We start from the raw sequence: 70,819 nt of genomic DNA, 5'->3' as shown, positions 1-70,819 counted from the left end.
TGTAAAGATTTGCCACTTTTTTGGTGATTTTAATCATAGGAACAGAAGTATTTCTAGAAGTCTCATCCCTAATTTTTAAAATTAAAGTCTATGGGGAAATGTGACTTGAGCTGGAGAAATTTATATTACATGTAATTTTTAGAAGTCACATATACATGCTCATAGATGTCAGAACACTTATGAAGCACTTGCCAGGCAGTGTTCTGAGCACTTTGTGTATATTAACTAATTTTAGCTTCACAACAACCCAATGACGTCAATGCTATCATTATTCCCATTTTGCAGATAAGAAAACTGAGTTTCAGAGAAGTTAAGTCACTAGCCCAAAGCAGAGCTGGGATTTGAATCCTAGCAGCCTGGCCCCAGAGCATGTGCCCTTTAATGCTATTGTCCATTCACAGACAGATGCACGGGCCCAGGGAGACACTTGGGCCTCTGCAGACACACTCACACCCACCACACACTCATACACATGCCTCCAGCCCTCCCGCACACACGAGCACACACACGCTCCTTTCCACAGGCTCTCTCCCACTCCTTGGTGAGTCCTGGCACAGACGAGGGAGAGAAGGCTCTGCACTCGCAGCCTCATCTGGGAGGCTGGGACCCTCCTCTCCTGGTTTAAAACCCAGCCCACACTCACATCGTCTTCCTCACCCCCTACACGTGAGAGGGCAGGCCCCGCCTCTCCAACACCACCGTCCACTCTAATCACCTCGTAAGGCAGGTGGGACCTGTCCTCCTGTTCAGCTGGGGAAAATGAGGTCCAGAGAGAAAAAGCAAGCGGCCCAGAGGCATCCTGGGAGCTGCAAGCCTCGCCCACCCCCGGCCGATTCCTCTGGGCACAGAGTGTAACTTTGCAGCCCGAGCAGATAAATTAAGGCCCCGGTTAGGGTGGTAGCATTTTGGAGGGTCTGTCACAGCGCAGGGCTGTCATACTAACGCCGGGTCAGGGGCTGAGGGTTGCTATTGCCTAATAATACACGCGTCCCGCCCACGTGCCACCCTCCACAGCCCGCAGGCGGCCCCACAGGATGTTCCCATTTCACGTGGACCCCGAGCGAGCCAGCCGCCGGCACAGCAGCCAAAGCTGTAAATCTCCGCTTCTTCTCCCAACTGCTGGGCTCTCCCTCACAATTTTTGCGGCTGGAGTTCTTATGGGAAGACAAAAAATAAAAAAATAATAAAAAACAAAAAAAAATAAATTACTCGGGAATTTGTTTTTAATTAAGCAATAAGGCTCGATGGGGCCTGGCTGCCGCCTCATAAAGCTGCTCCTGGGGTGTGGGGAGGCATTTGGTCCAGATGAGTGCCTCAAATCAGCCCGGAATGTGATTAGATGATTACTCCCCGGAGTTAATACAAGATGATCTTCCCCAGAGTTGTCTTATTGCTATTATAAAAAGTCTGCAGGCAGGAGGAGGGAGGATGGCTTTACTGCTTGGAGAAGATGAAAACGCCGATTCTAGCTGTCAGGGCGACATCAGGGCCTGAGCTGCCTGCCCTGCTTCCCCTCCTTCACCACACCTGCTCAAATGGTGAAACCCACCAAGCTGGATGGATGCTAACATCTTTCAAAATAAATGGGTCCCTGAACACAGGGAATAGGATGTGTCAACAGGGCAGTGGGCCGGGGGGATGGAGGGTAGGTACAAGGAAATCTCACTTTGAGATACCTTCTCCTCTCCTGCCAGGAGCAACAAGCCATTCTCACTCCCAAGGCAGCTCAGTGCACCTCACCAATGCTACAGAGACTAAAAGTGTTAATGTCTGTGAATTTTCAAACATCTCTCTCTCATCTCTCTCTCTCTCACTCTCGCTCTCACTCTGTCTCTCTCTCTCGGTAAATGCTTTTAAAAAGATGTTTCATTTTGACAAAATAAATAATTCATCAAAAAATATATATAATAGAGCAGTTAACAGCTGGAGAAAATTACTAGATTAATGGCAGGACAGTTGCTTCAAAAGAGAATGATTTGAATTTCAATGGGTTAAGAAAATTGATAAAATAATTAAATGTTTTTGCAAAACTGACTCTTATGACCAAGAAGAAAGAGTCAGAAGCGGAGGATGTCATATCAAGTGATTACATTTTGTCTGAATATATATGCCTCCTCCAAACCAACGTGACTCAACCTTTGTTCATTCTAAGACTGTTTGGGCAGTTGCAAGCATAACCTACATTTTACAGTTGCAAGCATCACCTCCAAACCAACATGACTCAACCTCTGTTCACTCTAAGAATGTTTGGGTAGTTGCAAGCATAACCTACATTTTGCTAAATGGAAGATAAACATTTTCATAATTTTATTTCATTTTTGAAGATCAAGGTACTTTCTTCTTTTTAAATTTTCTCTCTTATTTTGTCCCCGTCTTGAGATGACTCACTTTAAGGGGCTTTTCTCTGATAGTGGCTGTCCTCAGATAATGAGGACCCCCTGCATGTGTAATAAACAGAGGTACAGATGTGTTCTAAGGTTAAATTTCATGCTCCATCAGAAAATTCCTAAGGGAAAGAGACCTCATAAGTAGCAGACACATGCAAGCACTTTCAAATACAATTGTGATGCCAACAGTCAAGAGACATCCCTCTTTAAAAAGACAGCTTATGAATGTAACGAATGTGGCTGAAACTTCAGGCAGAGCTCAACATGTTGGCACCAGAACATTTTCTAGTACATTCCCTAACTCTAGACTGTGCTCCTAATGGAGACTCAAGTCAACCACAACAGGTACTGCCGTGCATATCATGGGTGTGCACGTGGGGACTGAGCCCAAGTCACTTGTCCTCTGGGTGTTAGTCTCTGGGGAGGCAGAATCACAGAAGACTGTGATGTTGAGCAACAGATCAGTGAGAGGCCCCAGCAGGATGCTGTGGGAGAGAGGGAGAAGGGCAGGAGTCAGGGGAGCCTCTGCAGTGGGAGGGATGGAACATCTGAGACCTGAAGGCTAGATTTCCCAGGTGAACCTCAGAGAGAAGGGTGTTTCAGAAGAGGAAGCAGCGGCGATTCAAAGGTGTGAGAGGAAGGCTGAGCACATCTAGCCGGGACGCTGACAGCCTATGCACTGGGGAAGAACGATGCCTTGGGCGTTGACTCTAATGAAGAAGAACCACCCAAATCCAGTGTCAGACCTTTGGTAGTCCAAGCCTCTGAGGGCTGAGGAAGGAGCAGCCTTAAAGGGCTGCAGGTATGTGTGGGAACCACAGCTTTCCCTGACTGTCCAACTGGATGTCCAAGGCGGCTACCCAGAGAGGAGCCCAACATGGTGGAGGCAGCTGGGTCTTGCAGCCCTTGCCCAGGACTCCCCTTCCCCTGAGGGTCCTCGCCGCCTCCTTGCCGTCCCTCTGTGCAAAGGTCCAGAGTCAGGAAGGACCCTGGTCACCCACTACACTCTGACCTGCGAACAAACACAGGCCAAGGCTCTGACACTGTGGTGAGAACTTCCTCAAAGCTAGGCAGGAGCAAAAGGGAAATAAACAAAGAAAGCAGTCATCATGCCATTGCTACAGTCCATCTGGAGCTGGCGATGAGCTGGGCACTCAGAACTGCAACAGGAAAGTACAACCCACTTTATTTGATAGCTTTGTCCCATTCACTTTGGATAGAGTTTCTCTACAGCAGCACTGCCGACATTTGGGGCCAGATAATTCTTTGTTATGGGGCTGCCCTGTGCATTGTAGAGTGTTTAGCCTCATCCCTGGCCTCTACTATCTACAAACCAGGAGTACCACTCTCTCAGTTGTGACAATGAAAAATGTTCACAGATATTGTCCAATGTCCCCTGGGGAGGAAAATCATTCACATTTGAAAGCCATTGGTTTTAAACATGAATCTTAAAAGGAACATCTCCAGGCTGGTCAAGAGACCCTGGTGTCTGACCTGCTCATACAATCTTCAAGGGTTGGTTTACTCAATAAGAGGTCCTATAGAATTCAAAAGGGGTTGTGTTGTGGGCAGTAGATTAAAAAACAAACAGGGCTTCCCTGGAGGTGCGGTGGTTGAGAGTCCGCCTGCCGATGCAGGGGACGTGGGTTTGTGCCCCAGTCCAGGAAGATCCCACATGCCGCAGAGCGGCTGGACCCATGAGCCACTGAACCTGCGCGTCTGGAGCCTGTGCTCCACAGCGGGAGAGGCCACGGCAGTGAGAGGCCTGCGTACCGCAAAAAAAAAAAAAAGAAAAAAAAAAAAACAACCTTCCAACTTCCCTCCTAGACTGACAACTTAAGAAAAGGTGGCCCCTCTGGACTGGTGCAGCCTACAGGACACAGCATGGCAAGTGGAGTGAAGGTTGGATTTCAGCCCCCTCTCATCTCTGCTGAGCATCTTTGTGCAGTGAACAACCTGCCCAGCTGTATGCAATTACCATGAAAAGAAAGCTCCCATCTGGGCTCAGAACTGGGGAATGTTCAAAACCAAAGGAAAATGGAAAATAAATGCATTCTGGATTTTTGTTAGATGCCATATTGCCCATTGGGAAAGTCTGTTTATGTTTTACATGATGAATTCAGGAAAAATGTAAATTGAATAAGGAGGTTTAGACTCCAGATACTCAAATAGCCTTTGGACAGGTGAAACCCTATCTTGACACTGACTGTAGCCAGAGGCCTCATGTGACTCTGATGCTCATGTTGGCAGGAAGGAAGGGAATAGGAGGTTCAGGGTTGTCTTAATACCAGAGAAGGAAAAGCAGAAGGGACCCATATTCTTAAACAGGAAATAGATATTCCAAAATCACACCCCGGTCACAATGCAGAAAGCAGTCATAAAAATAGCTCATCCTTGCACGCGGCCTGCTGTGTGCCTGCCCTGCTGTAGACACTTCCGGTGCATTAACTCACCCACTCTGAGCTTGGCTGATCTCTACCTTGAAGAAGCAGAAAGTTCAGTCCTTAACTTCATGCTCAGTCCCCTGCCTTGAGGTGCTCAGCGGGTCTCAGATGCCTTCAGTCCCATCTGAGACTGACTATAAGGCTTTTAAAAAGCCTAGATGGCTGAGACAAAGCAGCTAAGAGATATCAAAGTGGCTGACTCAGGGGAGGGTAGGAGACGTGAGGGAGGGACGTCAAGATAAACCTTTGGGTACTATGTTGTTTACTTTATTAAACTTTGCAATTTAATTTGGTAAAACATTTGGATTTTGCGTTGCTCTTGTTTTTGTTTTTTTTTGTTTTGTTTTGTTTTTTGTTTGGTTGGTTTTTCTTTTTGTCTGTTGTTTGTTTTACAGTAAGTATTTTCAGTTTCAGCAAGACACACACACACACACACACACACACACACACACACACACACTTTAAAGGGCCCTTAGGCAATGCAAAGGCCAATCTTGACACTGGCCATGTCAAGTTCTCTGTGTAATTTCTTCTATTCATGCCAGACTTTCAGGACAGCCCAGTGAGCAATTCCAGCCTGGGAGGGGGAATGAAGGGAGGGGTCAGGTCAGTGTCTCTCCATTAGGTAGTTAGGTTGACCTGTTGCCCCATAGTTCCTACAGGGGCCAGACCACAGACTCTACGCAAAGCTCTGAGGTCTGCTCCCCAGTCACCAAATAGGCAATAACCACTCTGAATGCCAAAGAAGTTGAAATGAGAGGCCCGCCACCAAAAGGCAGGCAAAAGAAGGGCACATGGGTCGTGTGCAAACTTGGTACTGACTTAATAGGAAATAGGAGCAGTTTTTGCCCTGTGAGCTATAATTTTTATTTCATTGCAATCAAAAGAAATCAAAGTGCAGTGCAGCTCTAGGTGGGGAGACAGTCCTACATTTCTTCAGACCCAACAGCAGTCATCTATTTTCTGAATCCCTATGGAATTTGTGGCTGGAGAAAATCAGAGCAACGGTGACATGATTGTTCTGTCTTCCATCTCTAACTGTGCCGCCCAGCCAGGAAAAATCAAAACAAGGAGGGCAGCCAGGTAGTTTATCCAGCCTCTAGTGAGACGCAGGGAATGGTGGGAGTGTGGAAGACAGTCATAATTTCTGCAACTCTTCCCAAAGTCACGGCCTGCTGATAAACTCGGTCTAGTTTTCTCTATTGGAAGGTAGTACTCAGTTGTGCCACTAGGATTTTTTCCTCTCTTTCTTCTCCCTTACGGCTCTGGGGTTTGGAGGTGAGGGGTTAGGGCAGAGATAAGAACTAGGTTCATTTCTGAAATCTTGTTTCTCTTAACTCTGGTTGCTCCTTTAGAAACATTTTTGGCGGGATATTTTGCTCTGGCCTTTGTAAGACCATTTCTATGCCTAGATTGTTTTTTGTTTGTTTTGTCTAGTTGCATTTTATTTCGTTTAGTATGGGAGGTTTTACTTATTCTGTGTTCTGCTTGTTAAGATTAAGGGGAGGGAAATTCTGACTTCTTACCTGGGAAATTCCCTCCTGTGACTTTGGAAAAGGGAAGGAAGTTCTGACCCCTGGCCTCCTAGTCAGGAAATAGCTGAAGAATCCCTAGGTGAATGGAAGAAGGACCTTTACCTACAGCATACTGGGAAAGAGTTCTTGACAATGAAAAATTGTGCTTGCTTTTTTTTTCTCCTCTACTAACAATAGGTAACCTGGAAGTTTTCCCACATGATTTTCTTTAATGCCTGGATGGCCACCAGACCCCCCTCCAGACTTCGCCATTTCTTTTGAAAATCCAACACGTTAAACTTTTTAAACGTGCACACACACACACACACACACAAATTCCAATTAATTGACAACCATGTAAAGAACAAATGTAGAAAATGCTGTACGTGCAATGATATTTAAAATTATAAATTACATAATTATGCATTTTACTAATATTTGTTTTTATTTTTTAGTTTACAATCAATGTCACTCTTTTAGTGTACAATTCTACATGTTTTGGCAAAGTACATAGTGTATAATCAGAACACAAAAGCGCTTCCCTCATCCCAAAAGTTCCCCTCATACTGCTCCTTTGTAGTCACCCCACCCCTAACCAGAAGCAATACTGATCTCTTCTTCATCCTTACAGTAAATGGAAGCATACAGTATGTAGCCTTTTAGTCTGGGATTTTTTTTTTTTAGTATGGTGCATTTGAGAGATTTATCCTTGTTGCTGGGTCTACAATAGTTTATTCTCTATTATGACTAAGTTCTTTTTCATTTAATTGTATGGATATACATACTTTGTTCATCCATCCGCCACATAAAGGACATTTAGACCATTTCCAGTTTTTGGTTTCTATGAATAAATCTGTTACAAGCTGTTAACATATTTTGTGTGAACAAGTCTTTATTTCTCTTGGGACTTCCCTGGTGGTCCAGTGGTAAAGAATCCGCCTTCCAATGTGGGGGACGCAGGTTTGATCCCTGGTCGGGGAACTAAGATCCCACATGCCGAGGGGCAACTAAGCCCACGTGCCGCAAACTACAGAGCCCACACGCTCTGGAGCCCGAGCACCACAACCAGAGAGAAAACCCGCATGCCACAACTAGAGAGAAGCCCGCGTGCCACAAAGAAAGATCCCACATGCCACAATGAAGATCCCATGTGCCTCAACTAAGACCCGAAGCAGCCAAAAATAAAATAAATTAAAAAAAAAAAAAGGGGCATCCCTGGTGGCGCAGTGGTTGGGAGTCCGCCTGCAGATGCGGGGGACACGGGTTCGTGCCCCAGTCTGGGAAGATCCCACATGCCGCGGAGCGGCTGGGCCCATGAGCCATGGCCGCTGAGCCTGTGCGTCTGGAGCCTGTGCTCCGCAACGGGAGGGGCCACGTCAGTGAGAGGCCCGCGTACTGCAAAAACAAAAAAACTTGAATGCCTTCCATTTAAAAAAAAAAGTCTTTATTTCTCTTGAGTAAATATCTATGAATTAGGTTGCTGGGTCACAGGTGAGAGTATGTTCAACTTCTTAAGACATTGTCAAACTATTTCTCAAGTTTTTGTATTATTTTGCATTTCTAGTAGCAGTGTATGAAAGTTCCAGTTGATCTACCTTCTCACTAGCATCCAGAAGTATTATGTATTATTATTTTTTTGTTCTGGTTTGGTTTTTAGAGCCATTCAGATAGTTATGTAGTGGTATCCCATTGTGGTTTTAATTTGCATTTCCCTAATGTCTAATGATGTTGAGTATTTTTCATGTGTGTATTTGCAATCAGTATATATTCTTTGGTAAAGCATCTACTGGAATATTTTGACCATTTTTTAATTGGTCTATTTATTTCCTTTTTGTTGAGTTTTGAGAGTTCTTTATATATTTTTGATCTATATCCCTTTGTCAGGTATGTGATTTTGCAAGTATTTACCCCTTGTCTGTGGCTTTTCTTTTTATTTTAAAATTGTCTTTCACAGAGCAAAAGATTAATTTTGATGAAGTCCAATTCATCATTTTTCCTTTATGGAGCATGATTTTGGTATCTATCTAAGAACCCTTTGCTTAGCCCAAACTCACAAAGATTTTCTCTGTTTTCTCCTAAAAGTTTTATAGTTTGACATTTTACATTTAGGTCAACAATCCATTATGAGTTAATATTTGTATAAAATGTAGGTCAAGGTTCATTTTTTGCATATAGATGTCTAGTTATTCCAGCATCATTTGTTGAAAACATTGTCCTTTCTCCTCCTCCTCTTTCAGGAGTCTAAGCAGGGAGGTTTCATGGGGCATTTATGAAGATGCTGCTGTAGTTTTTCTTAAGAAACAGGAATAGAATGCATCTTAAAAGAGATGATTTTTCTGTCTAAAGAAAACTTCCTGATAGCCAAAGCGATCTTGAGAAAGAAAAACAAAGCTGAAGGCATCATACTTCCTGATTTCAAACTATATTACAAAGCTATAGTAATCAGAACACTATGGGAATTCCCTGGCTGTCCATTGGTTGGGACTCCAAGTTTTCACTGCCGAGGGCCCAGCTTCAATCCCTGGTCCAGGAACTAAGATCCTGCAAGCAGCGTGACCAAATAATAAACAAACAAAAAAATCCACTATGACATACATTTGCATAAAAACAGACACATAAATCAATGGATCAGAATTGAGAGTGCAGAAATAAACCCATGAATATATAGTCAATTAATTTATGACAAAGGAGTCAAGAATACACAATGGGGAAAGGACAGTCTCTCCAATAAATGATGTTGGGGCTTCCCTGGTGGCACAGTGGTTGAGAGTCTGCCTGCCGATGCAGAAGACACGGGTTCATGCCCCGGTCCGGGAAGATCCCACATGCCGCAGAGCAGCTGGGCCCCTGAGCCATGGCCGCTGAGCCTGCGCGTCTGGAGCCTGTGCTCCACGACAGCAGAGACCACAACAGTGAGAGGCCCGCGTACCGCAAAAAATAAATAAATAAATAAATGATGTTGGGAAAAGTGGACAGCCACATACAAAAGAATCAAAGTAGACTAGTTTCTCATACCATACACAAAAATTAACTCAAAATGGATTAAAGACTTGAATGTAAGACCTGAAACCATAAAACTCCTAGAAGAAAACATAGGTAGTAAGCTCCTTGGCATAGATCTTGGTGATGACTTTTTTTATTTGACATCAAAAGCAAAGGCAACAAAAGCAACAATAAACAAGTGGGACTACATCAAACTAAAAAGCTTCTGCACAGCAAAGGAAACCATCAACAAAATGAAAAGGCCGAACAGGAAAAAATATTTGCAAATCATATATCTGCCAAGGAGTTAATATCCGAAAATATAAAGAACTCATGCAACTCAATAGCAAACAAACACAATTTGATTAAAAAATGGGCAGAGGATCTGAATAGATGTTTTTCCAGAGAAGACATACAGATGGCCAATGGATAGAAAAGATGTTCAACACCACTAATCATCAGGGAAATGCAAATCAAAGCCACAATGATTTATCACCTCACATTCATTAAAATGGCTATCATCAAAAACACAAGAAATAAGAAGTGTTGGTAATGATGTGGAGAAAGGAAATCCTTTTGCACTGTTGGTAAGAATGTAAATCAGAGCAAACAGTATGGAAAACAGTATGGAGGTTCCTCAAATAATTAAAAATAGAATTACCGTGTGGTCAAGCAATTCTACTTCTAGGTATTTATCCAAAGGAAATGGAAACACTAACTCAAAAAGATATATGCACCCCATGTTCATTGCAATATTATTTATAATAGACAAGATGTGGAAGCAACCTAAGTGTCTATCAATGGATGAGTGAGTAAAGATGTGGTATGTACATATACAATTGAATATTATTCACCCACAAAAAAAGGAAAAAATCTTGCTATTTGTGATGATATGGATGGACCTAGAGGGCATTAAACTAAGTGAAATAAGTCAGAGAAAGACAAATACTGTTATGATCTCACTTACATGTGGAATCAAAACAAACAAATTCATAGATACAGAGTACAGCAAATTGGTGGTTGTCAGAGGCATGAGTGAAGGGGGTCAAAAGGTACAAACTCATTTATAAAGTCCTGGGGATGTAATGCACAGCATGGTGACCATAGTTAACAATACTGTATTGTATATTTGAAGGTTGCTAGAGAGTGGATCTTAAAAGTTCTCATCACAAGAAAAACAATTTTGTAATAATGTGTGGTAATGGATGTTAACTAGACTTATTTTGGTGATCATATCACAATTTGATGCAAGTATTGTATCATTGTGTTGTGCACCTGACACTGATGTTATACATCAATTATATCTCAATTAAAATTAAATTAAATATTTTTTAATTAAAAAAAGAGGGACTTCCCCGGCGGCCCAGTGGTTAAGACATCACCTTCCAGTGCAGGGGGTGAGGGTTCAATCCCTGGTCGGGAAGCTAGGATCCCACATGCCTCAGGGCCAAAAAACCAAAACATAAAACAGAAGCAATATTGTAACAAATTCAATAAAGCCTTTAAAAACGGTCCACATCAAAAAAATATATATCTAAAAATAAATTTAAATAAATAAATAGAAAAAGAAAACTTCCCTAAGATGTAAAGAGAGAATGAATTAAAGCTCTACCATCACCTCAGCTGGAGCAGAAGAGAGAGATGAGGGTTTGGGAGACAGGAAATAGAGGGAGGGAAGAGGCAGGATGTCTAGACAGTTTAAAAGTGTCTGGAGATTGGGTCTTGAGTAGTGGGAAAAGAGACCACTGGTAATCTGTGTCTTAGTTGGGGTCTTCCAAGAAGCAGACACCAAGACGGGAACAGACATGCAGGAGATGTACTAGAAGGAAGACCTGTGAAGGAAGAAGAAGAGCTAGCCAGAAAAGGTGGGGAGAGCCTGCAGACTACCATGCCAGTCTACCACCTGGTTAGAAGGCAGAATTGCATAGAGTCTCAAACTTCAGTGCAGTTCCAAGAAAATGTACCCCGCCAACAGGGAATCCTTGATCCAGGGCGGCCTGTCATGGACTGAGCATGTGCCCTATAAAATTCATGCATTGAAACCTAATTCTTTATGGACCCCCTTTAGGAGGCACATAGGTCATGAATGAGATTACACGAAGAGGCAGGAGAGCTAGCTAGCTCTCTCCTTTCTCCATATGAAGATACAAGGAAAAGACAGCATCAGCAACTCAGAAGAGGGTTCTCACCAGAACCCAATCCTGCTGGCACCCTGATCTCAGACTTTCAGCCTCTAGAACTGTGAGGACTAAATTTTTATTGTTTAAGCTCAGTCTATGATAATTTGTTATAGCAGCCCAAACTGACTAAGACATTGCCCAAGATCCCACATCTCACAGGAACGGACCAATATTTCAGCCCTGCATGCTCAGACAGTGGCTGGGAGCAGTCTCTAGAGGAAGCAGGGCCTTGGCATGAAAGGAGTGAAACCAGAAAAGCAGCTTCTGGGGCTATCAGTTAACCAGGCAGCTGGAGGCTGAGCAGTGCTTTAATACTCTGCATCCAATCCAGACACTGTCTACCTGGAGATAGCCTCAGGCCCCACAGGTTAAAGGCTCAGTCCCACAGGACTGCCAACCACCCACCCGCCCCAGTTCAGACGCCGGTCCAGGTTGTCACCTGTGCTTCCAACTGACTGGCTGTAGATGGGAGCTTCCCAACACCTCTTCCTTGGGTTCAATTAATTTACTAGAGCAGCTCACAGAACTCAGAGAAATGTTTTACTTACTAGATTACTGGTTTATTATAAAAGATATATCTCAGGAGCAGACAGATGGAAGAGATGCACAGGGCAAGGTATAGGGAAAGGGCAGGGACCTTCCATGCCCTCTCCAGGGGCACCACTCTCCCCAAATCTCTACGTGTTCAACAACCTGGAAGCGCTCCCATTTCAGTCCTTTTGAGTTTTTATGGAGGCTTCATTACACAGGCATGCTTGATTAAATCATTGGCTGCTGGAGACATTTAATCTCCAGTCCCTCTCCTCTCCTGATATGGGATGGCGGGGGGGTGGCAGGGCACTGAAAGTTCCCACCCTCTATTCCCAGAGGTTTGTTCTCTTGGCAACCTGCCCGCACACTTAGGTGCGTCCCAAAGGTCACCTCAGTAACATAACAAGAGACACCTTTATGGCTCCCAACACTTAGGAAATGCCAAATGTTTTAGGCGCCCTGTGCCAGAAACAGGGGTCCGACCAAATATATATTTATTATAAATCACAATATCACGTGCGTTTTCTGTTTTTTACATCTTTATTGGAGTATAATTGCTTTACAGTGGTGTGTTAGTTTCTGCTTTATAACAAAGTGAATCAGTTATACATATACATATGTTCCCATATCTCTTCCCTCTTGCGTCTCCCTCCCTCCCACCCTCCCTATCCCACCCCTCTAGGTGGTCACGCAGCCTCCACTGTAAGGGGACTGGGCACAGTGTAGGGAAGAAAATCCCAGTAAGATTGCTCTCCTCTGTCCCTAGCTGCCCGTCCCACCCAGACTCCAGTGCTACTCCTCCGGGAGAGGCACCAGTAGAGGGCACGTCTTGCAGGAACGGCCCTCAGCCTTCAGAGTCCAGACGCTGGGAAGGAGAGATCCTGTGGGGAACTAGGATGTGCGTGCCCTCTAATAGCACTCAGCGCAGATTTCTTTAAAGTTACTTCTATTTTATTTTATTGAGGTATAACATACATACAATACAGAGCATAAATCTTAAGATTTATGTTCACACTTAAGTGAACTGTTTATATACATATACACATTTGGAATCATCACTAAGATCAAGATAAATAAAATTCTATAAAACAGCCCTACAGGGCTCCTTCCTACCCTTTCCCAATCAATACCAGCCCTTTCCTAGATCGCCACTACCCTGATTTCTACCACTGTAGATTAGTTTTGCCTTTTTTGAAATTCAAATAATACAGTATGTAGCCTTCTCTGTCTGGCTTCCCTCACTCAATGTTGGGTCTGGGAGATTCATTCCTATGAGATACATCTTCATTTGTGTAGCGGTATTCTTCTTATTGCTGAGGAGTACCCAATTACATGAATACAACATTGTCTATTACCCATTGACTGTTGGTGGACATTTGGGTTGTATTCATTATGGAGCTACTATGAATAACGTTCTTATAACATTCCTGAACATTTATTTTGGTGAACATGTGCCCTCAATCCTCCTGGATATGTACTTAGAGGTAGAATTTCTGGGCTGTAGGATAGCATATGTTGAGCTTTAGTAGACACTATCAAATGGTTTTCCAAAGTAGTTGTACCAATTTATATTCCCCCCAGCAACATGAGAGTACAGTTGCTCTATATCATCACCTATTCATATTGTCAATATTTATAATTTTAGCAATTCTGGTGGGTGTCAAGTTCAGATTTTAAAATCCAAAGTGCTAGCCAAGCAAAAAGGGTCTGTGGGCCTGCAGGCAGCTAGTATGAAACCTCTGCACCTAAGGGCTTTCCACTGCCTGCACAAGTGCCCCCACCCCTTACACACACACCTGGAAGCCAGGTTCTCTGAGCACTCCAGTAGAGTCCCTTCTTAGTCCAGGGTTCACTGTCCATGCAGTGGTTCCCATCTCTCCACCCCGTATCTACCCAATGGTAATATCCCTGAATTATTGCACACAAAGTCCACAGTGTATATTAGGTTATTACTATAATTATGATTATTATCATCATCACCACCATTATTTGGACATGCACAAATGCAAAAGGTACAAAGTTAAAAAGACCCATTAGTTACCTGGTACTACCTAACAAATTATCTCAAAATTCATTGGCTTGAAACAATAAGCATTTATTATACCACATGATTTCTGTGGGTCAGGAATTGGGGCGTGGCTTAGCTGGATGGTCTTGCCTCAAGGTCTCCCAGGAGGTTGCAGTTAAGATGAGGGCCTGGGCTGCAGCCACCTCAGGGCTTCTCTGCGGCTGGACGATCTCCTTCCAGGCTGGCTCCTTCACACACTGGCAAGCTGTTGGCAGGAGGCCTCAGTTTCTCACCACATGAGCCTCTCCACAGGGCTGCTCAACCAACCTCACGACTAAGCAGCTGCCTTCCCCCAGAGCCAGTGATCCAAGAGAGCACGGCAGAAGCCACAGTGTCTTTTATGACATACTTTGGAAAGTCACACACTGTCATTCCCACGATATCCTATTGGTTACACAGGTTCATTCTATCCAATGTGGGAGGGAACTAGATAAGGGTGTGAATACCACAAGGGTATAAAATGTGAGTCTCCCTCCCATGTGTTCGGGCCATTCATTTTCTCTTCAACAGGCAACCACTGTCACCAGTTTCTTGTCAATTCTGCCAGCAATGTTTTTCATACACTTACACAGGAAATCACACTTACTTTTTTTTTTTTTTTTGCGCAGGTCTCTCACTGTTGTGGCCTCTCCTGTTGTGGAGCACGGGCTCTGGGCGCGCAGGCTCAGCGGCCATGGCTCACGGGCCCAGCCGCTCCGTGGCATGTGGGATCCTCCCAGACCAGGGCACGAACCCACGTCCCCTGCATCGGCAGGGGGACTCTCAACGACTGTGCCACCAGGGAAGCCCCACACTTACTTTTGCGCCTTACTTTTTTCACTCAATATATCTTGGAAATCCTTCCACATCAGGACATAAAGACCTGCCTTCTTCCCTTTAAGTGTGAGGAAACATTTCACTGCATGCATAATTTATTTAACCAGTCCCCTATTGATGGTTGTCTGGCTTGTCCTCACTGTTTCCCTACTGAAAGCAAAGCTGCAATGGATAAATGTGAGCATATACCCTTTTGCACTAGAATAAATGTCTAGAAGTGGACTAGCTGAACAGAGGGTCTGGGCATCTTTCACTGTGGCAGATGTTGCTGCATTGCCCATCATGGAGGTTGGATAGAACAATTGACTTTCCCACCAGCGAGGGTGTGGATTTTATGAAGCATTGAGGGGTAATGGCCAAAAATGTGGGACATCTTGGGCAGCTCAGCAAGTAATTAAAAATGGAATATCACCCATCTTTGCCTTTTGAAACTTTTCCCAGTCACACTCCTCAGCCAGAGTTTCCCCTGGCCCTCTCCCACACCGTGAGCTAGGCATTTTTCTCTCTCCAGCTTGCTTGCTCCTGGCCCCTAAAATTCTTGTTCTTGACTTACATGCAGCAGGTGAAGAGTTCTTTGCCAGCCAGGCCCCGAACGCTGACTTTTTAATGCCAAAATGGTGCTCCAACAAGATGGTTCTCACCAGAGATGACCTCTGCTCTCTGCTCTCTGCTCTGGGTAAGCAGTTCTCGCTCCTCAGGGGTAAGCCTGTGTTTGCAGGTCTGCCTCCTGCTTGACTGTGAGCTCCTCAGGGGCAGAAACAGTGCCTCATTCATCACGGCATCCGCTGCTCGAGGTGGCAAAACGAGCGTCTAGGAACTGTTTGTTGAATGAATGAATGACGCAGATGGAACCTTGTCAAACCAGTGTTGTCAGAGGCCTCTTAGTTTTGCTCTATTTGAGAAGGTAAGTGTGTCTAAATCACTGTGAAGACTATATTGAGATGAAAACATTTATTTCCTCCACCTGAAGCATTTCTCAAAGGGCAGCGTTTCTTTTCATCTTTCTTGTTTTCCCCCTTTGGCCTAGTCAGAGCCTCATGGAGACACCCATGATGAGAAACAGGCACAATAATGTCCACAAACATGAAAAGGATGTGCAGACTTGGAATGACAAACACAGGGCAAACTTAGACAAAGAACAGTATAAATATTGACACTGCAGAGGGAGCGACGGGAAGCCACTGCAGTTCCAGTTCCATGATTTAGCAGAGGGTAGATGTGGTCATGGTTTCAAATCCAATACTTCAGCAATCCCAAATCCAAAAATTTTGAGAGATATTCTTTTGAAATCATAGTTTCTGAACATTCCAGGTGTCCTCCTTTAAAACAAATCTTTGTAACCGTTTGAACAGAAATCTTTCCCCAATGTCCCACATTTCCATGGCTTTGAGACTCAGCCTCAGGTGTGTAATTGATAAAGAAGGCAGCATGGAGAATCCTGGAAACTTGACTAGTTCAAAGTCTGCCTGTTATAAGCAGGGTGGCCTCTGTTTCCTTTTTTTCTTTATTTGTTTTCCCTACTTTCTGTTTTGAATATCTTCAAACAGACAGAAGAGTTGCAGGAAAAGTATGATGAACAGCTGTAAGTCAGGGCTCAGCAAACTCCAGCCTGCAGCTTGTTTTGGTACAACCCGTGAACTAAGAAGGGATTTTATATTTTTAAGTGGCTGTAAAAAATTCAGAAGAAGCTGTCACAACACATGAAAATGACAGGACAGTCAGACGCGTGTCCCTCAGTGACATTTGCCGCGTGCTTGCACACTATCTATGCCCTGTTCGCACAACAATGGCTGAGTTGAGTAGTTGCCACAGGGATCCTGGCTCCCAAAGCCCAGAATATGTACCATGTGATCCTTCTCTGACCCCTGACCTAAGGTCATCAATTGATACTATTTTGCCCACTCTGTTTTCTCTCACTCTTGCTGAGACAAGAGTGAGAGAAAGTATTGCATTAGTCTCAATACTTCACCCTTAGATGCTTTGGCATCTGTCTCACTTTCTCTAGCCCAACGCTGGGAATCACAGGTCTAGCCTGGGGAAAGATAAGATGATGTGAAGTGTGTAGCACACACTGCTTGGCACTTAGACGAACTTAAGAACTGATCCAGGACTTCCCTGGTGGCACGGTGGTTAAGAATCCACCTGCCAATGCAGGTGACATAGTTTGAACCCTCGTCCGGGAAGATCCCACACGGTGCAGAGCAACTAAGCCTGTGTGCCACAACTACTGAGCCTGCGCTCTAGAGCCTGCGTGCCACAGCTACTGAGCCCACGTGCCACAACTACTGAAGTCCACACGCCTAGAGCCCGTGCTCCACAACAAAAGAAGCCACCGCAATGAGAAGCCTGCACACCGCAACAAAGAGTAGCCCCCGTTCGCAGCAACTAGAGAAAGCATGCGCACAGCAATGAAGACCCAATGCAGACAAAAATAAATTAAAAAAAAAAAAAAAAGAACTGATCCAATATAAATTCCTAGCATTTTCCACAGAGGTGATTGCCGGGACCCCTAACCTGAAAACCCTGAGACTGGCGCTTTCCTGAAAGCCTGGTTCCCAAAGTCTAGAAGCCAGCTTTCCCTCAGAAAGGGCTCCTTACCCGAGGAGCTGAAAAAGCCTCAGGGACACTTCATTTTTTCCACAGCTTGTGGCTTGGCTGACTCAACCTCTGCCTTTCCCTGAGTCACGAGTTTTTCCTCTTATTTGGAGGAGCTCAGCCCTCCACCCACGGCTGGTCTCTGGTGGGAAGGGGTGGACAGCTAGAGGATCAGAGCTTGTGCTGCCTCCAGGGGGTTTCCTGGAGCTCCACCCACTTCCATAGAATATCAGCACTGGAAGGAAGGACAGATGAGGAGACTGAGGCCCCAGTGGGCCCTGGACCAGCAGTGAGAAAAGGCTAGTTGGGGGTCTCCTGACTCCAGGACCAACAGCTGTGTATCTTCTCTCTGGTTTTCCAGAATCATGAAAAGGCCTCCTTTTCCTGGACACCTGCTCTGTGCCAAGCACAGAGTCAGATGCCAGAGAGCTGTTTACAGGGCTTTCCAGCTCCCTTCCTACAGCCACCTCACCCCAGGCAGGGCCTGCCTTCCTGGAGAAGGCCCCTCTTGCTAGGGAGGTAGGGGATCTGGCACTGAGGCAGTCACAAAACATGGCCTACAAGGCTAAGCTCAAAGTCCCTCTCCATCTCCCCCACCCCGGGCAACAACTTGGGATGGCATTTCCCAGTGTCTCAGTGTCCCAACTGACCTCCTTGGTTATAACTCAGCCTCTGGGATCTTGGGGTCTTGCCTCCCCCACCCTCTGTCTGGTGTATACCATCAGAACTCATAAGCTCAAATGCTTATTCAACTGCAGGTACATAAATGCGTAAACGGGGGGTGAGAGGGAAACCACGGAGAATGGTGGGGACTGTGGTTAGTGGGAGAACACGTGCCCCATCTAAAGGGGACAGTTCTGTGCGGAGATGGGGGACCAGATCTTTCAAATCCTCTGATTTAAGAGAAGCTGAAAATCCTGAAATTTTTTTGTAATCTCTCAAGACGAAATATTGGCAATGCATTTTATAAACGTTTAAATACATTTGTGAAGCTGTGGCTTATGTTGGGTGAGGGTAATAACCATGAAGGTGGTGGAGGTGGGGATGCCATGGTGGGGGGATGTGGACTCTCCAAGGTCACAGCTGGTGGCCCTCACACTTGCCTATCCACCCCTCCTCTTTCTCTTAGCCTCTCCCTGCTCTCTCCTCCCTTGCCCCAGCCCCTTGCCCTGTGGCAATGCGCCCATGTCCCAGCCCCGCTCCACTCCGGCTGAGATAGGCAGATCCCCACTACCGGGCCCCACCTCACAGCCTCTGCCCACACCACCCAGGAAAGCGGGTCACCCCTGTTCAGCTCATGCCTCCCAGCACCAGCCCTTCAGGCCCCAGCCCTGGGCAGAGTCAGAGGTCTGGACCCAGGCACCTGGAGCTGGGTCAGCTCTTTCTCCCGCTGTTGTCTCTTGCCTTGGTCCTGGCCCAGCAGGCACTGCCCTGGACTGAGCCAGCCCCTCTTCACAGTGCCCAGGTCTCCCCTATTTGGCAAGACAAACTCATCCCTGCTACAGACATTTACTAAATGCTGAACTCAGTTCTCAGCACTGGAGAGAGAGAGGAATGAACAAGCTGCATACTGTCCAGCCCACGGGGCTCACAGCCTACCTAGGTGGGGAAGATAGTCCATGAACATGTAAACAAGCGACCTAATCAGATGACTTCAGGTTGAGAGAAGTGCTTTGCAAAATAATAAAACGGAGTGAGGTAGATGAGGGTGATGGGGTGCAGGAAGCCTCTGAGGAGGGGACAGTTTGAGTTGGATCTAAATGCCAAAAATGCAGCCATGGGAAGATCTGGAGGCAAAAAGGAAGTGCAAAGGCCCAGAGGTGAGAACAACCTTGGGGTTTTGAGGAACAGGAAGAAGCTAGTATGAAATGAAGTGTTGAGAGGAGGCCAGAGGGAGGTTGAGACAGCCCTCGAGGAGTGGTGATGGCGAGGCTTGGACTTTCATTTCATTTCAGTGTTGCTGGCCAGGGAGCGGCAGTGGGGGGTGGTATGTTGGGCGCGGGGAGAAGGGGGACAAAACCTGCTGGTAATGTTGGAGCTGGGTAATGGGTACATGGAGTCCATTAAATTAGTCTCTTTCTTTCAATGTATGTTTGAAAGTTTTCACTAAAAAAAGTTTAAAACATAAAACAGATAAAACACTGATTTTTCATATTATGATTATCAATCTCTTTATTTCTGAGAGAGGACTATGCCAGCCAGCAGCAGGGAATCCCGCCAGAGGCAGCAGAAGGCACAATAACGCCAAAGCCTCCCTCCCCCTTTCCTGGCTCACAGGCCCCAGTCCGGCGAGTTCAAAGTCTGCTGCCTGGCGAGAACAGCCAGCGGGCAGAGCGCGGCGTCGGAAAGGGAAACCGGGGGGCTTGAGACGGGGTACCCAACCCCGGGAGAGAGCTACAAACGAGCCCCGCCCAGCCCTGGCTCGCAGCAGGGGCGCTCCACAACGCACTCCAACTCTGGCCGCTCCGCTTGCGCACTTCTCCCGGGAACTTGTGGTTCTGGAGTTGGAGTCCAGGCTCCGCCCCCGCCGCGCGCCAGGGCTCCAATTGGCGGAGCTGCCGCGAGGGGCGTGTCGGGGAGAGTTGGAACGCGTCGGCTTGGGCGGTTGGGGTTAATCCCAGAGGGCGAGAGGAGCGGCGCGGCTGAGTGCGGTGTGACACGCAGGCTGCTGGGCGGGGCGCGCGGGGCCCAGGCCGAGGAGGTAAGGATCCCCGGTCGGGCTGCGACGAGCAGAGCAGGCGGGCTTCCGGCCGGCCGGCCGCCTCCAAATTCCCCGGGACGCCTCGACTATATGGCCCCGGAGCTGGGGCGGGGCGGGCGCACAGCCAGGACCGTCTCGGACTCTGGCCTCGAGCAGAGGCGCGGAGCAGGGCGCTTATTACTGGCTGGTCGGGCTGTAGGCGGGGCGGGGTCTGCAGGGGCTCCAGGGATAGCGGGGTGACAACAGGTAAGGGGTCTCCGGGGTGAAAACAGGTTAGGGGTCTCCGGGGTCGAGGCAGGGCCCCCGGGGTGTGCGCGACGTGAGAACGGAAAAGGTCAGGAGGCGCCCGTGGGCGTTGAGCCCTGGGGCAGAGGGATCTCAGCGCTCCCGCTGTTCGGAGATGGTTCAGGGTTTCCTGACTCACGCCGTCGTCGGTCCCAGTCTGCGGGGTGTGGAGAAGTGGGCTGAGATAGTTGCCCCAGCGAAGGAGGGAAGAGAGGGAGGGTGGAAGCGCCTTCCCCGTGACCTAGGTGCTCGCTGGCCTCTCTCATTTAGGAACCGCCTGGCCCCTGAAGCGTGTGAGTTTGTGACTTTTGGTGGGAGCTGTCAAAGGAAACAGGGCCGGACTTAATCTCCCATTTCACAGAGGAAGTAACTGAGGCAGGCCCAGAGAGAGGTGGCAGTTCCTTCCCAGCCTGCAGTCACCTGGAATCTCCTTCCCTTTCTCTCTCCCTGAACACCTGAAGAGCTGTGCAGGGGGAGAGTTGTCATCAGCCCTTTTTGCAGGTGGGAAAATGGACGCTTTGAGTCACACTGAAACTGTTTTGTTTGTTTTTTATAAATTTTATTTATTTATTTTTGCCTGCATTGGGTCTTCATTGCTGCACGCGGGCTTTCTGTAGTTGTGGCAAGCTGGCTTCTCATTGTGGTGGCTTCTGTTGTGGCAGAGCACGGGCTCTAGGCGCGCAGGCTTCAGTAGTTGTGGCTCGCTCGCTCTAGAGTGCAGGCTTCAGTAGTTGTGGCGCACGGGCTTAGTTGCTCCGCGGCATGTGGAATCTTCCCAGACCAGGGCTCGAACCCGTATCCCTTGCATCGGCAGGCGGATTCTTTTTTTTTTTTTTTTTGCGGTACGCGGGCTTCTCACTGTTGTGGCCTCTTACGTTGCGGAGCACAGGCTCCAGACGCGCAGGCTCAGCGGCTGTGGCTCACGGGACCAGCCGCTCCGCGGCATGTGGGATTTTCCCGGACCGGGGCACGAACCCGTGTCCCCTGCATCGGCAGGCAGACTCTCAACCACTGCACCACCAGGGAAGCCAGCAGGCGGATTCTTAACCATTGCGCCACCAGGGAAGTCCCTGAATTATGCATTTGACAGCATGTGGTGGTATAGATTAGGGGTCTGCAAACTTTTTATGTGAAGCGCCAAATAGTAAATATTTTAGGCTTTGCAAGCCAGTCCCCATCGCATGCGGCTGTTTTCCAATAAATTGTATTTAGAAAAACTGGCAGTTGTTCAGACTTGATATAGATTTGCCACTCCTGGTGTAGATCATGTGTGACACCTCGACTGTCAAGCACAGAACCCTGGCCACCCAGTGACACTTAGGGCATGGCTCACTCACTGAGAGCACCTTTGGCCCAGCTCAGGTGGTGGGATCCCTTGTGTTCAGGAAGGCCAGCCCAGGAGCCTGCCCTCCTTCCAAAACCTGCAAGAAAGAGCAGGTCTGTTTACTTCCCTGTTCCCAGACACTGGCCCTTCGAGAGTGTCCACCTTCTGTCAGCATCTGGGGTACCACATGGGGCTCAGCACAGGCTGTCCTGGGGCAGGTGGCCCCAAAAGGAGTGGGCACAGGCTCAGCTCTCTCCTCCCCTGTTCTAAGGGAGGATGGTTCACTTCCCTAGTGAGAACAATAAGAACAGGATTCCCCATCTGCTGGGAGGGGTGGGGGATGGGGAGGTGGGGATGCTGCCTCATCTACCAAGAAAATCTCCAAGGGACTTCCCTGGCGGTCCAGTGGTTAAAACTGCGCGCTTCCACTGCACGGGGTGCGGGTTCGATCCCTGGTGAGGGAAAGAAGTGAGGGGGGCGGTCAAAAAAAAAGGAAAAGAAAATCTCCAGGCCATGTTATAGCAGGTGTGAAGTTCTGGTCGTGGCAGATCTGGTAGGCAGATGTGGGGGAGCCCCCCAGGAGGATGCTGTCTGCCCGGCCCCTCACCCCAGCTGGTACTCGCTGCAGGCCCACAGAGGAGGGGGCACAAGAGGCTTCCCACTACCCCAGTCAGTGTGTGGAGTCAGCTTAGAGCCCAGACCCCTTTCATTGTCACCAGGTACTCCCCACCCTTCCTGCGCCATGTTTTGCCGCCAACAGGGCCTGGAGGGGGTCTGTAAACCACTGACTAGGGACAGAGCAGTGTGGGGCATCCTGGGGCCTCCTACAAGGGACGGGGAGACAGCGTTGTAGGCCCTCCCCTGCCCAAAGCTCTCCCCTCCCTGGGCGCTGTTCCTCACTTCCTCCATGGTGCCCACCTGGGTAGCATCTAGTCAGAGGTGGACCTGGGCAAGTCTGCCTCCAGAGCTCACCCACTGTGGGGGGCATCTGCTCTTCTCTCCACATAAAGTCTGTCTGCTCAGTGCTGAATGTGTTAGGCCTCGGCGTGTGGCTGCAAGATTGGGTTTTCACCCAGTTCTGCCAGGTGGCTGCCAGGTGTATTGGAGGGAGCAAGTGGCATTCCGTCCTCAGATGTTCATCCTGGCATGTCCTGCAGCCTGGGCCCTGCTGCTGTGAGGTCAGGGGAGGCCCAGCCTGGTGACCCGCTGCGAGGCCAGTAGAGCCCAGAGCTCTTGACCCAGACATTGTACTGTAATTCTTTTCTTTTTGAGGACCTTAAATTTAGAAAGAGAAAGAAAAAGCTTATGTTCCCACTTCCCAGAACTGACTGGTATTGGGATTTTATCACATTTGCTGCTGCCTTCTTTTAAATGAAAGAAATAAAATTTTCTTCTGATTTTGGTTTGTATCTATCTTTTTTGAAAACCATCTTAACTGTTTTTAAGCTTACAGTTCAGAGGTGTTAAGTATATTCCGATTGTTTTGAAATATCTCCAGAATTCTCTTCATCTTACAAAACCAAAACTCTGTACCCATTAAATAACAGCTCTCCTCCACCACCACAGCCCCCGCCCGGACCCCGTTCTTCCTCCTCCTCCACCCCCAGCCCTGGTAACCACCTTGCTACTTTCTGTTTCTATGAATTTGACTACTATAGATACATCATATTAGTGGAATCATGCAGTATTTGTCTTTTTGGGACTTGCTTATTTCAGTTGGCATAATGTCTTCAGTGTCCATCTGTGTTCTAGCAAGTGACAGGATTTCTTTTTAAGGCTGAATAATATTCCATTGTATGTCTGTACCACCTTTTGTTTATCCACTCATCCATCAATGGACACTTGGGATGCTTCCACTTCTTCGCTGTTGTGAATAATGCTGCTATGAACATGGGTGTGCAAATACCACTTGGAGATCCTGCTTTCAATTCTCCTGGATAAATAAGCAGAAGTGGATTGCTGAATCATATGGCAGTTCTATTTTTAATGTTTAGAGGGACCTCCATACTGTTTTCCATAGCGGCTGCACCAGTTTACATTCCCACTAACAGTGCAGGAGGGTTCCAACTTTTCCATTTCCCTACCAACACTTATTTCCTGTTTTTTTTGATAGCAGCTATCCTTATGGGTGCGAGGTTCCATCCTACCCATTTTTATTCGCAGATATAGTTCTTGAACACTTTTTAAATGTTGCGTAATTTCTGCATACATGGTGTCATACAGACCATTCTGCAGGTTGCTTTTTCCACTCAGCATTTGGTGTCTGTTGTCGCTCCACGATGACCCACGTGAATCGGGTGGAGTCACTGTAAACGCCAACAGTAGCCCATTGTGTGAGTGCACCCAGCTCACCCTTTGTTCTGCCCTTTCCACTCTGCCAGGCATCTCCATTGTCGCTGCTGTAGGTCCCAAAGTCACTGCTCTTGGTGCCTCTCCCTCCTTTGCTACACTCTGAGCTCTTCCAGTGGAGCCCTCATTCAGCCCATCCCGGGGCCCAGCACCCAGCCCAGGGGTCCTGGGGGTGGCCTCTGGAATGTTACCAGACTGTCCACAGCAGGGATGCAGTGACTGGTCCTAGCAGGATAGCCCAGGGCTGTCACCCATAATCAGCTAGGTTTGCAACATGCAGCCGAGATCAGCAGCCTAAAAATAGTGGTTCTTACATAAGGTGGTGTGGACAGCACTTCTCAGGATGGCTTGTGGTCTGAAAGGGGCAAGGGGTGCGTGAGTCGGGACCGAGCACCCCTGTTGTGTAATGCATCCAGCCCCTGCGCTGGCCACACTTCAGCTTCCCACAGGTAGCCTGACTTACGGAACTGCAGTGTGGTGACCCAGAAACTCTGCGTGTGTGATCAGTTTGGCCAGGGGTGTGCTGTGTGTGCCTGTACACTTGTGCGCACATGGTGGTGGCGGCAGCAGCGGCTGTGGGGTCAGCTCTCATCTGCTTCCTCTTCAGAGATAGGAGGTGCTGGCTCCTTCCTCCTGTGGTGGGCCCTAGGGAGCTTTGGTTCATTCACTAGCCACTCACGAAGCACCTACTATGTGCTTGGCACTGTTCCAGGCATTGGGGATACAGCAGTGAACAAGAAAAGGCTCCTGCTGTGATGGAGCTTAGAAGTGGGTGAGGGAAATAGAAAACACGCAAGCAAATGATGGATAGACAAGAAAATATCAGGTCCTGGTAAGTCCTGTGAAGAAAAAGCAAAATAGGGTAACATCCTACAGAAAAGGTTAGCAAACTTTTTCTGTAAAGAGTAAATTTTAGGTTCTGTAACCATGTGGTCTCTGTCACAGCTCTCAGCTCTGTTGTTGCAGCAGGAGAGCAGCACAGACAATTGTAAATGAATGATGTGGCTGTGTTCCAATAAAACCTTATACATGAACCCAGATTTGACCCTCAGGCCATGGTTTGCTGACCCTGTCCTGGGTAGGGGGAGAAGCTGCCTGAGCTGGGGTTGTCAGAGAGATGCTTTCTGAAAGGGAGGTAGCCTTGCTGTCACTTCACTGGTGGAGCTGTGTGGTGAGAAGTGAGCAGACTGGGGCCAAGCGTGAGACACAAAAACGATGGAGCTTGCTCGTGGGTCGAATGGGGGTACAGGAAAGAGGAGATTCAAGGCGGAGTCCTAGATTTGGGGCTTCAGCAACTAGGTGAATGGTGGTTTGTTTCTGGAAAAGAAGAGGAGCTGGTGGGAGGTCACGGGGGCAGCTCAGGGGAGAGCTGGGACTGCAGGCTTGCCCTGGGGTCGGCGGTGTTTGGGTGTCCTCAAAGCTGTGAGTCTGGTGGGTCAAAGGGAATGGGTATGGACAGAGCAGAGGGGGCCCAGGTGAGATGTGGGGCTACCACATGGAGCGCTTGGCAGAGGAGGATAGAGGCCTCCTACCCCATGGGGGAAGGCTCTGAGCAGCACCGTCTCCAGGGGTGCAAGCTCCAGGCTGCCTAGCGACTAACAGAGCCTCAGTTTCCTCCTGTCAAGGGGGGACCTACCTGCTACGGTTGGTGTGAGGACTAAATGAGATAGTCATGCTTGACATGGAAGAAGCACTCAGCAGTGGTACCTGTGATGATGATGGTGGTGACCACTGGGCTCATGGGCTGAGTGAGTGGGTTGCAGGGTCTACGATGCTTTGTCTTGGTAGATGGGGGGTGGGGTGGGGGGGGTCACTGACAGGTTGGGGTTGCAGACACCCCGTTGCCTGGCACTCCCCATCCTCGTGCATGCACCTGCACCCTTCCACCTGGGGCAGGCCCAAAGTGCCGGGTAGTCAGTGCTCCTGGAAGCCTCTGAAGGCAGTTGGGGCTCAGTATCCTTGCCCCTTAGGTGGATGGTGTTGAGGCCTGTTCTACCCTGTTTTCCAAGGCTCCCCAGGGGCTCGAGCCCCCACTTCTCAGTCACACATCTTTACTGCTGCCTTCCTATCCGGGCTGGCTTCCACACGCCCCTCACTGGGGCGGGGGGTTCCCCCTTCACCTCCCAGTAACTCCTTGTCTAAGGGTCGTTTTCTGGGGCAGCGAGTTTCCTTGGTTGAGTGGCCGTCTGGGCCTGCAGTGGGGTGATTAGTGCGTTGTCTGACGGATGGGTGGGTGAGCTGGGGGTGAGCCCCCCCCCCCATGTCTGAGCAAGCTGACGCGTCCTCTGCTGCTCCTCCCACAGCCGAGTGGCCGAAGATGGTGGACTACCTGGCGAACACGGAGATCAACAGCCAGCGCATCGCGGCTGTTGAGAGCTGCTTCGGGGCATCGGGGCAGCCACTGGCCCTGCCGGGCCGAGTGCTGCTGGGTGAGGGCGTCCTGACCAAGGAGTGCCGCAAGAAGGCCAAACCGCGCATCTTCTTCCTCTTCAACGACATTCTGGTGTACGGCAGCATCGTGCTCAACAAGCGCAAGTACCGCAGCCAGCATATCATTCCGCTGGAGGAGGTGACGCTGGAGCTGCTGCCCGAGACCCTGCAGGCCAAGAACCGCTGGATGATCAAGACGGCCAAGAAGTCCTTCGTGGTGTCAGCCGCCTCCGCCACCGAGCGCCAGGAGTGGATCAGCCATATCGAGGAGTGTGTGCGGCGGCAGCTGCTGGCCACGGGTCTCCAGCCCAGCACGGAGCACGCGGCGCCCTGGATCCCCGACAAAGCCACGGACATCTGCATGCGCTGCACGCAGACGCGCTTCTCGGCGCTCACCCGACGCCACCACTGCCGCAAATGCGGCTTTGTGGTCTGTGCCGAGTGCTCCCGCGAGCGCTTCCTCCTGCCGCGCCTCTCGCCCAAGCCCCTGCGCGTCTGCAGCCTCTGCTTCCGCGAGCTGGCCGCCCAGAAGCGGCAGGAGGAGGCGCAGGAGCTGGGCACCGGGGCCGCCGGGCAGCCGGCCTACCTGGCCGGGGCCGTCTGCGGAGCGTCCAGTGGAGACGATGATGACTCAGACGAGGACAGGGAAGGCAGTGGGGATGGTGACTGGCCCAGCCGCGTGGAGTTCTACGCCTCGGGAGTCTCCTGGTCGTCCTTCCACAGCTGACCCCGGGTCTGCAGACATGCGGGAGGGCTTCCCTAGTCACTTCGGCATCCAAGCGGATGCCATTGACCGGGCCCCTGAGAGGGCAGAGTTCCCCAAGCTGCCCGGCACCCTGCAGGGCCCTTCGCCATGGGACCCTACCCCACGGGGTGGTGGGCACAGTGGAAGTGGCTCTTTTTCTCTGAACCCCCAATGCCTCTTTTTGGATACTGGCGTCCTTCTAGTTCCACTTCAGGTAATTACCTTTTCATTTAGCAAACCCAAAATACTTAGGCCTCTTGGGAACAAATGTCGTTTCTCGGCCCTTTGAGCTGTTGATCCAGATGATCCCTTGAATTAGACGAACTCAGGAAGCTTTAGGGGCCAGAGAGAAGGTTGCACTGGAGTGAGGTCCCCTCCTCTCTGAGGCCTTGAATCCCCAGACTGGCCCCGCCCCCCTGCAGGAAAGACTGTGGGTCCTGAGAGGCCTCCAGGAAACCAGTGCCTGCCCACCTGCCTTGCTGATGCCCACCTGCCTGGCTGGCTGGGCCTTGTCAAGGCAGGCATGTGGGCTCACCCAGAGCCAGGCAAGAGACTGCCATGCTGTGGGTGCCCGCCAGGCCCAGGAACTGCAGCCTGAGCTCCCCGTGGTCCAGAGTGGCCTGCCAAGCCCTCTGGCCCAGTCTCACCTCCCTCCAGGTGTCTGATGCCTCGCAGTCCTGTCCTCATCCCTCCCTGTGCTGGAGAAAGCAGTGTTTTGTGTTAGGACTCTTAACTGCAAGTGACAGAAACCCTACCCAGACTGACTTAATGATAAAAAGAAAGTTTATTGACTCATGTGTTTGCGAAGTCCAGGAGTGTTCTTGCTTCAGACACACCTCTGTGATTGAGGACTGAAACCATGCTAGGTGGCAAATGTCAACAACTGTCCACCACTCTGGGCATTCCTGAGAATGCTGGCAGTTCCAGTGGGGTCAGATGTTTGCACCACACCGTGGTTGATTCCCAGGGACAGAGCCCCGTCCATCCAGGCGCTGTGACTGTAGCCCAGCACCTGCAGCCCTGTTCACTTGGTGTGAGTTATCTAAACAGCCAGACAGCAAGTAAAGGAAACAAGGAGCTGCTTGTCCAGCTCTCCATGAGCCTTCCAGGTTTAAAGCTCTCCCACGTGGCCTTCTGCTCTGCCCCCCCCGCCCCCCCGAGGATGGTGCAGTTGAGTGGGGAGGTCCCAAGTGCAGCAACCTGCCATGCTCAGCTAGTGTGCGTTGGGGCTGGAGCTTGAATGGCAGCCACCTGATGCCTGGCCCACACCCGGCCACAGAGTTGTGGTCCTTCAGGACAGTCTCCTGTACCAGTCTTCCCCCCCGTCGCCTGGCTGGCCTTGGCCAGAGCCCACTGGGCAGAGAGGGGATCACCATCAGAAGTGGTGACTTTGGGACCAGGAAAGCTGCCCCCAGCCCACACTGCGCAGTGCCTGAAAGCCCACCATCAGCTCCAGTCCCTGGGTGAACAGTTGTCCTCCCGGCCCAGTTCTCAAATGTTCACTTGCAGACAGAACCCTGAGAATCTCCTCTGAATGCTAACTCTGATTCAGCAGGCCAGGTGGGCTCCAAGGGGTGGCAACACTCCAGCCTACTCTTGACAGGAGCCACCTGTGTGAGGGAGGGTGGGAGGGGCAGAGTGTGAGGCACCCAGGGCCTGCCTGTGGCCTAACCCTCAGGGCAGAGGGACTGGGTGGGGAGGGTCAGAGGTGCTTCCAAGAACTGACGAGTCCTTGGCCTCCCTGAACCACACAAACTGGTTCAGGCAGTTCTGCCTGGGCAGAGGGTTCAGGGCAGGCAGGTTACAGGGTGCAGGGCAACTTACTGAGGCCAGATCGGCGTGAAAGCCCGGGCCAGCCAGTCCTATCGCTTCACCCAGGGTTGGTGCCCAGGCACGGAGTGCCCAGCTCCAGCCACTGGCCTCTTGGTCACTGCCCCACTCCCCTAGAACCTCCCTTGCCTGGTAAACGGGGAGTAGAAGCACCAGGACAGTGTTCCTTTGGACAGAAGACAGCATTTCCGTACCTGATTCCAGGCACCGGCAGTCTCCACAGCTACCTGCCAAAGGGGCACACGGCACAGAACCCCAGGCAGGTGAGGCCATGCCCTCCACACTCGGGCTGGACAGGTGCCGGCTCGGCCCTCAGCCTTCGACCCTCAGACCTGCTTCCTTCACAACCCTAGCCACCAGGGCTGGGACAGGGCGGCAGCTTCCCTGAGCCCTGAGGCGTTAGGGCCTGTGAGGACCCAAGGGCTCAAGTGGCCAACAACCTTTGGAGGGCTTTCCTTCACGCAGACTCACTCATTGCTGTATGCTGCATCATGGACTGGGGACACAGCCTGAGTGAGATTCCCAAGTTCTCGGCTCTCAACGAATGAATATACAGCCTGGCACAAGAGGCACAGAAGTGGGTGGCATTGGGCCTGGCGTGGGCTGTGATGGGGGCATGGACTCGGGCATGGCGGGGTGCGGGAGGAGGGCAGCATTCCTTGAATAGTGAGAATGAGTGAGTGAGGCCAGTTGGGGAGATGGCGTTCCAGACTCCAGATGGGGGAACAGCAAGTGCAAAGGCCCCAAGCAGGGGAGGAGCCCATGTGTTCTGGAGCAGCTTGGCTGGACTGAGGCCAGAGAGGTGGTGGGGGCAGGTGGGATGCACCGGGAGCCACTGGAACCTTTAGCAGGGCAGCAGGTCTGCTGTTGGCTTTCAGGAGCTTGCCCCGGCGGCTGTGTGCAGCTGGCTGAGGCGGGAGGATGGCCGTGAAGCCTCCTGCTCCCCCTGGGATCCCCAAGGGGTGGCCTAGGCTTTACTAAGGCCACATCTGCCTGCCACGGTAGATGGCAGAAGGCAAGCCTTGGCTGCCCTCAGCTTATCCCAAAGGGCTGGCCCCTGCCCTGTTCTGCAAGACGCTCTGATGACAGCAGATGGTGCCCTCAGAAGCGCCCCGGGCGGAATGTTGCCCTGGGCCAGCGTGTGAGGTGGAGCAGTGATCAGGCCCCTGACCGCTGAAGCACAGAGGGGAATGTGTCGGAGGAGTCAGGACCTCCTGAAAGGGAAGATGTGGGCCCAGGAAGGGAAGGCGCTGCCTCGGGAGACCCCATCTCTGACTCCTTACGGGGCTGTTTCCCTTCAGAGACAACCTAGTCAGCCTGGCTTGGGCCGAGAGTCAGGCCAGGTCCTGACTCCACCCCGCTCACGCACAACCCCCCACCCTACTTGCCCACTCCCCCCACCGGCTGTTCCTAGCAGTAGCCTGCTGCCCAGCCAGGCCACACGGGTCTGCGATTTCCTCCCCCACCTACCCAGTGGCACATGTTGTCCAAGACTCTGGAGTTGCCCTCAGGGCCACGTGGCTGGCCCTTGCCCTTGGCCACCATGCTGTCCCCACACGTGGAGGAGGTCAGGAGTTCTCAGGCTGAATCAATGCCTGGCTGTTTGTGGATGTTCCCTTTCCCCCAGGACGATGCTTAAGGTCTGGCAGAAGGGCTGAGTCTGCTGGACCTGCGTCTAGGTCCTCTCAGTCCCTCCTGGGGCTTCACTTGCAAGGCCTGGTAAGGGCACGAGAATCAACTGTCCTGCCAGCCAAGTACTCCTGTTCATCACCCAGGAATCTTTCCCCTCAGTTGGGCATGGACTCCGCGTCCCTGCCAGAGGCTAAGCCTGCTAACAGGCTTTGGACGCTGGGAGGGGCCTGCCTTGCCCCTCCTTCTCAGAGCGGCAGATGGACGAGGGTCTGAGGATCAGGCCCCGGCGTTTGAGGGGCACTGTGGAGCCCCTACCACCTTAGCACTGCCTGAGGCACCCTTGCTGGAATCAGCCCAGACGGAAGTCTGAAGTTGCTCCAGGTGGAAAGCCAACTCACAACGGCGACCTCAGGGCATTTGGGGACTGACTGACAGGCAAGCCTCCCTTTAGAGTTTAGCCAACTCCTAGGCAGGGGTGCTATGTTCCTACAGGACTCAGCTATTAGGGAAGGCCTCCTCAGGCCTCTCCCAACAGTTTTGTCTGTTGGGATTTTTAGATGCTGAGTTTTCTTAAATAGGGCCCACTGCATGTGTGCTGATAACATTTGGGTGCTTTCTGCTGCAGGCAGGCAAAGGATTCACAGGACCCAGGGAATCTTATCCCTCCTGGATGATGATGATGCGGGTAGTGGTGCTGATAGGGTCTGTGGCTGCCACTTACTGAGACCCATCTGTGCACTGGTCCCAGAGAGGCAGACCCAGGTCACACAGGCCATCCTAAGGCCCTCAGGACAACTGTTTGATCAGGGAGGGCTTCCTGGAGGAGGTGGTGTTTGGTTGAGCCTCAGAGGAGGGCAGGACTTTATCATAGAGGGTCGTAGTCTCCATGAGGCCTGGGAGTCTGGGTCTTTTTGGTAACCATCCCCTCCTGACCCTGGCATTAATTTGTTGACTGAATAAATGAATCAAGTAAGAAATAGGCTGGGGGCACTGGGGCAGAGGGGATGACAAGGAAACGGAAATTGGGCTTCATTCCTGGGGCCCCCAGTCAAGGCACTGGATGAGAACCCTGGCCTCTTTCTGGAGGGTTGGGGACCAGCCCCTCCCCCAAGACACTGATTGTTGCCTTCTCAGGCAGGGCAGGAAGTGCCCATCCACCCCCACCCACCCAGGCAGAGCTTTCTGGAAAGGTGTCATCACACCTGTTTGCAGGGATACAGTGGCTCCCTTGGGGATGGCATCCAGGTTGGCATCAGAAGATTTCTGGTGGCCTGGCCTCTCTCCTGCCCCAGCCTGTTCTCTGGGACACGGCCACAAAGAGGCTGCAGGGCGGGTCAGGGCCACTCTCGGGCTCAGCCACTGGGCAGGGTGGGAGTGGGTGCAAGGCTGACCCAGTTCTCAGCCAGGACCCAGGGTCTCTCAGGCCATGCTTGCAAAGCAAAGCAGCCGCTTCCTCTGCCCTGGGCCTGCAGGAAGTGGCCCTCCTGAGGGCTGTGGGCAGGGGAGGGGCCGCCTCTGTGTCTGGGGCTTTTCGCACCTGGCTGGCAGGCTCTGGGCTGCCTGAAGCCTCCCTCCTCAGTGCTCACCGCCTGGCCTTTGCCTCTTTCTGTGCCCAGGACCGCAACTGTGACAGGGATCCTGCCCTCCACCTAGGCGCCCTGCTTCAGCCCTGAGCAGACTCAGTGGGACCTGTGCTCAGAGGGCAGAATGTGGGGTGGGGGTCAGAGGTGGGGGAGAGGGGTCTGCCTCACTAAGACCAACCGACCCAGGCTCTGGGCTTCTCTGGGCTACTTGCTATCTCTGTGCTCGCCATTCCACCTCTGCCCATGAACTTAGCCCTCCTGTGAACCCCAGTGCAGCTGCCACCTCCACTCTGCTGCCTTCCTAGGATGCCCCAGGTCAGCATGGCTGTCCCATTTATGCTCCCAGAGCACCTGCAGCCCTGCTCCAGCTTCCCCACCCTGACCTCCCAGAGGTGCTTGAGTGGGCCTGTGCCCATCAAAGCTGGCCCTCAAGTCTGAGCTGCTCAAGGGCAGGGGGCAGCTCAGTCGTCATTCATCTGCGGCCCCCACAGCTCCCAGCACAGGCCCAGTGCCCCTGGCCATTCCACAGATGCTTCTCTTCTAGGGGGAGGTAGCCTTGTGACTTCCCCTAGCTCCCGGGGGCCATTGGCAAGATGCTGGGTTCACAAGGACAACCCCTGCGGCCACAACTGCCCCCATCGGCTTGGCCTAACCTGCTTGTCTGGCCTGCATTGGCGCGTGCACTCAGGCCTTCTAGCCAGACACTGGGGTGTCTTCTGGCCCTTCCCTTGCCCGTCCCCCACCCTTTTGCCCTTCCAGGCCACCCAGGTCCGAACTGAGGGAGTCTGTGGTGCACTGAAACACCGAAGGAGCTTCCTTAGGGCCTTGGAGGGAGCAGTTCACATAAGTCCATGGAGCTGGACGTGGACCAGGCAGGGCGCCCCCGTCCCCAACAGACACCTCCAGCCCCTCTCGGCCTGCCTCCTCCTTTTCCCCTCCTGGACTCCCCATCTCAAAGCCTCAGACTGGCTTTGGATGAGTCTAGAAGGGAGGAACAGACAGTGAGGACGCAGGAAGGAGAGGAGAGTGAAGCCCATGGGAGGCTCTTGGGGCTCTTCCCCGCCCCCTTCACAGGCCCCCAGGGCAGGCGTGTCCCCGACACACGAGTCAGGGTCAGTGCCGCACGAGAAGCAGGGGCCAGATCCCATCTCCTGCTGGCTGCTCTCCACACCACAGAGCCCAGCTCTGACCGGAATGTTCCAACACTAAAGACAGAAAGGCAGGCAGGCAGGCGGGGGTGGGGGGGACAGAGGGAGGGCAGGCTGAGCCAGACGTTTCTGGGCAAAAACAAGAGGAAATTTCAGTCCTTGGAACGTCAGCTTAGGGATCCTGCCAGAAATTCTGACCCCAAAGAACAGGCTTTCCAGAGACCAGTTCCTGCCCACCGTGGCTCCCAAGCAGGGAGGGGTGGGAGTGGGGGCCTGGGGCCAGCCATCCTTGCCACCCATTCTTTCTCAGTACAGAGGGTCCTCTGGCTGCCCACGGCAATGCCCAGGGCTGAGGAAATCAGGGTCCCAGGATTCTGGCGCGCACACACACACACACACACACAAACTTTAAGTAGTCTGTAAATTACCAACATTCTAAAATGCCAAAATGCCTTCCTTTGTATCTCAACCAAGGCTCCTGGGGTCCCCACCCCACCCTCAGGAAGTGGTAGAACCTGTAAGGCTTGGTCTAAGACCAGCCACTAACTGACAATTTCTTTCCCCAACACCTGAGCTGGAGTAGAAGTCAGAGTTGAAGCAAAGGCAATCAGTGAGAGGGAGGGGGCCTGGGGGGCCACAGCGGAGGCAGGGCTCACGGGCGCCCAGCACTGAGTGGGGCTGGTGTGCAGATCATCACCCCAGGACAGGGCCAGGATCCCCGTGCTCTTTCTGTTCTGCACTCATGCTGTGTCCTCACCTGGAAACAGCAGTTTGCTTACTGCTCCCTACCCCCTGCTGCTGGAGCGAGTTCACGGCGTGGTGGGCACCCGTGGCTCACCTGAGTGCATGTTCCTCCCTCGGGGGGTCACACTCTGGTATTCCCTGGTGTGAAATAATACAAAAAATATATATTCGTCTCTGCCCCCAGTTCCTGGCACAGAGCTCCTAAAACCTTTGTAATTTCCCAAGTGATAAGAGCACAGGGGCATTTCTGACACAGAGCTCCTAAATCCCCTGGAACTTCCTGGGTGACAGCAGTGTCTCTTTTTCTAATGAAGCAACACTTAGTGGGCTGTAGAAAGACTGAGCCACGATTAGAAGCTCAGAACTTGTAGTTCCCCCCACCTCCACCATCCACGCAGACGGGGAGAGATTGAGTTAATGATCAATCATGATGGAAGCTCCGTAAAAATCCCACAAGCGTAGCGTTGGGAGAGCTTCTAGGCTGCTCAGCACGTGCAGGTGCTGGGAGGCTGGTGCACCCGGAGTGGGCACCCAAGCTCCATACCCCTTCCCACTCATCTCTTCATCTGGCTGTTCATCTGTATTCCTTATCATATCCTTTATAACAAACAAGTAAACAAGTATTTCCCTGAGTTCTGTGAGCTGTTCTAGCAAATTATCAAACCCAAGGAGGGGGGGTCACAGGAACCCTGATTTATAGCCAGTTTGTCAGAAGTACAGGTGACCACCTAGGACTTGGGATTGGCATCTGAACCGGGGGCAGTCTTATGGGACTAAGCCCTCAACACCAGTTAGTGCCAGAATGGAACTGAATTATAGGACATCCAGTCGGTGTCACAGAGAATTGCTTGGTGCAGGGAGGGGCGGGTGGGGTGAACCCCCGCACATCTGGTGTCAGAAGTGCTGCGAGTGTGGTACTAACACGAGAGAAAATGAGATCACGGAGTGTTTTTCCCACGCCCCTGGGGAAGCCCTCTTCCTTACCTTTAGCCACATGTTTTGCTGCAGCTGACTCACCTACACCCTGGCTCTAGAAATGGGCACAGGACATGAATCTGGACAACCAGTGCAACCACGGGACTAAGTGAGGAGACCTACTGAGAGCTGCGAGGGTCCTCCACCTGCGCAGAGAGAGGAGTGGTCCTGAGTCATGTGACAGGGGTCTCAGACCAGCTCTCAGGGCAAAGGACCAAGGAGTCCAGGTGAGGGTCTTGGGGCCCAGATTCACACCCAGAATGAGGCTGTTGCCAAGACACTGTGCAGATTTCAATTCAGTTAGGGAGAAATCCACCCAATGATGAACAGCTCCAAGATATGTAAACAGAACATTCACAGTGATTGTTTCCTTTATTCAAGTCAAAAACAACGCGACATCTCACTCAGGCAGTCTGTCTCACAAGCTGATTATCACATGAGTGGAGGAACAAACATAATTCAGATGAAAATCTGATTGGGGGAAACAAAGCCTGCCCAGCCCTCCTCAAGTTAGGAGAGCAATGATGCGGAGAGACCAAGTTCTTCAAGGATATACTTTGTGAAAGAACCCGTGTCCTCCAGGATTAGGTCCTAGGTAATTCGGCACATCGACCTCCTCTCCAAAGGTCAAGTAGTGAGCAGGTAGGAAAATCAACAGGTCTTCAGAGCATTACAAGGATGAAATTAGCACAGGGTCGGATATAAGAGCAGTCATCTGTCTGGGTTACCACTCTGGGACTTTTGTTTTCTTCCTTCCTTCCTTCCTTCCTTTCTTTCTATTCCTTCCTTCCTTCCTCCCTTCCTCCCTTCCTCCCTTCCTTGTTCCCTTCCTTCCTTCCTTTTTCTTTCTTTCTTTCTCTCCTTCTTTCTCTTTCTTCCTTCCTTCCTCCCTTCCTCCCTTCCTCGTTCCCTTCCTTCCTCCCTTCCTTCCTCTCTCTCTCTTTCTTTCTTTCCTTCCTTCTTTTTCTTCCTTCCTTCCTTCCTTCCTTCCTTTCTTTCTTCCTTCCTTCCTTCCTTCCTTTCTATCAAGGTCTAAACTTCATTCAGAAAAGTGCACAAACTTCAAGCGTGCAGCTCAGTGAGACTTTGCACACTCTCACACACACCTATAAGCACCACCCAGATCAAGATATAGAGCATCTCCAGCACCCAGAAGGCTCCCTCAGTCCCTCCCAAGCAGTACCTGCCTCCAAAGGTAACTGATGTTCTGCTTTCTGTCACCACAGATTTTTTCCTATTTTTTTAAACTTCATATTGATGAAATAAAATTCATACTTTATGACAAGACAAGAAAAATTTTAATGTAAAATTTTTCTCTGCCCATTTGGACCTCCTCCCTTTAGTGTGTGCTGTGCATCTGCATTAACCAGACCTCCTTAGGAGATAACATTCCTCCTTAATCTCATCAAGGGTCACAACTCTTTAGGCGATAACCTTCTTTCTTAATCTTGCAAGGGGCCATGATGACCCATGACCCACTACTCGCTTTGTACTCAGAGATCTGGATTGTGTAAACTGTCAACAATATGTCATTTAATACACAGCCCTTTGTCTCCAAAACTTATGTAACTGTGCTTTGATCTCTAACAAGTGGAACAGTTCTTGGAGCTTTCTGAGAGGCTTTTCCTGGGTTATAATCCTCAGTCCGGTTCGAATGAAATTTGCTATTTCTTTCTTAGATCGACTGATTAACTTTTCTTCGACAACATGAATAGAATCACACTGTATGTATCTTTTTGTTCAGGTTTCTTTGCTCAACGTTGTGTCTGTGAGATTCCTCTCTGTCATTGTGGGTGATGTGGTTGTTGTTTTCATCGTAGTAGAGTATTCTACTCTGGGAACCCTCCACAATTGTTTATTCATTCTGTTGCCAGGCACTTGGGTTGTTTGCAGTTGGGGTTATCAACGAATGAGGGTTCACGACCAATCTTATAGATGTCTGTTGGTGGACGTAAGCCCTGATTTCTCTTAGGCACATAACTAGGAGTGAAGTTGCTGGGCCATAGGAGAGATGTATACATGGCTTTAGCAGATGCTACCCAGCAGTTCTCGGTAGGAGGCAAACCAATTGGCACCCCACCGGCAGTAGATGAGGGTTCCAGTCGTTCCACATTCTCACCAGCAGTTGGTGTTGTCTGTCTTTCCACTGCTGTCATTCTGGAAGTTTACTTGGCACGTAGGCCTCAGACACTGCGCTGACGTTGGAGCCAGCCTCACCAGGCACACGGGAGGCTGCCTTTTCTCTCGCACTTGGGTGGAGTGGATGTGTGAGATGGAGATGGTGTGGGAATTAGGCCTGGCCTGCGAGAAGCAGTCAGCCTGCATATGGGATGCAAAATGAAATGGGAGAAAACCTGCCTGCCAGCTTTTAAATTTTTGTTTATTCATTCAACAAGCATTGATTGAGTACCTACAAGCACTGGGAATATAGCTGTGACCAAATCAGACAAAAATCCCTCCCCTCCTGGAGCTCACACTATAGTGAAGAGAGACAGGCAAATACAATTTTTTAAGGTATGTTATACTCTATCTCTGGTGTCTTCTCCAGCACTAGGGTGATTTCCAACCAAGAGGGGCCACCCTATTTGGAGATGCTCATGCCTGTCCCCTGTCAGTTCAGCTCTGCTGATGTGCTTTTACTTTTGTTTTCTGAAAAGATGATCTCCACACTCTTCTTGATATAGATGGTCTCTATGTCATCTGGGAAAAAACGTCTGTAATGGAGTAAATGTGTAGGCATTGAGTGCTGTAGGTGATAACAGTGCAGGTAGGGGACAGTGAGGGCTGGGCAGCCACAGTTCCAGATCCAGTGGCCAGGCAGGGCTTCACTGAAAAGGTGGATTTAAGTTAAGACCTGAAGGAAACGAGGCAGATATTCGGGAGAGGGAAGAAACAAGTGCAAATGCCTTGGGGTGGGAAGGTCGCTGCCCTGGTCCAGGAGCATGGAGGAGGCCAGTGTGGCTGGGGCAGAGCCAGTGGCCGGAGATGAAGGAGATGAGGGGTAATGGGGAGGGAGGTGAAGTAGGGGCCTGGAGGCACTGTAAGGGCTCTGGTTTTTCTCTGGAGTCAGACAATGGGAGTCATGGGAAGGCTTTCAGCTGAGAGGTGGCACAAGCTGACTCATCTTTTAGCAGGATCACGGGCTGCCATGAGCTTGACTAAGAGGGCCAGGAGGGCAGCTGGGAGATCACCGAGGAGGGAGAGATGATGGTGGCATGGACCAGGGCCCAAGTGGATGTGCTGAGAAGAGATTAAATTACGGATATACTCGAAGGAAGAACCAACAGAATTTGCTAATGGGATGGATATAGAATGTAGAGAAAGAAAGACGTCAAAGCAACTGGAGGCGTAAAGCCCCTTGTTTCTGAGATCCAGAAATCTGAAGGAGGAGCTGCTTTGCTGTTGTTGCTTGTTTGTTGTGGGTTTTTTGAGGAGTGGGGAGTATGGTATCAGGAACTCAGTTTTGGAATGTAAAGTTGGGAAGATTGAGCAAGCAGTTGTATTTAAGGGACTGGAGTTCAGGAAGAAAGTCTGAGCTGACAAACACTTGGGAATCTTCAGTGAGTGAGCAGGCTGTGCACAGGATGAGAGCCCCAGGGGGATGCTGTAGATAGAAGAGAGAAGGGGGGCTTCCCTGGTGGCGCAGGGGCTTCCCTGGTGGCGCAGTGGTTGAGAGTCCGCCTGCCGATGCAGGGGACACGGATTCGTGCCCCGGTCCGGGAAGATCCCACATGCCGCTGAGCGGCTGGGCCCGTGAGCCATGGCCGCTGAGCCTGCGCCTCCGGAGCCTGTGTTCTGCAACGGGAGAGGCCACAACAGTGAGAGGCCCACGTACTGAAAAAAAAAAAAAAGAGAAGGGGTGAGCCCAGACGTGGCAGCAATGTAAGTGTCCATCGATGGATGAATGGATAAAGCTGTGGTGTACATATACAATGAAATACTACTCAGCCACGAGAAACAGTGAAATCTTGCCATTTGCAACAACATAGATGGACCATGAGGATAATATGAGTGAAAAGAGTTGGAAGGTGAAAGAAAAAAATCATATGGTATGATCTCACTCGTATATGGAATCTAAAAACAAAACCCAAAAAACCCCACAAGACCCCCAAAACAAATGAACAAACAAAAAAACAAAACAAACTCATAGACACAGAGAACAGACTGGTGATTACCAGAGGGGAAGGGAGTTGGGAGGATGGGCAAAATGGGTGAAGGGGGTCAAATGTAAGGTGACGGATGGTAACTAGACTTTGTAATGAACACAGATGTTGAATTATAATGTTGTATACCTGAAACTTATACAATGTTATGTACCAATTTTACCTCAATAAAAAGAGAGAGGGAGGGAGAGAGAGAGGAGGGGTCAAGCAACGAACCTTGGACATTTCAGTGTTTACAAGTCAGGACTGGAGGTGGAAGCAGCAAAGATCAAGAAAGAGCAGCCGGGGAGGCCAGAGGAAACCAGGAGAGCACAGGGTCGGGGAGGCCAAGTGGAGAGGCGTGGTCAACTGGGCCAAATGCTGCCCACGGGTCGGGTAACATGAGGACTGAGAATGACCACTGGGTTTAGTAACGTGGAGGACAGTGACCTTGACAGGAGATCATTTAGTGGGTTAGTAGGAGCAGATGCCTGCCAGAAGGGGAAGAGACAAACTGGTGACAGTGAGTGTGGAAAACTCCTGTGAGGAATTCCACTGCAAAGAGAAAGAGAGAAATGGGGTGGTGGCTAGAGGGGGCAGCAGTGCCAAAGAGAGTTTTTTTAAACAGCTTTATTGAGATATAATTCACATTTCATAAAATCCACCCTCCCTCTTTAAAGTATACAGTTCAGTAGTTTTTAGTATATTCACCAGATTGTGCAACCGTCTCTGTTATCTAGTGTCAGAACATTTTTGTCACCCCGAAGAGAAGCCCCATGTCCATGAGCAGCCATTCCTCCTGTCCCCAAGCCCCTGCAGTCACTGATCTACTTTCTGTCTCTAGGATTTGCCTATTCTAGACATTTCATATAAATGGAATCATAGAATATGTGGTATTTTGTGACTGGCTCTTTCACTTAGCATATTTTCAAAGTTCATCCATGTGGTAGCATATATCAGTATACACATAATATAATTCTTCTTTATTCCAGAATAATATTCCATCGTATGTTATATACAATGTATATGCCACGTTTTGTTCATCCATTCACCAAGTGGTGAACATTTGGGTTGTTAACACTTTATGGCTATTGTAAAAAACGCTGCTAATAAACATTCGTTTACAAGTTTTTGTGTGGCCATATGTTTTCAGTTCTCTTGGGTATATACCTAGGAGTGGAATTGCTGGATCATATGATAATTCTGTTTAATATTTTGAGGAACTGTCGAACTGTTTTCCAAAGTGACTGTACCATTTCATATTCCCAACAGCAACATATAAATGTTCCAGTTTCTTCCCAATCTCATCAACATTTGTTACTGTCTTTTTTATTTTTGCCATCTGAATAGGGGAGAGTGGTATCTCATTGGGGTTTTGATGACTAATGATGTTGAGCATCTTCTCACATGCTTATTGGCCATGAATATATTCTTTGGAGAAATATCTGTTCAAATCCTTTACCCATTTTTAAATTGGGTTATATGTTTTTTTATTGTTGAGTTGTGAGAGTTCTTTATATATTCTAGATAGTAGTCCCTTATCAGATACATGATTTGCAATTATTTTCTCCCATTCTGTGGCTTGTTTTTTCACTTTCTTGATGGTGTCCTTTGAAGCACGAAAGTTTTTAAACTTAATGAAGTCCTATTTATCTATTTTTTCTTTTGTCACTTATGATTTTGTGTCTTATCTAAGGATCCATTGCCTAATCCAAGGTCATAAAGAGTTATTCCTATGTTTTCATCTTAGAGTTTCATAGTTTTAGCTCCTACATTTAGGTGTATGATCCATTTTGAGTTAAAACGTTTTATATGTTATAAGGTAGGGGGTCATCCAACTTCATTTTTTTTACGTGTTGTTCCAGAACCATTTGTTGAAAGGACAATTCTTCCCCACTGAATTTTCCTGGTACCCTTGCTGAAATTTTTGTTTTTTTAATATGGGAGAAATCATGCACATGTGCACGCTGATGGGACAGGTCTGTGCAGCGGGGGACGTGGCGATGAGGGGGAAGGAGGAAAATGACTGGAGCAGTGTCCTCAGGAGGGAGGGGGTGGGATCTGGTGTCCAGTGGAGGGGCTGGCCTGAGTCAAGAGCAAGGGCGGTTCATAATACCAGGAGGAAAGATGGGCACAGATATAGGGAGTGAACATTCTCTTCCAGTTAATTCCTTTTCTCAGGGAACGAAGGTCATGACCTGAGGGAAGACAGAGGAGGAAGGGTTGGGAGCTGAGGAGAGGCAGTGGGAGAGGAAGTGAACTAGGAAAACACAGCGGTGCTGAGTGAGGCCAGTCATTGTGGACAGGTGTTTTCTTTAGCCACACTCAGCTTGGCAGGTGCAGGCAGAAAGGGGGTAGAGATTAAGGGGTGTCATTCTCCAAGGCCTCTGAGGGCCACCTGTGCCTGGGACAGAAGGACAAGGCTGGTTCTTAGTGCTGAGGATGTTCATCCCGGAGGGTCTTCACCCACGCACCAGGTCAAGTTGTCATCTTAAGGCAGGGAGAAAATGCTGTTGCCCCTAAATCAGGTTAGAGAACAGGGATCTGGGAGGTCCCCAGTAAGCCTCCCCCTCCTAGCTTCCCACCTGCCGCAGTCTGCTCAGGCTGCCATAACAAAGCGCTGCAGACTGGCAGCCTAACCATGGACATGTATCGCTTGCAGTTGTGGAGGCTGGAAGTCCAAGATCAGGGTGCTGGCATGGCTGGGTTCTGGTGAGGGCTCTTGGCTTGCCAACGGCCTTCTCCTCCCTGTCTTCACATGGCAGAGAGAGAGACAGAGAGAGAGGGAGCTCTCTGGTGTTCCTTCTCGCAAGGGCACTAATCCCATTGTGGGGATGGGGGTCCCCACACCATGGCCTCACCTAACTCTAATTACCTTCCAAAGGCTCCATCTCCAAATGCTGTCACATTGGGGGTTAGGGCTTCTGCATATGAATTTGGGGGAGAAACAGTTCAGTCCATAGCACCATCCAACCTGATCTTGACCTCTAACAAGGACCACAAACAAGCCCAGATGCTGAACTTCAGAACAGAGAAGTGACAGAAAGAGGTTCCTGGTCCTTAGAGGGACATGTCTATATCACTGGCAACCTAAGGGGAAAAGAAAAATCTTTCATCTTTATGTCTTCTGTTATGTATCTTACAGAGTGGTGATGCCTGACGTGGTAGCCACTGGCCACACATGGCTTAACATGTGGCTAGTCAGATTTGAGATGTGCTGTAATTGTGACATATACACTGTTTCGAAGAGATAATATAAAAATTTGGAAAATATCTCAATACTCTTTTCTATTGATTACATGTTGAAATGATAACATATGTTGGCTATGTTGGGTTAAAGTATACTGTTAAATTTATTTTTTACTTTTAAAAAATGAGGTTACTAGAAAATCTAAAATTGTGTTTGTGGCTTGTATTATATTTCTGTTGGACAGACCTTAGAGAGAAGACCCTGTATCCAAACAGCTCCCAGCATGGCTGGCCCTCCTGCCTTGGTCAGGCGGCACATGTAACACCCCTAAGAGTTGTGCTTTGGAACCCTGCGCTGCAGTGGGACCTCGCCTCTGTAGGGGCAAGCTTGTGAGGCCGCCGCTCGTGATGTGGCCTTGAACAGTTCCTGGGAGGAGCAGCCCCAGGGAGCTGGGGACCAGGCTGGTTCTTGCCTGGTTTGCGGGTAGGTAAGTAATTCACATTTTAAAACACTAGAATCCCCTCAGGCACAAGATGCCCACACTCTGAGATTCTCATCCACCTGTGCCGCTTCCCCTGAGCCACACCCTTGGGGCATTGGAAGCCCTTGGGGTCACCAGCACTAGTTACAGCTTGTCTTTTTCTTTATTCCCCCCAAGCACATAAGTATGAAGTTGCTGTAAGGCAAATCATGCGCATGGAGCAATTCCACTGACTTTCATCCATCCACCCCCATTTACTACTTATTAAAATTGGCTGTTAGTATTCCATTACATTGCCCACATACACAGTTTAACTATTTCCCTGTTGTTCAACATCAGAATTGTTTCCCTTTTTTTCCTGCCGTCATAAACAGCAGTGCTATGAATAGCTTTATCTTTTTTCTGTTTGAATTATTTTATTGTAATATTTTCCCCGAAGTGAAATTGGTTGGCTGGAAAGTATATACAATTTTATGGTTCCTGCGACTTTTTTCCTTTAAATCACTCTCCCAAAAGACTGTATCACTATGTATTTTCTCCAGTGGAGTGTCTGTATGTGTATACATTGGTTTCCCACAGCCCTGCCAGCTTTGCATTTGACCATGTGTATTCATTAATACTAATTAATTAGTGTATAACAGATAACTCCTAGATACTATCCTTTCATTTGTTCAACTGCAAATGAGAACGAGTAAAGTCCTCCCCTTAAAACCCACAAAAATTAAATAGCCTCCAGCTCAATAATTTAGAAAAACGTTTTTTAACTTCCTCTATTTGCCAGCATTTGGGGTACCTTAGCAGCCCCAAGGCTGCGATGCAGCCGGCCAGGCCCAAGCTTTGCCTCCTGACCCGCTGTCATCATAATGGTCCAAGATGCCACCTCCAGCGAATAAAGCCATTTATCTCCTCCCAACAAACTGAAAATATATCAGACAGTCCTTCTTCCCTGTGTGGTTTAGATGAATCCTGGCATTGCTTAACTGCCATATGTTGATTGTTCAGGACTGAGAGACATTCTGGTTTATATACAAAAAGGTTGCAGCAGACATGGCTGATGTTCTGTTCATAGCTTATTAAAACCTCAGGAAAGGGCTTCCCTGGTGGCGCAGTGGTTGGGAGTCCGCCTGCCAATGCAGGGGACACGGGTTCATGCCCTGGTCCGGGAAGATCCCACATGCCGCAGAGCGGCTGGGCCCGTGAGCCATGGCCGCTGAGCCTGCGCGTCCGGAGCCTGTGCTCCACGACGGGAGAGGCCACAACAGTGAGAGGCCCGCGTACTGCAAAAAAAAAAAAAAAGAAAAAAATCTCAGGAAGGCCCCAGCCCCCTCCCAAGGGGCACTCACAAAACATCATCCTTGTGGAGCCACATCCTGGCCTGGCTGGAGACTCAGAGAAGGCTCGACAGGCCCGGCCCAGAGGGAAGAAGAGAAAGGATGCACCCGCTTCCCCACTAGGTGGCACCTCTCAATAAGTAACGGGGAGAGGACCCTTCCTCCACACCCTGAGCCCCAGTCCTCCCGCATTGCAACACACCCCGGTGTCTGCTTCCAAAAACCAGAAAAATAGAAAAGTTCGTTCTAGCTAAATATACACCATCTGCCTGGAAAAATCTCACTCGGCACTGTCGCGTCAACACCGAAGCAGGTTAATAACCGGCCCAGAGCAGAAGGTTTCTTTGTATAATTACTGGGTCCCCCACCAAGGCTTCCTCCTCAGCTGCCTCCTTAGGCTCCCGCTGCTGGCATTCCCCTGCTGCTTCCTGGCCACAAGCCACCACCGCCCCGCCAGCCCTCTGCTCAGGCCAGGGCCCCCTCACTCTCTGCTAGGCCTGGGCCATGGGGGCCCAGGGGCTCTCAGCACCGCCTGGGTAGGTGGCCGCCAGGTGGTCACCCTGGCCTTGTCAACCCCACTCATAATCCAAAGATAAATGACTCGAACCAAGATGTCAGTAATCACCCATTAAATTAATAGAGCTTTAAGACACTCTCATTCTATTTCTTGGTGAGGATGTGATGAGATGTGCACCCCCAAAACCTGTTGCTGGGAGAGCAAATGATTGATACTGCCCCTCTGGAAAGAATTTTGACCGAACAGAACGACAGCCTTAAAAAATATTACATACTTTTTAATCCAGCAATTTCACGTTGAGGAATCTATCTTACAGACTATCATAATCGAAAATATGAACATATTCTGTGTGCATAACATATGCACACAAAAACGTTCACAAAAATGCAGCACTATAATAGTAAAAACCTAGAAAGGACACTACAGCAGGTATGTATATATGGTTTAGTGCAGTGGAATATTATAAAGCCATTACACATGTTTACAAGAGATTTCAAAATACATCACAAATGTTATTTAATGTTAATTGGTAAGAGTGTTCAAAAAGGTCTAAACAGTAAAGATGCAAATATGTTAGAAAAACACATACATAGCATTAAAAGGTTTGCACAAAATATGCCAAATTTGTTAACAGTGGCTTTCTAGGTGGTGACACTTTTTTTTGTTTGGCTGTGCTGGGTCTTAGTTGTGCCACGCGGGATCTTTCGTTGCAGTGCGTGGGCTCTTCGTTGTGGCAGGCGGGCTTCTCTCTAGTTGTGGCGTGTGGGTTTTCTCTCTTTCTAGTTGTGGCGTGCAGACTCCAGGGCGCGTGGGCTCTCTAGTTGAGATGCGCGGGCTCAGTAGTTGTGGCACACAGGTTTAGTTGCCTGGAGGCATGTGGGATCTTAGTTCCCCGACCAGGGATCAAACCCTCATCTCCTGCATTGGAAGGTGGATTCTTTACCACTGGACCACCAGGGAAGTCCCATGGGTGGTGATACTTTTAATGGTTCTTATTTCATTATACTTTTCTGGATTTTTCTGTTTTCAGCAATGAACACTGACAAATAAAAGAAAAGAATACTGTTCATTCAATGACTATCTAAAAACAGAGTTAAAGGAATATATAAGAAATTGGTATAGTGGCTGTATCTGGAAAGGGGGCTGGAGCAGGGGTCAGTATAGGAGGACGCCTTCCTTTTCCATTTGTATCTTCTGATGTCTTCTAAGTTTTGTACCAGGCTTGTTTTACCTATTCAAAAATAAATAAATGAAAAAATTTCAAAGAAGATGCAGAAATACTAAAGCCACAGTTGCTGGGAGTAGAGTGTGAGGGGAAAGCAAGGAAAGTGCTTTCAGCTCCTGAGGGAGATGAGACTCAAGGCCTGGACTCCTCTTGGGCCCAAAGTCTACCGTAAGTCACCCAGGACCTGGCTAGGCCAGTGACTTTATTCTGTAAGGCCTGCTTCATTTGACCCCAAATAGGTCAGGAGTCAGGCCATCTCCTCCCGAGAGTGGTTTTCCCAAGGGTAAAGGTAGGCAGGCCAGGGAAGGGACTCCAGGGGACACTGGTGCAGGACCTCTGAGCTGGGACCACCTGTGTCCCCTGGGCCTGGCAGAGTAGGACCCAACACACGAGTTGAATTGGTGGGGCCCCCCATAACTACCCAGTCACCTTCTATGAGTCAGGATAATCATCTAAAAGGACCCCACCCTGCCCCCCATCAACCCAAACAGTGCAAATGTCCAAAGTGGCTTCATCAACCCCAGGAGTGTGGCCTGTAAAGGGCACCTGATGTGTGCTAGATAAGGCCAGATAAAGAGCAGCTTTTCTGGGCTTCCCTGGTGGCCCAGTGGTTAAGAACCCGCCTGCCAGTGCAGAGGACATGGGTTTGATCCCTGGTCCGGGAAGATCCCACATGCCGTGCAGCAACTAAGCCCGTGCACCACAGCTACCGAGCCTGCGCTCTAGAGCCCGCGAGCCACAACTACTGAAGCCAGCGAGCCACAACTACTGAAGCCCGCGTGCTTAGAGCCTGTGCTCCGCAATAAGAGAAGCCACCGCAGTGAGAAGCCCGCGTGCAGCAACGAAGACCCAACACAGCCAAAAATAAATAAATAAATTTATTTTAAAAAAAAGAGCAACTTTTCTGAGATAAAAGCTTGATCCTTCCTTAATCACCCTGGGTTCTAATTTGCCCTGAAGTTTTCTTTACACACACAGAGGTGCGGGATACTGACTCTGCTCAGCAGGGAGGACAGTGCAGCTTCCTTCCAGGCCCCTGGGACCCAAGGGACATCCTGTGGCTGCCAGGGAGGCTCGGGGCAGTGTGTGCTCACAAGCAGCACAGGGCACCACAGCAGCCTGGAAAGTCAGGTCACAGGCCCTGGAATCCGGGGCTTTCATTCCTTCTTTAAAGTCACAAATCTGACACCTTCCCTTCCCTTGTGCTCCATGTGTACAACTTCAAATGTCAGAGATACTTCACACAAATGGGTGGAGAAAAGGACTGTTCAGAAAACATTTATTGTAGTTTGATGACACTTGTCAAACTGTGGTTCTGAAAGCAAAGCAAAAACAATATTAGGGGAAACTTAGGGTGGACTCATTTCTTAGAGAAAGTTTATGATTCTACCACTTCAGAAAGAGCAATAATTTACTGAAAATATTTAATTTAAAAAACAGAACTCAGGAACTACTATGACTTTTCAGATGGGGAAAGCAAGCCCCTGGGAGGGTGAGAGCCCAGTCGGGCAGCTACTGGGGGAGGGGCTGGGTGCCACTGACGTTTGTGGCTTCACTCAGCAGGCCGACTGCCCCCTCCCTGAGACCACTCACAAGTCACTGGGTGAGGAAGGGGCATTCAAGAGGTAAACATGATTCCAGCAGGGGACAGCCCCAAGGTCCCAAAGGAAGGCTGGTCCTGCAACGGCTGCCTGGACAGGCGTCATCTTCACATGATGAGATGAGAAGGCTGAACGTGAAGACCTTCTTCCAGCTTCTGTGTGAGTGAGAGTAGATTCAGAAAACTGCCACTACATGGCAGCAGTCACGGCTTTACTGTTCACCAGCTTCCTAGCTGAAGGGTTGTCAGGGCACACAGGTGCACACAGCCACAAAACACGGCATCTTCTCAAATAATTCCAGACCGGCACAGCCCCAGCCTCTCCAGCAGGAGATTTTGCTACAGTTTAGGGTAATATTCTGATGATGTGGGGCTTCCTGCAGCTCCCCAGTCACCTTCCATGAGTCGGGGGGAATCATCTAAATGGACCCCGCTTCCTGGAGCAGAGGCCTAGTCGTCGTACTGCACTTCCGCCCGGAGCTCCTTGGTGACGTAGTTGGCCAGCATCGCCAGCAGCTGCTGCTGCAGGGCCTCACTGCCCATGACCAGCATGGTCAGCTGCACGGCGTCCGTCCATTGCAGGTGCCTGACGATGGCAGTGGCTTCGTTAAAGAGCTTCTGCTGCTCGGCAGGTGGCAGCTCCATTATGATCTGAGGAACTGGCTTAAACTGTCCACTTGTCATCCACGCGCCTAACAAACCCCCGACGGCCCCCCCTAGAAAACAGGAAGGACTCAATTAGTCGGTCATTTATATTTCATAAACGATAGTCACAGGTTCTCGCTGAGTTCACATCTACCGTTGTGACGAGTGGGCACATTCATGAGCAGGTCAGAATGGGCTTGGCTTCATGCCTGCTCCGCCAGGAGGGCAGAGGGCAAAGGTTGACGTGGCCTTTGGTCGATTTGGCTCAGATAATTGACACCCAAACATGCCCTCCCCTAAGCTCTGCGCTCACAGTGCAACACAAAGCATCTCCCCTCCTGAGAGCTGTGCTAACTAAAATCCTCTTCGTGGGCGGAAGGTTTCCATGCTTCTCATAAAAATCTCTCTCATCTCAAAGAACAGGGCTGAGAAGCAAATGCATTTTCAGGGAGAACCATCTCAGTGGTGAGGCTGGATGGCTAATATGAGTCTTAGCTCTGAACTTTGAAATTTCCAGTGGAACCACGTGGTTATAAAGGACCCTGCAGACAGATGAGGAGGTATTTTCTCTTGAAACAATGTTTTTCATACAACCCCTCCAAAGTTGTATGATGATAAATAACAAATTTAATGTATTCAACTACTTCTCTTTCTGCTACCCCAAAAGGGCACAAACATTATTTTTAAATGTCAATTTATTATTATCAAAGTTAAAGCACACTATTTTGGAATTTGAAGACCTTGTATCAATGGAAAGTTCTATTTAACCAGGTCAGGTGCAGTCTGCTACAGGAAGATGTCCTAGAGCAGGGGTCTCAAACTCAAGTGCCTACAGGGGTCAGGCAGGTAGCTGAAAGGAGTGAAGCGAGCTGAGTGGGACTGTGGTGACCTGGAGAGACAGGTCGCTGTCTAAAGGAGACATGGCTACCCTACGCCAGCCAATTGCTGCCACATGGAATACCAAGTATGTATCTTTTAAAAGTCTTATGATTTTTATTTATTTATTTATTTTTTGTGGTACGCGGGCCTCTCACTGTTGTGGCCTCTCCCGTTGCACAGCACAGGCTCCAGATGCACAGGCTCAGCGGCCATGGCTCACGGGCCCAGCTGCTCTGCGGCATGTGGGGTCTTCCCGGACCGGGGCACGAACCCGTGTCCCCTGCATTGGCAGGCGGACTCTCAACCACTGCGCCACCATGGAAGCCCTGATTTTTAAATATCGGCAATCAGATATTGAAAAGACGCAGCCCAGCTGGATTTGGTGACTTTCTTTAAAAGAGTAGAGTATGGAAAGGGGAAACAGTAACTTTGCAGTGGAGAAACCTGGCGACATGACCCTTAGCCAGGTGATCAAGGTGAGCATCACAAGGGAGGTCCTCTGGGTGTCATATGTCCCTGAAATGTGTGACAATACTGCACCTCCACGGTATTCTTTCCAAAGATCCATAACCACAGTCTACTCGTGAGAAAGACATCAGGCAAACCCAAACTGAGAGGAGCTCTCCAAAATACCTGACCAGTACTCCTCAAAAGTATCAAAGTGGTAAAAAACAAGACGAGAGAAACCCTCAGAATGGGAGAAGATATTTGCAAATGAAGCAACCGACATGGGATTAATCTCCAAAATATACAAACCGCTCATGCAGCTGAACATCAAAAAAAGAAACAACCCAATTCAAAAATGAGTGGAAGATCTAAATAGACATTTCTCCAAAGAAGATATACAGATGGCTAAAAAGCACATTAAAAGATGCTCAACATCACTAATCATTAGAGAAATGCAAATCAAAACTACAGTGAGGTACCACCTCACACCAGTCAGAATGGCCATCATCAAGAAATCTACAAACAATAATAGCTGGACAGGGTGTAGAGAAAAGGGAACCCTCATGCACTGTTGGTGGGAACGTAAACTGGTGCAGCCACTATGGAGAAGAGTATGGAGGTTCCTTAAAAAACTAAAAATAGAGCTACCAAATGATCCAGCAATCCCACTCCTGGGCATATATCCGGAGAAAACCATAATTCAAAAAGATACATGCACCCCAATGTTCATTGCAGTACTATTTACAATAACCAGGACATGGAAGCAACCTAAATGTCCATCGACGGAGGAATGGATAAAGAAGATGTGGTACATATATACAATGGAATATTACTCAGCCATAAAAAAGAATGAAATAATGCCATTTGCAGCAACATGGATGGACCTAGAGATTGTCATACAGAGTAAAGTAAGTCAAACAAAGACAAATATCATATGATATCACTTATATGTGGAATCTAAAAAAAGGTACAAATGAATTTATCTACGAAACAGAAAGAGTTACAGATGTAGAAAACAAACTTATGGTTACCAGGGGGTAAGGGGGAGGGATAAACTGGAAGACTGGGATTGACATATACACACTAGTATATATAAAACAGAAAACTAATAAGGACATAGCACAGGGATACTCTACTCAATACTCTGTAATGGACTATATGGGAAAAGAATCAAAAAAAGTGGGGTAAAAAAAACAAGACTGGGGAGACTGAAGAGACATGACAATTATGTGCAATGTGCTGTCTTGTGCTGGGTCTGGGACAGAAAAAGATCATGGATGTAGAAACTGATAAAATCCAAATATAGTCTGAAGAATAGTTAATAGTAATGTTAGTGTTGGTTTCTTAGTTTTGACAAGTGTGCCTTGGTAATATAGGAACTGAAACTGGGTGAGAGATATATGGGAATTCTCAGCATTATCTTTGCAACTTCTCTGTAAATCTAATATTATTCCAAAATAAAAAGTTTATCTAAAAGAATGCAGCCCAGGCCACAGAGAACCCATTTGCAAGCTGGACTCACCCAACAGTAAGTAAATCTTGCACTGTCTCAGGAAACCAAGTATGGAGGCACCTGGTAGCACACACCTTCTCTGGGGACCAGCCAGCCTCATGTCCTAGAGGCTGAACACTGCCCTTAGACAGCTTCCCCCCAGTCTGAAAATAAGGAGCATTCTAGGGAGGGAGGGCCAGTCATTTACAAGTTTTACTGAACTTTTCCCCATGACACCAGTGAAACACTTAAGAGCTGATAAGAGTTGCACTCATCTGCACTAAACCTTTGTGAGAACATCAATATTTGATTTAGAGCAGCACTTAATGCAAAAAGTCGCCAGGAAATATCGACCAGAAAATTACCAAGTCTTTGGAGAAGAAAAAATTCCTTTGTTTTCTGGGTAAAATGATGCTCCTGCCCATGACCAGGGGCTGCAAGTAGCGAATCCCTGGGGTTCTCTTTGCAGACATCCTGTTCTCTACCAGCTTTTACTCAATCTGAATAAAATATGTCCTCCCAAAATGGCATTTGGGCACAGCTATATGATAAATGATCCCAGCTAGCCTTCCCTGAGCACATTAGATGGGGTGGGACAAAGATATAGGATGTCACTGAGGAAGAAGGAAATGGCCTTGTCTCCTCCCTCACGGGCTACTTCCTGGATGGCAAGAAGCTGAAGTCAAGACTCACTAACTCACAGAGTCTGGAAATGGAAATGCATAGATGGAAGGTCTGGGGCCACCCACAGGCTGATTTTTCTCCCCGGTGTGGGCTCAGCTTAATACAGTGTCCTTGAATGTCAATCCTGCTACCAGAGGGAAGAACAGAGCAGGAAGCCTTACTGGTGAGCTGGGACACAGAAACCAACCTCAGCAGAAAAGCAGTCACCTCTCCAGCCTGTATTCATGTGAAGACTGCAAGCCATACAGAAAGGACTTCCACCAGACTGTGAGCTTTCCCAGGCCCTGTATCCCACCACAGGCTGCCTGGCACAGAGGAGGCATTCAGTAAATATTTACTGAGCCCAATGCAGCAGACCATGCCTTGAGCCGATGCCCCTGTGTTGCAGGGTCCATCTGAGGCACCTCGAGGGAGGCCTTATCTGGCCCCTCCTCAAGTCAGACCTGGACAGCAGCCAGCTCTCTGACACCACCCCTAGCCCTGTGGTTTGGGCCACAGAGGAATTCTTCCGGTTCATAATCCAAAGGAAGCAACTTCATTCTAGCAACAATGAATGATGGGAAAATCAGCCAAAGTTTCATTTATTGCCAGAAACGGGTTCCCAAACAGAAGCAGGTGGTAAAAGAAGGGGACAGGGGTGATCACTCCACGAGTTAGCTTATTGCTTTTCCTGCGTTGGACTGCTTGCTTTCAGAATGGGGAAGCGCCCTGGGAACGAGCTTATGTAAAGTGGCTCTACAGCATCGGCCCCCAGTAGGTGCCTGGCAAATCTCAGCTTCCTCTCTGGATGTGTAATGGTGATGGGGGGAGGGAGACTGTCCAAGGAACCCAGGACACCCCGAAATCTTCAGACTCTAGGACACATCCCTGGGGGGAAAGGTGTCCTCCAGGTCTGCATGACAGATGCCATCTGAGAGAGCCCTGCACTTCTGAGACATTCACACAGAAGCTTGTGTTTTTAACAGGACGACTTATGTACCCAAAGATCATTTCACAGAAGCAACCTCAACTCAACAAACTTCTCACACAGGACAGAGGCTTTTATGAGGTCTCTGAGGTTTCAAAGGTCTTTTTTTCCCAACAACTGCACTGTCCCTGTGAGGCACTTGCACTTACCAACGGCTAGTCCTGGTGGGCCGCCCACCAAACCACCAACGAAGGCCACGGCCCCTGTGACCAGGGCGCCCCTCCCGGAGTGCCTGACAGCCGCCCTCATTTTCCTCTCCTCAGAGACGGAGCACAGCAGCCTCATGATGTCCTCCACCGCGACGGGCATTGCAGCAGACCTCGAAGGAAGCATTCCAAAGGAGAGTTTTAATGAGTGAAGCATATTTCTACCCAAATGTTGCTCTTCCTAAAGTTTTAAGGAAGGTTCCCCATTTTTGGTACAGAACAGTACCTCTGCTGTATGCACGATGACAGCACTCCCCAGTCATGTGCCAAGTCCTTTGCCAAAGAGAAAGCAGGGCAGCTTTCAGTTAATAAGCAGACTGAATCAGCAGGGTGGATGAAAGGTCTTCTCTGCCCTCTGATTAACTTCTGATTTACAACAGGTTAAGGAGCAACGCTGGCCACATGTTCCACCAGTTCATCACGAGTGAGGCAAGTCTGAGCTCTCTTGCATCAGGGCCTTGCACCTGGCTCAGGCAATTCCCGAGCACAAACCTTGGCCGAGTGCACAAAGTCCCAGCCCCTGGTCGTCTCCTGTGTGACAGGGCATCTCTGCCCACGCCAAGCCAGAGAAGGGGAAAGCACAGGACTCTGCAACCGCACAGCCTTCACCCACTGGATGACCCTGAGCAGAATGGCAGATTCTTCACCTGTAAGATGGAGATAAACCACCTATAGGCTGGATTCTTGCAAAGTGTTAAGTAGAATGGAAGCAAAGTGCCTGGAGCGAGTCTGGAACACTGCAGACTCTCAGACATGATGGCTCTAAATAAACGTTTGGTTCCTAACATACACCACTGGCTTCTATAAGCAACCACTCATAGAGTCAATCCAGTTCTACTTATGAGACATCAAAGGCAAGGACAGGATGATGTAGTAAGATGAAACAACCAGAGAATAAAAGAAATCAAAGAATTCCAGGGGTTTGCATATGGATGGACAGATGACAGATGGATGGGTGTACTTTGGAACAATGACCTTTAGAACAATCCTCTGGGGTCAGGAAACTGTTTGCCACACTAGCAGGAAAAGGACAGGCAGGGGCAAGGGTGAGGGCAGGTCAGGCTCCGCCCCAAGGCTGGTGGGAATGGAGAGCTTTGGCACTGATGGGCCACCTGGCAGGATAGGAAGTAAAATCAAAGCAGCAATGAGCAGGTGATTCTCCTTCCAGCTTCGGCTAGACCCAAGGCTCGGTGGGCGCTTTCCTTTCTCACCAACACTCCCCTTTTCATTTAAGGCTGAGACATGCAAACATTCACTAAAGGAACTCGACTGTGGAAGTTTGGAGCAGACTCTATTACTAAATATCTTTTGGATATATGAGGTTTTTTTTTTAAACCCAAGGATAATCCAGAATTAGTCTCTAATGTAAAATTATCCTCCCAATCCCGAGAGAGAATTCTCAGCCCTTAGAACAAATCTATGGATCTCCTGTATCACCAGTCAGAACGTCTTTGTAGTCCCAGGAGAGGTAAGAGGGATCCTGTGCTCCAGCCCCTGTAAATTTCCCCTCTTTTCCTTTTATATTCTTGACATCAGTGATTCTCCACCAGTGCATAGGAGTCACTGAAGATCTTGTTAAACACGGCCCCTATGGGCAGGGTGAGATTCTGTATTTACAAGCACCCTCAGGTGATCTTCTGCCCTCACTTTGGACAGCAAGAGTCTATGAGAGCATGACTCAAGATGTTTGACGTCTGTTACTCAGTCCTTGAGTTCAGAAATGCAAAGAGGCATCCGCCAGATGTGTCTGTTCACCAGGGGTGTGAGAGGCAGTGGAGGGGCAGTCCTGCAGGGTTGCCCAAGGGACTAGAGGAGAATTCAAGTGTGTTTGTCCTTGCTCTGGCTCCCAAGTGTCCTGGATCTGCTAAAATGCCTGCTAGCTTCCAGGTCCCTCTGCTCACCAGTGGTGACCACGTGTAGACAGAGCACATGCCCCCTCCTCCTCCCTGCAAGAGAGCCTCCTTCCACCCTTCCAGAGGTCAAGAATTTTCCAGGCACAACTGTCAAGATAACATTATAGCATTAATAACAGCGAAGGAACTGCACTCAGAAATGGGGGGAGAGAGAGTAACCTGATTTACCCAAAAGCCATGGTCCTGTAAAGCTATGCAAACAAAATGTTTAATTTCAAGTACATATTAAGATAACCAAAGGAATTAATTTCATGGTAAAACCTTTCAAAAAGCTAAAAATCCTCCTGTAAAATATCTAGTCACCTTCTAGCTTAGCTCTGGTTTATATCCAGCTTTTTATCTGTCACTTATGCTGAAAAAAGGGAGATGAAGCACCCTCTGGAGGCTGCAATGAGCCTCCCATTCCCAGAGGCATGAAGACCTTGAGCCTTGCCATGCTTGATCTGCAAGTCTGGCTTCTAGGCCAGTGTACTCTGCCCAGATGCCACTCCTAAAACAGGTTTTCTGGAGAATTATGGATCTGTATTCTTGAAACAGTTTCTGCACAGCAAGAAAAGGTATGTAAAAGAGGAAGGAAATAGATATATACCCATTTCACCCTCTACTGTCTATTAAAAAAGCCCACAAAACAAAAACCAAAAAAACAGTTTCCAACCTGCTCTGAATGACTTTAGGTCGAAACCCACAGGGGCTAATGAGACATCACTGTGCAAACGCCACTTCCAACCTCCACTTAGCCCAGTTGGGCCAGCACAAGGCACAAGCCCAGAGCTCTGTAGGACTGGAGAGCCAGCAGGTGTCATGATGTGTGGGAGGGGAGGCAAGGAAGTGGCCTGATTCCAGCTGGGTTCAATGGTTCCACACCATGGGTAAAGAGGTGGCATTGTGGCTGCCTCCATCCAAGGGAATGCTGGTTTAATTTCCTTGTAAGAATCATTTTAGAAGTTAGAGCATCAATAGACTCTTGTTGTGGAAGAAAGGTTTGCAGCCCCATCTCCTGAGCCCTCGCTAAAAAGCTCAGCCTCCCAACTTCTCCAGGGCTGCCAGATTGAGGAAGGAAGCCGGTCCTGCTTCTCCTTCTCCCACTCCAGCTGCCTTTGTCTGTAAGCAGTAGAGAAGTGGGTGAGGAGGGAGGAGACAGGAGCACTCTGATGGGGACAGACCTCAATGGGGCGGGAGTGTGCCTCCCCCCATATCACACCTATTTCAGAATCAGGTTTGTCCACGAAACAGGCTCCGGTCACAGGAAGCCCATCTGCCAGCCACAGGGAAGGCAAATGCCAACGTGAAGCCCTGGTTTCGTGTAAGCACCCAGGCTGGTCTGCCGATTACAGCAGGGATCTGGGGGAGAGGGAGATGAGCCTGTCCCTGAGACTATAGCCTGGCTTTCTGAGGTGGACCAGATTGTGAGAGATGAGGAGAGGAAGGCTGCAGAGCTAACACAGACCTCCATGCACACAGCTCTTTTTAAAAATTAGGAAAGCAGGGCCACTTAAGAATCAGAGTGATGTTGCCCACCTGCAATCCTCAGTACTTTCTACTTTGCTGGTGAAATTTACAAAGCTCCAGTGTGCCCACTGGCTCCTATAAACCGTGTCTTTCCACCTCTCTATGCCCCAGGGCAAAGACTGGATCCCATCAGCAAACATTGTCAGATTAGCCCACAGACTTTTTAAAAACGAATTAGTTGCCAGAATTTTAAAATCAAGAGATTTCACATACACCTCAGACTTGTGATTTCTCCTGAAAAATCAAAAGCACAAGCCACACTGGGGCCGCCACCTGCAGCAACGCAGGCCAGAGCCGAGCAGGACCCTAGCAGAGCACACGTTACCTACCTACCTGGCCCATGAGCAAGTCGCTTCACACCCTCTCAAAATATTCCTATTTCTTTTGTTTGTTTGTTTTAAAGGCTAAAGAAGCTACCAGTCCCCACAAAGTTAATCTCCCCCAGCCCCTAAATCAGTAACATCCCTTCCTGATCACCTCTAAACTAGCGTCCAGATTCTCTTCCCAGAGGGCAAGGCCAAGGGTGCTCCGCCCTGCGGATATAACACCAGCCACACGCACCGCGGTTCCTGCGGGAAGTCACACGCGCGGGCACACGCACACACAGGAGTTCCTGCAGGAGGTGACACGCACACACAGCCCTCCGTGTACCCCGATTCTCCATATGGAAAATGAATGCACGAAGAGCGTGCGCCCAGCACGGGAGAGCCAGGCCCGCGACCAGCTGGCATGCCAGCCGCTCCGGGCGCCCCTCCCCCTCCCGACTCCAGCAGCTCGGAGCCCTTTACCTGCAGAGGCGGCGCCGCGAGGTCACAGGCCGGCAGGCGCAGGGACACCAGGCCGCCCCTCCCGGCGCGCAGGCCCCACCCTTCCGCCTTCCGGCTCTTCAGCGCTGGGCCTTCCGGGGCGCCACCCACCTGGTCGCGCAGCAGCAGCAGCCGCCGCCGCAGCCGCCGCCGCAGCCGCCGCCGAGCTCTCGGCCCAGGCCCGGCTCCGGGAGCGGCCCTGCCGGATGCGGCACCTGGAGTGGGGGCCCTGGGGCCCCGAGGCCGCGCGCACCCCTGCCTTCCACCCCGCCCACATCCGTTTTAGGTCCAGGTTCCCTTGGACCTTGCTCAAGCCCGGGGCCCTCCTAGGAGACTCTTTGGCCCTTCGCTCAGGACCTAAGGACCCCTCCCTTCCCCCCATTTCCGGCGCGGGAGAGAGCACGGCAGCCTTGACAAGTAAAGGCGCTGAATTAATATTCGGTGGATATTCGGGGCAGAGTCAAACACCAGCTGGCCGCAGTGCGGGTACCGGCGGCATCTGGGTCTGGGGCTTTGCAAAGGCCTAGCGCCACCTTTGCTCCTGGGGTTCCAAGGGAAGAGGAAGTGCAGTTTCGGGGCAAAGCTGAGGTTGGGGAGGCTCTTGGGAGGGTGCAAAGGCTGAGGGTGGTGGGTAACAGAAGGGCCAGGGGCTACTTTAGGGGGCATATGGAGAAGGCTTCCCCCCATCTCCTCCGAGCCCCCCAGACAAGATCTGGCCTGGAACCATCTCAAATCTGAAAAAGACTTCTGGGGGCTTACCTTGCACTGTCTCACTCAATCCTGACAGCAATCCTGCAACATAGGCATGGTTGCCACTGCCATATTACAGACAGGAGAAGGGAGGCAGCAAGGCGCAGAGAGATTGATCTACCCAAGGCCACCAAGATAGTGAGTGTCAAGGTCCAGACTCCATCTTGGCTCCACCTGCCTCAAAGCCCCTGCTTGTAACCAGCACTCTGCCTTGCTTTCCCGGGTGCTGTGGGCATCCAGAGGGTGAGCCTCTTTCACACTACCAGAACAATTTTGTTACTTTTCTTTTTTTTTAATGGGTAAGTACTTTGGGTATGTTTGTTTGTGAACTATAGATATATAGATACATATCTCACTTTACTGAGGTATGACTGACATACAAAAAGCTATACGTATTCAATGTATACAAAACCTGATGAGTTTAGGGATGAGTTTATACCCGTGAAACCATCACCACCATCAAGGCCATAAATACAGACATCGCCTCTGGACGTTTCGTCCAGCCCCCTTTATTATTATTATGATTTGTGTTTGGGGATGTGGTAAGAATACTTAACATGAGATCTACCCTCTTAGCAAACTTTAGTGTACAATATGGTATTGTTAGCTATAGATACTATTCTGTATGGTACATCTCTAGAACTTATTTATCTTAGTTAACTGAAACTTTGTATTCTTTATCATCATTTTGTCACTTCTGTTTCCCCTCTGTCCCCATTGTGAGAAAGGGCCTAAAGCATTAACCAGAGTTCCCCTGGCCACAGTGAAATAACCCCATCCGTTCCTGAATAGGAGCTTTTGTATGAGTTTGGGTAACTTTCAAGAGTGAAAATTAACCAAAGTTAAGAATAGCCCAACTCCCTGGGGTGTCTCCAGGCATGGGCCTGGGTGAGATTCTCCTGTTCCTCTGCAGGCAGCTCGCTCTGGTGGCACATTAAGGAACTGGGCCTGCTCACTTCCCCAGAGATGGGGAGGAGAGGATAGTGGGGAAGGAAAGATGCTGGAAGGGAAAGAAACTTCAAGGTGGGGACCCTCTAGAGAAGGTTAACTATAAGAAGTCATGCAAACATACAACCCATCAGCAACTTGGGAACTTCATTCTGATATGAATAAAGTCATAAAATGCACACACCAAAGCCCATAAATATAACACGTGGAACCACATTCTCATAATGGCAGCTGGACCTCCTGCAAAGTGGAGGAGGTCCCATGAATGAGGTGCACAGTGGGGTCTCCATCCTGGTGTGGTGACTGTGTACTGACCCAGCATCCAGCTAGTGCCTTCATAATGCTTATAGTCTTAAGGTCTGGCTGGATGACCTTGGGAAACTTCTCTGTGCCTCAGTTTCCTCATTTGGGAAATGACAGTAATAATAGTACCTGTCTCAGGATTGTTCTGAAGATTAAAGGAGGTAATGTGTAGGAATCTAGATCATTCTTGTTTACATCATAGGTTATGAAAATGAACCTCCAAATTCCCAAATGTGAGCCTCATATGCCCAGAGTGGCAGGAAATTCAATTCCACCCCAGCCTTCATAATGCACCCTCTTCCTGATAGGCCCAACAATCTCCCAGGGTGCTAGGTTTTGTTCAAAGAGCCAGATGGAGCCAGAACTCAGGTGGGATCCCCTGAGGCCAGCGCCCTCATCCTCCCCTTTTCCAGAGGATGAGTGAGGCAGCTCCCCACTTTCACAGCTCTTTCAGGATAACCCTGCCCAGACCCAGGGCTGGATGATCCAAGCACAGGACACACACATAAACCCCTGCAATCTCTTAATAAGAGCATACGAGTAAACCAGATGTCATTTTCAAAACTAAAACGTGTTCTTTTTATTTGAAATGACCTCTAAGGAAGCACCATAGTCTGTCTGGTGCTTAAGGATTCCTGGGGATCTTGATCTAGCCTCGCAGACAGTCATTTGTCCCAAGGCACTCACAGAGCCAAGGTTTTGGGTCAGGAGAGGTTTCAGCCCCACATGCTGGGTCCAGGACATGTGGGGCTGAAAGGACTTCTGAGTCCTTAGCCCTGGAGGCAAAGGAGGTCTCCTCACCTCCCAGTCCTTCCCCCAGGATGCATTCCATTCCTTTCACCTGTGAAGTGTTCAGCACACTTTTTGGCACATACCAGGTGTATTAGTTTGCTGGGGCCCCATAACAAAGTACCACAAACTGGGTGGCTCAAAAGGGAAATTTATTGTCTAACAATAATATACATCTTTGTTTACTAAATAATTAGCTCTGTTACGTAAACCATAAAAATCACGATTCTCAGATCATTATATCAGAGGAAAAAGAATGTTTCTGAATTCTTATAATCTGAAGTTTGATTGAGGATCATTGAAGATCCACAATTAATCCATTGTTAATTAATAAAAGTGAATGGTTTTTAATGTGTTAAAAAAATAAAAAAGAAGTCCAAGGAGTTGGCAGGGCATGCTCCCTCCGAAACCTGTAGGAGAGGATCCTTCCTTGACTGTTCTAGCCTCTGGTTGTGGCCACCAGTCCTTGGTGTTCCATGGCTTGCAGCTGCATCTCTGCGTTTTCTGTCACATGATGTTCTCCCTGTGTGTCTGTGTGAGTGTCCAAATTTTCCTCTTATTATAGGACAGCAGTCATATTGGAGTAAGGGCCCACCCTACTGACCTCATCTTAACTTGACTACATCTGCAAAGACCCTATTTCCAGATAAGGGCGTATTCATAAGTACCAGGGGTTAGGACTTGAACATATGTTTGGGGGTGACACAATTCAATCCATAACACCAGTTATTCAGAAAATACCAGCTATGATGATTATTATCCAAGCATGCACAGCATGCACATGGTACCTGCAAGCATGCTAAAAATACCACTCTCAGCCATGCCTTGCGTCGAGCCTGTTGTATACAGGTGACCATCCAGCCGCCTGCCTTTAGTCTTGGGAGAGCTTAATTCCGAAAGGGTTGTTGAGGGACAAGGTGGCTTTGGGACTGGTAATGAGCTCCTCCTGGGCTTCATCATTGTTCTTCTAAATAAGTAATTCATCTTCTTCCTTGCTGTTTACATCCTTCACATATTTGTAGATGGTTATCCTGTCCCTTTAGTCATTACTTAGCACCACTCTACATATTTGCCATGGTGTTGAGCGTGTGCTCTCCTCATTGTCATGATTAGTATTATTATTTCCTCCTGGCCCACTCCCTGGGTCCCTCAGCCACCATCACCACTGTGTGAATCTCCTTCAGGTCCCTAGACTTTCAAGTAACAAGTTCCTTGGCATGGAACATTAGAAGTCAGTAGTGGTGACAAGGGATGCTTGCAGGCCCTCTGGCCCCCTACTCCTCTGTCATTTTTGTCGGTTTCCCCAAAGCCACATCAAATAAATAGACAAGCTAAGTAAAAACAATGTGCTTACAGTGCAAATACTGTTTCCAGACAAATCTCCCTGTCCCTGGTTTCATCCGGATAATCTCAATTTCTTCAACTATAAAATAAGGATAAGAATTCCCGCTCTCAGCAACCTGGGATTACTGTGAAGACTACATGAGGAAGAGAGTGGAAAAGTGCTTTGTAAACCACAAAGCAGGCGGAGTGGCAGTACCAGCAATGCCTTCAACATACGATTAGATTTCTGCAGAAAGTTCCAGGGGTCAGCTGTTCTAAAAAGCTAGAAATTCTAAGTTAGAATTTACAAAATGAACTTGATATAACTGAGATTCACCCTAAAATCTGTTTGTTGAAAGAATATAGAGATGCCCTACTTCAAAATCTACTATTAGATTTTAGTATTCCAAAAAAAGTGTGGAACTCAGAGCTGGATGGGCCCTTGGAGACATGTTACAGATGGCCCTGAGGAGGCTTTGGAAGGTTATGCTGCTATACAAGATTTTTTTTTTAATCCACCTTGTCTTCCATTTCAGATCTCACTGAAGAGTTCTTCTGTACCCAGAAGACTTATTTTCAGTCTGAGAAGAATGATTTTCAATGGTTCTGTTGAACATGCAATTCTCATGCAAGTATTTCTATAATTACCCTGTTTCAGTTATAATACAGTTTCTGGAACAATAGGACTTTTATTGTATTGCCATATCTGTTATAATAGATATTTTATTACAGAAAATTATGGTAGAGTCACTATTATGATTCTGAAGTTTTTATTTCAAATTGTTCATAGGATGGAAATTCTTTCTCCCAAGTAGTTTTTACTTTAATGGTGCTTTGAGCTTTTTGGGTTTTTTAAACTTTTTTGGGGATTTTGTTCAATGGCAGAATGTGTTCTTTTGCTCCAGTACATACTGTGGATGAAAAGTTACCCCTGGTGTTTGTTTGTTTGTTCTTAGCGTGTGGTGCACAGAAATTTTTTTTTTAAATGCCATCTAGATTGTTCTATATATATCTGCATACACTAGCCTGCTCAGGCTGCCGTAGCAAATACCACAGACTGAGTGGCTCAAACAACAGAAATTTATTTCTCACAGTCTGGAGGCTAGAAGTCCAAGAGCAAGGTGCTGGCAAAGATAGGTTTCATTCTGAGGCCTCTTTTCTTGGCTTGCAGGCAGCTGCCATCTTGTTGTGTGCTCATATGACCTCTTCTATGTACATGCAGGGAGAGAGAACAAGCTCTCTACTATCTCCTCTTATGAGGACACTAATCCTATCAGATCAAGGCCCCACCCTTATGACCTCATTTAACCTTAAGTACCTCCTTACGGGCCCCATCTCCAAACACAGTCACATTGGAGGTTAGGACTTCAACACATGAATCTGGGGACACACAGTTCAGTCCACAGCACTGCATAACTTTTATTATTATTGCAGAAGAAATTCCCAGAGCCCTTGTATTAAATAAAGTTAATAAACTATATTTGAGAAGGAATAAATAGTATTAGTGAGAATGACAACAGAGAAGTTGAGACTTCAAGCACAGAGTTGGTAATAGCCTATTTCAGATGGTGGCCCCACTGGGGGAGAAGAATGGGGGCTGGAGTTTTTCTTGATAAATTTACTGGCCTCAGACCCCCAGCTGGGGTCTGGAAGCATGTTTGTTTGCTCCAGCGTGATGGTTTTGGCCCATAGGAAGATTCCACCTCAGGGGAAAAGGTGATTCTGAAATCTCAGATGTCAGGTCAAGCTCTAGACCCAGTGGACCTGTCCACATTGTAGGATTTAAGAACTATGAAAAGTCCCAAAATATCTGTGCACAGGTCCAGCACCATCAGGACCTGCCTCTGAGTTTAGCCATCATTTCCACGTGCCCCTGGTAGAGCACACTCCCCGGCTTAGAGTCCAGAACTATTGATGGAGGGACAAGTCCTGGGCCCTGGGGAAAACAGAGGATCTCCAGTCATGGTCTTTAACTAGAAAGACCTTAATTCATCCATGCTCCTGGGTTTCTAGATGATTCTTTAGGCTCCCCAAGAAAGAGAGAGGAAGGGATTTCCCATGGTTATGGCATTAGTAACAGAATCATAACAAAGGTCCAAACCTCTTGGTTTCCCAGCCTCTGTTCTTCCCACAGCACACGCTCCAACAGGGAAGGGAGGAGACCCTGGAGGGTACTGGGGGTGGGGGTGCTGAGCATTGGGTGCTGAATGCCTTTGAAGCCTGGGAGGTGGGTAAACACACACACACACACACACACACACACACACACACACAGAGTAAACGTGGAGAAAATCAGAGAGGAGACTGTTAGGGAATCTTCCAACGTAGAAAACAATCAGGTAGTTTGGAGCTCCCAGAAGAGAGGGACTTTGGAATTCAAAGCATTCTTTTGAGGCTTAGAGGCACTGGGAGATGGGGTCTCTGGGGTGTTACCTCCTCTCCTCCCCCCACTCCCATCCCACAGTGTGGCTGTCCACTGCAAAACAACTGCCTTGTGGGAATAAAATCCTGACTTCAGGATGGAAACCGGTGAGGAAAGGGAACTGCTTTGCACACATTTGGCCCCTTTGCTGGGCCACATTTCTGTTAAGCAAGCAGAGACTTGTCCTGTGTTCCCATCAATGCTTATCCACTTGTGGACCTCAGGTAAATGATGCTTCATTCACCTCAGTGTTCAGTCCCTGATAAGGCAGACTTTGGGGCGATGGTTTGGGGAGATAAACATATATTATCTCTGGCAGTTTCTGTAAGTTAGGATTTCAAGCATGCGGAGAGGGTACCCAGTAGTCGTTTCTACCAGGGATCCCCTCCCCTGCCCGAGGCTCAGGCAGGTGCCAGGTCCTAGGCCCTCGCCTCTCCTTGGTCGAAATCCCCGCCGTAGGATTGCCTTCCTCAGTTGCCATCGCGCTTTGCTGTTGCGGCCCAAGGCGGGAGACAGCCACGTTGGCTGGGATCACAGGCCCACGCCTTGGTGAAGGCCCTGCCGGTGCCAGCAGCTAGTGGAGAGTGATCAGAGCGAGACAAGAGATTCCACCCAAGTAAGCTCCTCAAAGTATCTCCTGAACCCTCAGAGATTACACCGCCCACACAATGCGAGCAAAGCGGCTTCCGATAATGCGGCAGACAGCGGGGCGCGGGGGCGCGGGGGCGCGGCAGGGATGCTCAGCGCGCGGGGATGATCGGCGCCCGCACTCGCGCGGGCCCAGGTCGGCGGCACGCCGGCTCACCCAGTGCCTTGCTCCTCCCCGAAAACAAAGGCCCGGGGCCAGTCTTTGCGGGGCAGCGGGGGGGAAGGGCCGTGCTGGCTCCGCTTGAGCAACAAACAGAGCAAGCAGACAAAGGGCATGGCCCGCGGGTGCGCGCGGTGGGGAAGCAGTGCAGCTCGGTTGGAATATCGTGTGTGGATTTGAGACCAATGGGAAGCGCTCCCAACAATGCCCGTTGTTTTCACCGGGCTGATTTTTGCTCAGTTTCATCAAGTAATTTGCATTCCATTTTAAATAAAACAAATGAATTATGGCCGAGTTTTTGTTTTATTTATATTAAATAATGGCTTCCTTTCCTTTATTATTGAGATAGTTCTTCCTGAGCAGGGTGCACAGTGGGCAAAGGGAAGCTCTCCCGCTGGCCAGATCCCAGCTTCCTGTCTGCTGAGCCGGATAGTAAACTCCCAGGACGCCCTTCGTTTGTTCTGGCTGTCCCGCGTAGCAGTGGGAATAAACTAGAACATCAGCCCTCTCCTTTCTTAAGCCTCCCTTTCTTGCGGTGGAAGCTCCAGAATCTCCATGTAGGAGGGGCTCAGAGGCAATGTAGTCAGAAAGAGCTGCATGGTTAAAGGGCTTCTCTTAAAGTGGTATTTGCAAACTAAGCACACTGTTTACTAGGGTTTATGTTGCAACTTTTAAAAAAGAGAATATTTTCTAAAATTCCTTTTCTAAAATTTTCATAAGACTGAGGAAGTGTCAATAGTTGGATCAAGGAACAGCATAACATCACTGTATTTGTTATTATTGCTGCATAACAAATTGCTTCAAAACTTAGTGGCTTAAGACAACAATAAACATCTAATATCTCTCACAAAATTCTGGAGTGCTTTATCTGGGCAGTTCTAGCTTGCGGTCTCTCATGAGGGTGCAGTCATTTGAAGGCTTGATTGGGGCAGGAGGGTCCATTTCCAAGGCCTCATTTCCTTGACACCTGGGCCTATCCACAGGGCAGCTTGAGCATTCTCATAACTAAGCAGTGGGCTTCCTTCAGAGCCAATGATCCAAGAAACAAAGCAGAAGCCATAATATCTTTAGGATCTAGCTTTGAAAGTTACACACCCATCACTTTCTCAACATCCTATTCTTTAAGCAGTCCAGCATTTGTCAATATGGGAGGGGATTACACAAAGGTACAAATACAAGCACTGGAGGATCATTGAGGGCCATCTTAGAGACTGGTTACCACAAGTGATTATCACTGATATTGTTCGGCAGGGGTTTTTTGAGGGTCTGGAGGAGAATACTATATGCCTAAAGCCAACATTTCTTATTTGTCTTTCTTGTCAATGCAAACTTAAATGGTCCATCAACTTTGATGGTCTTCCATGTCAGCCCAGCCAGTTTATTGTGTTTATTGCACAGCCGGTTTATCTGTGCAATAAACATGGACTCAGGGTCCTCTCAGTGCTGGCCTCACCTCCAGATTGGGGAATAGAGCAGTAGTCAAGGGAGACAAGATCCCCCTCTTGGCTCCCTGACGTTCTGGAGAGAGGAGACATAAGGAGACAAACACATGGCAATTAGGGCTATAATGCTATAGGCAGTGCTGTCACCTGGGGGATTCAGGAGGGACACTAAACCCTGAATGCCATGGTTGGCGGTCTGTATACCTTGGTCCTCCCCAAATTGGAAATCTCCAATGATGCAGGCATTGCATTAAGGTGGCTGCAAGCCAAACCTTTAGTAAATAACAGCCTAGATAAAATGGACTTTTGATCTCATCACAGCCCTCATGGACCACCCCTCATGTATACAACACTCTCCCTTCCAGAATGTGAGATCCACAGGAGAGGAACTATGTTTTATTTACTCCTGGGTCTTTAGTGCCTAAAGAATGACTAGTATGTAATTGGTATTCACTAATGACTACTGTTAGTAATAATTATTTAATAGTTATCAGCCTGTTGGTTCCCCAAGTCTTTCAGTCTTAATGGAAGTTACCCATTAATAAATAAAAGTGACTCAAGCTCTCAATCCACGGACAGTAGAACAGCAGCGCTGAATCCTAGAGACTGCTGATAGGTGTGGTGAAAACAAACTCCATTTCTCCTGAGCAGAAGTCCCTGGAGCCTGGCTCTTCCTGGCCCCTCTCCTAGCCTCCCTTCCCAGCTCCTGCGTCAGCAGCCCTCTTCCTGCTTAGCTTCCCTGGACTGAATGAACAGGGAATTCCAGAGCTTCCCACCAACTTCCCCAAAGCATCTCTAATGCAAGTTGCTCTGTGCTGCAGACTTTGACTAAGGGCTTGCAGCCTCCAGAGAGAGTTACATGAAACAGCATGGTCCATCAAGTGGCCTGAGAGGGAATACTGAGTCATCCGGATTCTTTAAAGTTACTGGGGCCCAGCCAGGCTCTCCTCAGCTTATTGGGTCTCTTACTACTCTCTTCCCAATGGACCAGCCTCAACTCATTTCCACACTCTTCCTAGACTCCCGTTCCCATAGCCAATGTCAGTAACATGCTCATCCAGGCCTCAGTAGTTAGGGGTCCAAAGCTCTGAACTAAGGCCTTACCTTTAGCATCGTCAAAATTTTAGGCTTCATACCCAGCATTCTTCTAGATGGAGGGAAGCCACGGGTATAAAGGTTTACTCTGTTCCCGTAATGAATTACACTCCCCCTTCTCTTTAGAAGGCACAAAATTTCTGTTTTTTTTAATAGCAGTTTTTCATTCTGGTTATACTTAGATATACATACATACCCACAAGACTGCTGATTACATTTTTTCGGGATCTTCTGGTGTACTGTCACTTTGCAAAACAATTTGTTGTCCATGCAGTGACTTCAGGGGCTTTCTAAGATTGTCTGTTCTCAAAGACTGTTTATCAGAGAGGTGGCACAACTGAGTGAATCCCAGCCATTCTGTAGACAGGAGGACTGAGGAAGAAGTTCAGAGGGCATTCTGGAGTGATTTGCAACTCCTCAAACAGAAATATAACATCTTCTTTCATCCTCTGCAGAGTCTGGAGTGAAATTCACACCTTTTTTTTTCTTCCCATCACTTAAAATCAAATTCTCGCCCTTAATACTTCCTTTCAGAACTGCACCCAAAATGATGATGTCTTCTCATGCATATGAATTACCCGAAGTGTATGAGAATCAACCCCACTGGAGTGTGCTAAAGCCTTAACTCAACTGCCTTGAAAGCTGCTAAGCCCTGATTAAGGCAAAGGTGTCTTTTTATTTTATAAGACATTTAGGATAGTTCACATCACCGTGTACAGATGCACTGAAATCGATTGTGGGGGGAACTATAAAGAGAGCATATGCTCCCTGTATCTGTTCCTGAGCCAGGTAGGATGCTGAATTCTGATGAGGGATTAAGGCAGACAGCGGCATCTGTCTCCTTGCAAACACCTGTTTGGACACTGGTCTGACACCCTTCCTCATGTTCATCCTGGGAAGGTGTTGCATTTTCACTTGAAACCTCATGATCTGGCATGGTGTCTTCTGCAGACCACACGAACACTCAACAATTAATTGCCGGAGAAACAAAGCATAAAACATGACTTTTTTTTCTTTTTTGGCTGCGTTGGGTCTTCGTTGCGGTGCGCGGGCTTCTTATTGCGGTGGCTTCTCTTGTTGCAGCAGAGCACGGGCTCTAGGCACACGGGCTTCAGCAGTTGTGGTTCGCGGGCTCTAGAGCGCAGGCTCAGTAGTTTTGGCGCCCGGGCTTAGTTGCTCCGCGGCACGTGGGATCTTCCCGGGCCAGGGATCAAACCCGTGTCTGCTGCATTGGCAGGAGGATTCTTAACCACTGTGCCACCAGGGAAGCCTGAAATTTTATTTTAAACAAAGAGGTGGAACACATTTATTCTCCAAAGATTCAAACACCTGATGATCTCTCCTTAGAGAAAAAACAATGAAAAGTAGCCTCTCCTGTAACAAATTTCCACTAACAGCTTTTGCTGAAGTCAAACTTCGGTGCTGAGCTCAGGACATGAATTGAAGGTACCACTAGGGGGTGCTAGAGATCAGGCAATCCAGGAACCATTGGCACTTGGGAGAGCTCAAACACAGCCGCTTTTAATCTAACAAACTAAGCATTTCACTTAGAACTGTACATTGAAAATGACCTATGTCTTCACTATTTATGCTATGATGAAATTTTTCTATGTGTTCTCAATTTGATAAATTTGTGTACCCGGTGATCACATGGAATTTCAAGACTGGCTGAAAGTTACAGAACCCTGGTCTCTATGATAAACACCAAGTATTTTAAATACTTTATGTTTTTATCCTTTTAAGCCTGACACAGACAGAAATCCCACTCATGGACTTCAGTTATTTTCCAGGGGAAGTCAGATTTGGAGACACTGTCTTTACCTGGGTCCTTCCCAAAAGCAGAACCTGAAAAAAAAAAAGACTTGGAGGAAGGTAGCTTATTTGAGAGGGGATCCCAGGAACAGGGATGAGGAACCAGAGGAAATGACAGGGAAGGGGGAGATGCATTATTAAGGCTAGTTGGTCACTGCTGTCGGCAACCAGGACTGGATCCTGTGGGGACATATAAAAGACCTCTCAGAAATCTCTGCCTGCCCCACATTGGTTGACAACTCCCAGGGAATGTTAATTTCCTGTACTTCCAGGCTGCACATGTGGGGTGCAGGCTGAATGGGGTCTTTCCGCCATCGCATGCCACAGCATTAAGGAAACCCCGGGGCCAAAAGCAAAAACACAACTGGGGCAAGGTGCAGTCAGGACCAGGTAAGCTGAAGCTTGCCCAAGACCATCCACCACAGCCATAGCTGGAGCAGAGTTGAAGCCATGAGGATGTGGAGCAGAGCACAAGATATGTCTAATACAGTCCATCCCTTGTACCAGTCAGATCCATTCATGCCCTGCATTAAATCCAATCTGTCACCAAGTCTTCAAGGCGAGGGCCAACCAAAATCTCTACTGTAAATGGATGGTCCCAGAGCTGTTACCGATAGTCATTATCTCCTTTCCACAGCAGACATCCTAGACTTCCCTCCCTCTTGGCAGCCTTCAGCTTGTCTAAACTGTGTGCCCGGTGAGGTGACCACACCTCCACCACTGAGAGTTCTAAGTCCTCAGCTGATCTGTCTTGGGGCCCATGGCTGCTGTGATTGCCCATTTACCTTTATTGCAGGACACAGACTCACCGAGACACCCAGTGGATCCCCTAAGACCAGATGTACCCGGTCTGCGCTCCCTGTAGAGCAACAACTCTATCTCTTTATGATAAGCAGGATCACACTGTAATCACAGCCTTTATTTTTATTGTGGTAAAATATATACCGCAAAAAAATTTGCCATTTTAAAGTGTACAATTCAGGGGCATTAATTACATTTACAATGTTGTGCAATCATCACTATTTCTAAAAGATTTTAATCACCCCAAACAGAAACTCTGTACCCATTAAGCAACAATTCCCCGTTTCCCCTTCCCCACAATCCCTGGTAACTGCTACCCTATGTCCTGTCTCTATGAATTTGCCTATTCTAGATATTTCATATAAATATAATCAGAAAATATATGTCCTTTTGTGACTGGCTTATTTTACTCAGCGTAATGTTTGCGAGGTTCACCCATATTGTAGTGGGTATTAGAACTTCATTCCTTTTATGGCTGAATATTCCACTGTGTGTCTGTACTACATTTTGTTTATGCATTCGTCTGTTGATGGATACTGGGTTTTTCCCACCTTTTGGCTATTGTGAATAATTCTGCAAAGAACATTGGCATACGAGTATCTGTTTGAGTCCCTGCTTTCAATCCTTTGGGGTATATACCTGGGAATGGAACGGCTGGATTGTACAGTAATTCTATTTTTAACTTTCTGAGGAGCCACTGTACTTCGTTTCCAATAGCAGTTCCACAGTTGTGCATCACCACCAACAGTGCACAAGTGTTCCAGTGTCTCCACATCCTTGCCATCACTTGTTCTTCTTTTTTTTTTTAATGGTAGCCATTCTAACAAGTGAGAAGTGGTATCTCATTATGGTTTGATTTGCATTTCCCTCGTGATTAGTGATGTTGAGCATCTTTTCATGTGCTTTGGACATTTGTTTATCTTATTCGAAGACATGTCCATTCAAGTCCTTTGCCTATTTTTCAGTTGAATTGTTTGTCTTTGTTGTTGATTTGTAAGAGTTCTTATATATTCTGGATATTAAACTCTT

The 70,819-nt window shown here is 48.7% G+C and overlaps 2 protein-coding genes across 7 annotated transcripts; one reads left to right on the top strand and one right to left on the bottom strand.

Moving 5' to 3' along the window:
* The first annotated feature begins 20,127 nt into the window (after nt 1-20,127).
* PLEKHF1 (pleckstrin homology and FYVE domain containing 1) lies at nt 20,128-28,399 on the top strand. 3 transcript variants are annotated; one of them, XM_082676698.1, is made up of 3 exons: nt 20,146-20,218; nt 20,774-21,004; nt 26,480-28,399. In XM_082676698.1, exon 3 carries the CDS (start codon nt 26,494-26,496, stop codon nt 27,331-27,333), a length of 840 nt encoding a protein of 279 aa, XP_082532824.1. In that variant the 5' UTR covers nt 20,146-20,218; nt 20,774-21,004; nt 26,480-26,493; the 3' UTR covers nt 27,334-28,399. The 3 variants fall into 3 exon arrangements, with proteins under 3 accessions (XP_082532822.1, XP_082532824.1, XP_082532823.1); XM_082676697.1 differs by lacking the exon at nt 20,146-20,218 and adding an exon at nt 20,289-20,464; XM_082676696.1 differs by lacking the exon at nt 20,774-21,004 and having other exon boundaries at nt 20,128-20,218.
* A 16,815-nt stretch (nt 28,400-45,214) lies between these two features.
* LOC309836832 (protein C19orf12 homolog) lies at nt 45,215-57,367 on the bottom strand (the record flags this gene model as incomplete). 4 transcript variants are annotated; one of them, XR_014298180.1, is made up of 3 exons in its annotated part: nt 45,215-46,155; nt 47,145-48,465; nt 53,013-53,196. XR_014298180.1 is itself a non-coding variant. In XM_082677016.1 (3 exons), the coding sequence occupies 2 exons, from the start codon at nt 53,170-53,172 to the stop codon at nt 48,200-48,202; spliced, it is 426 nt and encodes a 141-aa protein (XP_082533142.1). In that variant the 3' UTR covers nt 46,949-48,199. The 4 variants fall into 4 exon arrangements, 3 of the variants coding, with proteins under 3 accessions (XP_082533142.1, XP_082533140.1, XP_082533141.1); XM_082677016.1 differs by lacking the exon at nt 45,215-46,155 and adding an exon at nt 57,053-57,147 and having other exon boundaries at nt 46,949-48,465; nt 53,013-53,182; XM_082677015.1 differs by lacking the exon at nt 45,215-46,155 and adding an exon at nt 57,280-57,367 and having other exon boundaries at nt 46,951-48,465; nt 53,013-53,182.
* Between the last annotated feature and the right edge of the window lie 13,452 nt (nt 57,368-70,819).

Source organism: Grampus griseus, assembly GCF_964374135.1.
Source record: "Grampus griseus genome assembly, chromosome: 19".
Taxonomy (NCBI): Eukaryota; Metazoa; Chordata; class Mammalia; order Artiodactyla; family Delphinidae; genus Grampus; species Grampus griseus.
This window is presented reverse-complemented; position numbering and strand designations above follow the sequence as displayed.

Excerpts from the sequence above, each read along its gene's own strand:
- PLEKHF1 (XM_082676696.1), top strand. The coding sequence starts at position 26,494 with ATGGTGGACTACCTGGCGAACACGGAGATCAACAGCCAGCGCATCGCG.